The sequence below is a fragment of the Taurulus bubalis genome (assembly GCF_910589615.1).
Source record: "Taurulus bubalis genome assembly, chromosome: 13".
Classification (NCBI taxonomy): domain Eukaryota; kingdom Metazoa; phylum Chordata; class Actinopteri; order Perciformes; family Cottidae; genus Taurulus; species Taurulus bubalis.
This window is the reverse complement of record NC_136601.1, coordinates 10,022,007-10,094,095: the sequence shown is the minus strand read 5'-3', so window position 1 is coordinate 10,094,095 and position 72,089 is coordinate 10,022,007. Positions and strand designations below refer to the sequence as shown.

At 40.4% G+C, this 72,089-nt stretch overlaps 4 protein-coding genes across 5 annotated transcripts; 1 reads left to right on the top strand and 3 right to left on the bottom strand.

Moving 5' to 3' along the window:
• Positions 1-25,221: 25,221 nt before the first annotated feature.
• Positions 25,222-40,216, bottom strand: vimr2 (vimentin-related 2). 2 transcript variants are annotated; one of them, XR_013771118.1, is made up of 11 exons: positions 40,076-40,216; positions 39,478-39,622; positions 39,186-39,344; positions 38,864-38,983; positions 36,627-36,722; positions 34,597-34,728; positions 33,013-33,144; positions 29,969-30,079; positions 29,747-29,871; positions 26,120-26,283; positions 25,222-26,038 (listed from the first exon to the last, which is right to left on the bottom strand). XR_013771118.1 is itself a non-coding variant. In XM_079228683.1 (10 exons), the coding sequence occupies exons 1-10, from the start codon at positions 40,183-40,185 to the stop codon at positions 26,217-26,219; spliced, it is 1,197 nt and encodes a 398-aa protein (XP_079084809.1). In that variant the 5' UTR covers positions 40,186-40,216; the 3' UTR covers positions 25,222-26,216. The 2 variants fall into 2 exon arrangements, 1 of the variants encoding a protein (XP_079084809.1); XM_079228683.1 differs by having other exon boundaries at positions 25,222-26,283.
• Positions 40,217-40,448: 232 nt separating this feature from the next.
• Positions 40,449-57,387, bottom strand: ocrl (OCRL inositol polyphosphate-5-phosphatase; the record flags this gene model as incomplete). Its single annotated transcript, XM_079229207.1, is given in 24 exon segments — positions 40,449-42,579; positions 43,338-43,449; positions 43,782-43,909; positions 44,198-44,282; positions 45,375-45,494; positions 47,095-47,118; positions 47,862-48,097; positions 48,368-48,533; positions 48,732-48,842; positions 48,957-49,092; positions 49,304-49,413; positions 49,596-49,707; positions 49,895-50,076; positions 50,351-50,467; positions 51,103-51,217; positions 51,331-51,432; positions 51,560-51,733; positions 51,905-52,133; positions 52,281-52,475; positions 53,708-53,821; positions 54,209-54,247; positions 54,630-54,720; positions 57,249-57,332; positions 57,334-57,387. Coding segments are annotated over 24 exon segments (2,961 nt in total). The 3' UTR covers positions 40,449-42,454.
• Positions 57,388-59,142: 1,755 nt separating this feature from the next.
• Positions 59,143-63,638, bottom strand: LOC306745518 (protein eva-1 homolog C; the record flags this gene model as incomplete). Its single annotated transcript, XM_079228323.1, has 8 exons — positions 59,143-59,788; positions 60,630-60,710; positions 60,798-60,869; positions 60,941-61,084; positions 61,294-61,446; positions 61,847-61,970; positions 62,069-62,274; positions 63,551-63,638. 8 exons carry the CDS (start codon positions 63,636-63,638, stop codon positions 59,403-59,405), a joined length of 1,254 nt encoding a protein of 417 aa, XP_079084449.1. The 3' UTR covers positions 59,143-59,402.
• A 3,399-nt stretch (positions 63,639-67,037) lies between these two features.
• clic2 (chloride intracellular channel 2) lies at positions 67,038-71,700 on the top strand (the record flags this gene model as incomplete). The annotated part of the gene is made up of 6 exons (XM_079228454.1): positions 67,038-67,091; positions 68,434-68,543; positions 69,131-69,256; positions 69,358-69,458; positions 70,128-70,309; positions 71,075-71,700. The coding sequence occupies 6 exons, from the start codon at positions 67,038-67,040 to the stop codon at positions 71,234-71,236; spliced, it is 735 nt and encodes a 244-aa protein (XP_079084580.1). The 3' UTR covers positions 71,237-71,700.
• Between the last annotated feature and the right edge of the window lie 389 nt (positions 71,701-72,089).

The following is a 72,089-nucleotide window of genomic DNA, read 5'->3' as shown; positions in this document are numbered from 1 at the left end:
TCTATGTATTCACCTATATAGCCATGTATCCAGATTCAGTCATCTCTAGTCATGATCCTTTCCCTACATTATGTTGGGTACAGTTGCCTTTCTAGTCGGCCCTACCACAGCACAGGTGGTCGTGGCTTTGATCATTATGCTCATTAAATCGTGGAGTTAATCTTTCTCAGATGGATCTCCCCAAGGCTGGCCGGGGCCACTTAGTCTGAGCTCATTGTTAAATTGGCTTAGACTGAAACCACACCCTTCCCCCTTTTCCAATCCTCAAACCCCTGCTGATTCAATGTGTAACCATGTAACATATTAGGACTGTAACCTGTAGAGCAGCCACCTTGCAATCGTTTGTTGTGTTTTAGGTGTGCAAAGCAACTTCCTAGTAGTTGATTTTCATTCGGATTTTAGATGAAAATCTGATTCCCAATCCACTGCGATTCAATCAGCGAACACACATATTTCACCACATAAGCAACTGGCAGGTTAACCTAGATTCCCAACACCTTTTCCCTCTCGCCATGTCTCATGCAAATATTATAATCAAAAGTGGAGTCTTCTCAGTCCCAACATGAGAAGCTTTTATTAAGAGGGCATCTAAAATCACAGTGGTAATCCACCCAGCCAAGATCACCTTGATTAAAAATGTATTAAATCCTAGGGCACTGAGGAGAGTAATAATTTCAGTTCCACCATTATTTTTTCAAACCCTCTCAGACAGAGATGTAGATTTCATTAATGCTCCTCGGGAGTGAGACACCTTTGCTGAGGATGTCTCATGTATTATTGGGGAAGATAGTAGGAAGATATGAGCTGGGGATGGAAGTTCAAAGCCAGTGGAGTTTGGATGCTGGAAGTAGACTGGGTCATGACAAGGGGTTCAAATCAATATTTCCCCATCTCAGAAGTTGTTGTTATGGAGCCGAGCAACGTCTGTATCCGCACTGTTCTTCATGAATGTATCCACACCATCTGCACCAGCCATGCTGCCCTTTCAGAGACCAGAGCAAACCAATGTTTGTGTAATACTCTTTTTAATCTTGGTCTGGTTATCAGTTGAATCCCAAAAAATCAAAAGCCAAAAATCACCACTGATCCAAAGCCTCCAGTGTCAACTAGTCCCAACAAATAGACGTGGCTTTGCTCCAAGACTTCTCTGTGTGGGTTCGCGAGGCTGCACTTTTGCAATTCCATGATGCTGCTGGAAAAATACACCCTGAAAACGAGAGTCTCTTGGTATGGAATGGTTTTCCAGTGTATTGTGACAATTTTGTTGTCTGATTCTTGTCTAGCTGGTTGTCCAAAGCTTACTTTTTGAATACAGTGTGAAAAGCTGTATCTTTTGTGGATGTAACAAAATAGAAAAGTAGTCTGCAGCACAATATGTCGTGGACACGTGAAAGCTTTCAGGCATTCTTTTCTTGTAGATCACAGCCCACAGCCCTCCCCTGCACATCAGGTTAATGGGCCTTGTGGTGTGGAAGGACAAGCACGTCCAGGCTCAAACTGAAATGGTAAACCAATACATTATGCTTGGGGAGCAAAACCATTTTCCTTAATGGGCTTTTCCAGCAAGGCTTACACAAGAGAAATGATTCCTATCCTCTCAATGTTTCCTCTCCAGTTCCTCTTCTCTGTGACCATCACAAGGCCTGAGTAATGTTCCTATGCACTTGTTAGCATGTTTTCCTGGTAGAAAAATGTTTGTTCTAAGAACTTGCCCCTTTGTGTTTAGTTCTTTTTGTCCAAATGCATTTGGCTGGGAGTGTGTAAGAAGAGGAGATGAGCAGAGAGATAGATTTTGTTACTGGTGGAGAAGAGAATAAGCTAACAGCAGGTTTTGAAACATTAGCTTAGCCGTTGATCTCTGTTTCCCGATAGCTATAGACACAACACGATAAACACAAGGTTTTAAGGTGTTTTTTTTTTTAAATCCTATTGTCATTCTAAACTCGGTTCGTTACCAGATAAAATTCCTTTAAAGTGACAAACAAACTCAAACATTTCACTCATTGTGGAAATGGAAACAGAGTTGGCAAGCAACACATTCCATGATTTTACTTTGTGAATCTCTAAACCCATCAAACTGTATCATGTTGGCCTTTAGAGTGGGTGTCTGCAAGATCAAGTGGCTGATATTCAATCCAATGGATTCACACATTTCCACCGGCTGGGCAATCCAGAGGATAACTCGATTTTATCTCCCATGGGAAATGACTAAGATCTGTCATTATCTTGGAGCCTCAAAATGAGACTTCCTACACCCAGAATAGCACAGGCCCCTCCTGTCTTGATTACGACACATTCTCCATCTATGTAACCACTGTGTCCAAGATCAGCTACATTCACAACAATCTGCGGAGAGATGCAGTCTGTAGGCTTACACACCATCGCAACAGTGTTACTAGATCTTAAGCAGATACCATTTAAAAGGAAAATGTATTACTCCTGAAACTTATATTCTGTTTATGGTGTGTGCTCATATTACTCACCAGGCCAAATGTACAGTCCCTGTCTCTGTTTTGATGTTGAACTGGGCAAAAATAAATGACATAAATAAATAAATAAAACAAGTGTATCAGAAATGGTTGAAATACTGTGTACATATTTGAACTTTTGGTTTCTAATTTATAAAAGATAAGCTTTAGCTCTTGGAGTACTTATTTTATTTTTTCCTTTCATGCGTAGCTTTGTGTTTTTATTTTCTATTTCTGTAAAGTGTGTAAATATATCTTTATGATAATAAGTAATATTAAAAATCTTATTTTAAGAAAATATTGTGTCATGTCTTTCTTGTTAGATAATGGAAATTAAATAACTGAACATACCGATGTTCAGCAGGTAATGTTTATCATAAACTCACATCGCCAGACCTACCTCCACAGAGCGGTGTCAGCACTAAAGACAGGTATGGTAACCACCATTAGCATTCTGGTATCGGGGGAAAAACACTCTGGCTTGTTTGTATTTCTTTAAACCAATCACAATCATCAGCGAAGCAAAGTATGCAGTGACAGTGCCCTTACAAAATAGATAGCGGCAATAGCGGAAAGGGAAGAGGTTGCCACGTAAAATACATGGCCAGTGGCAGGTTATACCTAAAGTGACCTTGTGAGTCAGACAATGTTCATCATGTTCACCGTCTGCTGATTAGAACTAAACCCAAAGTATATTGGGCCGATGATGCACAAGATAGAAAGTTACAGCAACAAGAAACCAAAGTTATTACAATTCAAGGGGACATGAATGTCCGCATAATAATATAATGTACATCTATCCAATAGTTGGAGGCAGGCATTTCACACAAAACCACAAATGTGAAAAATAATTCACAAAGATCCTTCAAACTGTTGTTGAGACAGTTTCACAATAAAACAAAAATGTCAACCTGCTGGTTGCACTGGAGGAAGAGTCGGCGGATCACCAGAGTCAAACGGCGTTCTCCTTTCGGGATCATGAAACGTTCACGTCAATCCCTCCAACAGTCTAGACATATCGGTATATTAACCGTCCAACCTTCAAACAGACATCACCACCCTTATGTAGAGCCACAATAATAAAGTTGACTATATATCATAGGTCCAACACTTATTATCGAGATACTGAAAACAGGCAGACGTTAAATGCCCAGTGTGTCAGTTAATAATAGATAATAGAGTTAAAATTCAGCGAAACTGCACTTGGCAGAAACGTTGACCCGGCATAGTGGCATCAATGAGCCATATCACAATTGTTCAATTCAAATGGGATGCTCTAATCAGAAAACTCTGCCTTCCCGTTACTCAACAGAAGTGACAGCTTTACTCTTATTTTTTTTAAATAGTTTACTCCAAATCAGCCCAGGTCAGTTGTTTATGTATTTTACCTTTGTGTAGCAGAAACGCGACAAAATACATGTTTACCTGCCTACCATGGGCATTAACCTTTACCTTCAGTTGAATCTTGTGTAGAAATGCATTCGCTGCTTTATGCACATGCCTTTGGAAATGTAAATCAACTCCTCATCCATTAAGGAACACTTCTCCACTGACAGGTAGTCTTTTCAGAGCTTATAGTGCATACTAAGCACGCTGCACATTAATGCATCACAGCTGCTGAGCATGCATGAAGACTATGGATATGTCTAGAGGCACTGAGCTTCAGTGTACATGTCATATCTACACACAATGGAGGCTCCTCCTGTTTTCACTGGCGGATAATCAGAAAATAATTCATCAGAGGAAAACGCACGTGTCCACATTTATATTCAAGATTCTTTTGGGACACTTACTGTTGGGGAAAACCGGTCCAAGAATCTCTCATCCTTTGATTAATAACGTTTTGATACATATGAGACTCATGGTGAGTATTTACAGAATTTACACAAAAGATTATAGGTTTGACAAAATCACACATGCTACTTTCGTATTATAAAGAGAACCTCAGTAAGCCAATGCGTTTAAATGTACTGGGCTTTGCATATGAACCACTCTTCCTCTCAAAGCCCCACTGGGACCACTCAGGGAAGTGTCTGGTTAACGCACAAAGCTGACATGTCGTGATAGACAAGAGGTGCACCCCTGAGCCCCAGCAGACCCCAAAAGACGCCCAAGGTTATATCATCAAGCCTGGGTCAGCTGTATAATTGGGCTCGGGGTCACCGGGAGGATATGGAGCGTGACAATGAGGCTATAGAGTTACAGTTTGTAGCAGGGCAGTGAGAGCCGCCGGTGGGGCATTACTGCGAGGCCAGACGTCCCTTTAAAGAGTTCAAGGTCCATCTGCAAGAGTGGCTCCAGCCCTGTATACTGTCACTGCTGGATTGTGTGTCACTGCCTGCCAGCCAGCAGAACACTGACAGGAGGGTGGGGGTGGGTGTGGGTGAAGGAGACAGTGGGTATATTGGGACTTTGTTGTGATAAAGAAATTAAACTTTCAGGATGATGTGTGATATACTGTGGATAATAAGTGTCAAACAGTTGCAAACTCTCTCGAGGTTCTTTAAATTATTGACAACATCCCTTCTGTGAGAGAAAAAGGAAAAACAGTGTGATTTACTGTTCGGATGTATGTGGTGCTCTTTGCCTTCGGTACTTCAATGTTCGTATATATACAGATGTATACTACAGAAACAGACCGGAGGAGAAACATCTGGATTGAAATCAACTTCTACCACATCATAAAATCCTTTACTGCAGTTGGCTCTCCCACAATACCACCAACAAAGCCCACAGAACCGCTGACAAACCCACAACGATGGATATTACCCAGCTCCCTGCTGTCGCTCCACCACCTGGACTCCACAGACTCACATTATACAGACTGCAAATGAAGCACACATGTAAGGAGCAGGTGTTGCAAAAGTTTCTATTACATTTTTGCTATTTTGATCAATGTTACTCTGCAACAAACAATACAATGGAAACGATACACAGTTTACTACTACAAAATAATATTTTAAATAACACTATAATAACTTTTAGGAATTTCTAAATTTACATGGAGGAAAAATAGGGCAATCTTTCACCAGGCTATGCCACTAACATATATTTATACATTCTGTATTTTGCTTATAGCTGCATCGAACAATAATTTTCTATATCAAATAATCTACTGATTATTTTCATACAGGATGTATTTTTTAGTCCATAAAATGTCAGTAAATTGCAAAATGTAATATTAACCGTAAAAAAAACAGTAAAAAAAAATATATATATTTATATATATATATATGTAAGTTTACTTTCTTACCTGTGAATCTTTGGCATTTTTGCTAAAACATAATAAAACATAGTTTATCATTACAGCTATAATTTCACCTCAAGTAAATTTGAAAGATCTTCAAAGTAAACCAAGCCAATTTACTAGAGCTCACATTTAGGTACTAGGTATTTTATGTCTTTATCAGACAGTCAACAGTAGAGACTTGACAGGGCATAAGGGGAGAAAGAGATGGGGAAGACATGCAACAAGGTCCTCAGTCGGACACAAACTGCCGCTAAGTTATGTCTGACATTTAATGCATAAAATATCAGATATCGTTTCGATTGATCCTAATAGTCTCCCTTTTAGCAGGTGAACTAACATCATGTTGGCTAATGTTATGTTCACAGACTGACCGAACAAGCAGCTGCTCAGCCGTGAATGACCAGATTGAGCTGATTAAGATACTCATCCACCTAGCTACAGCATTCAGGGCTCATCACTGTGTTTGTTCTTTTCAGTTGCAAAAAGAAGCAATCCTTGCAAACTTTCTAACATCAAAATGAGAGAATTTTATGGTGGACAACTGGGCACAGAGAGGCTGCAGTGACAGGATATTTTATGTTTTGGTGCACTCTGCCTCAAACCCTATGTAATGTGTGTGTGTGCGCGTGCGTGCGTGCGTGCGTGTGTGTGTGTGTGTGTGTATGTGAGAGAGAGTTCTTGCATCTGCTTCTGAAGTCAACACAAAACAACTCCTGACTGCAAACAGAGCCTGGAGCCAGGTAAAAGGCAGGAACAACAGTCTGTGTAATGCACCTCAGCTGTGTTAACACCAGCAGCTCTGCAGTGGCAACGGATCACTGGAGTGGTCATAAAAACAAAGCCAGCCACCAAACAAAACACAGAACAGGGGCGGGGGGGGGGATTGCTGGTCGAGAAATGTAATGCTGCTACGACGTCAATAAAAGAAAAAGAGAGTCGCCAAGGGTTTCCTCTCTACTGTACATGTGTTTGGGATTTACTGTGAGTTTTTTAACCTCCCCTGCCCTTCTGAAACATCAATTAGAAAAGATGACAATGGTGACTAGTGAATTTCTCTGAACTTGAGTGCCTTGTTAATGAGCCAAGACTTCCTTCAGGATTATTCTATACACTGTGCAGCTTAGCCACATTAGCTTTAGCTCACAGGCCAGGAACAAAGCGAGTGCACCGGCCCATAGGTTAATAGAATCAGGGTCATAACTTTCCCATCATTAGAACGTTACAGATTGATGACGAATGAATTTAGGATATAAACTGTTAGCCCTTACTCTGTTACTTAACCTTAAGCCCTTTCTCAAGTGAACTCTTTTGTGTCCAAGAGGACACTTCCTTTGTTATTACACAGAGATCTGTCGGCAATCCCATTCTCTCTTAATTATAGATGAAGGTGTGCTGTCCATGTAGCGGTATGGGGACACGAGCTAAGTAAAATCTTTATGGTCTTTTATGAGGTGGTAAACAAGCACCCCTTAGGGAATTTATGTGGCATAGTAAAGTTGTGCAATGCCATTGTGTTGTGCCGTCATGTCAGAATGAGCCTAAAACGTTTTATTGAGCAAAGACTATTCAAAGGAATGCTTTCTATTGTTTAGATGCTTGTAACATTATATTTTTAACAACACAGGATGTAAACAGCTTTAAACAAAAACCGAAAACACCCAGTTGTCCTTGAGGTTTTCCGCGATAGCCTTATCTTTAACCACACTACAGAAACATGTATCCATAGCGTGCTCAGAGCCAGGAAGTGAGTGAGCAGATCATACGGGTGTCACCCAAAACGACATATTTATCAGCTGTGTGTGCATGGCACAGATTATGTGATAACACATCCTGGACTTTAAAGAGATTGTTGATGAGATCCATTCAAGGTTGTGTCAGTCAAGCCCTTCTTCACGAACCCAAAGCATTTAAAGAAACAATTTGCTGCTGATCAGGGGATCCGTGCTGTGTTATTATCTTGTTAGGGCCAGTTAAGAAGCCGTGTCTCGGAGGGCTGAGCAGACCCTGTCAGGAAGGCGTCACTCTGCTCTGTGGGCTGCCATGCGACCACAAAAGCGTTAACGGTCAAAACCTCTTTGCCCCGTGAACACTCGGAGACAAACACACACACCCAAAGACAGAAAACAACACGAGTCACTTCACTGCCCTTAAGGTATTTCCCTGATCTGGCAAGAGGCTCAAAGCAGTCAGGTCTGCTGAGAGACACTAAATGGTTTTGTCTCAGACTGCTAACACTATTAAGAAAGCTATTATTCAAAGTAAGTAACCAATATTCACATAATTAAAACTGCAGCATTTCAATAATTATAATAAGAATTTTATAGCGGTCAAAGTCAGACACAGTTGTAGATTATGTCCATGCAACATGATGTCACATTTCTAAATTCAAATGAAGCTTAGGTTAAACATAAATGGGCTGCACCATGTAAGTTATTTCTTAAAAATAGGTGTAAGTCATTCCTTATTAACTGAGAGAGACTAAGGAGCCAGAGGAATATTTTCTTTGATATTTAAACTGGGAGCCCACTCAATGCCTGTGGCCGACTACAACCCTTTACATTTAAGATTACATTGTTTATATGCTGTATTACTTTTACATATTGGATACGGGCAAAGCAGGATTTAATGCGATATTTACTGGAGATGGGAATTAACGCTGTTAACAAATGGTGGCCCTGCGATAAACTGGCGACCTGTCCAATGTTATGGCGGCCTTCGCCCAATGTCAACTGGGATTGGCTCCAGCGCCCCGCCACCCTAAATAGGATAAACGGTTTCAGATAATGGAATGGAAAGGAAATGGTTGCTTGTCACAAAAAAACTCTAAATGTTAAGGTGTTGACTTAGGCAGAATGATTCTGCCAGGATGGATGTTTCCCAGATATATATATATATATATTTTTATCATTTATGGTCATCTTTATGTGCCAGTCATCCGCAAATTGGTAAAAGGAAAAATGAAACACATCAAACCACAACAGAAGCAATCAATAAATGAATGCTGAATGATTAATGATGGAACAGACAAACATGTGTTGTCAGCTAGTACACACATGATTGCACAAATTCCATTCTCCATTTCAATAATTAATTTTACTGTAGGTCTCTTGATTATTGTCTTTCAGACCCATTTTATCCAAGTGATTCACCCGGTGAAACATAACAATCGCGGACAACTTGCCTTGACTGCAGTCTACTTTGTTAAAATATGGTTCAGTAATGAAGAAGCAAATGAACACAGTGGTGAGTTAAGTGTGACACTAAGTTACACAGCAGTTAGTGATAACGTTATACTCAAACTTAACAGGTCTCAGGTCTTTTTTCAATAAAAATGCTCAAGTTAATCAATTCAAATCTCATTTGCTGGAGTTTGGCAAGGTCCTAAAAACAACTCAAACTACAATGATTCAGAAAACAGTTGTCATGTTGTAACTGGATTTCTGTTCCACTTTAAATAGTAATGAGAAAAACACAACTGATTGCTGCAGGAGCTGGTAGTGAGCCATTTAAAGCGAAGACAATGATGTCGTGACACATATTGACCTATAATTGCCAGCAGCAGAGTGCTGAGGGGCAGTGATTGGCTGGCTCTTAGGGCCCTGTGGCCTTAGAGGATGGGAGTCATCATGCAATTGCACAGGATCAGCAAATCACTGTCAGATGCCCACTAGCTCGACCACTCAAACCCACACTCTTTTCCCATCAGCATCAAAGGGTTTACATAAAACAATAAATGCAAAATGACTACAATAAAACAGAAGGAATCTTTTATATATGCTTGAACAAAAAATGTAAAAGTCGTAAGAACAAAGTGCATTATAGTGAGAATGAGAGATGATCTTTTTTTAATCTTCACACAGTACTATACACTTAAAATATTACGGTTTTGAGCGCATTGAAAAGTAACATAATGCGAGAAAGGTAATAGGGCTATAGAAATGTTGGCTCATGAGTTTCATTCATTCAGTAGTACCACAGATCGTACTTATAAATATATTAGTGTGGAGATAGAGACATCAGTTAGTTTGGGTGATGTCCAGGCATTTCTAATCTGCCAACACAGATTAGGTGAACTCTATTTAAACCATAATGGCAGATTTCCTTAAATCACTGCCAAACCTCTTCAGTTTACCAAGCTTTTGAAGATGTTCTGGAAAACTGTTCCTATTAGCCCGTCAGGCACTTTCTGATGTCTTAATGCAGGTCAGCTCCCAGACCTGCAGCTGCACAGAGAAAGACGGACCGGGGTGAAGACGGGGGTTTGTAGAATAAACCCAGAATCAGCAGCTCTCTCTCCGCCTCCTTTCTTATCTTCTCGCACAGCCAGTTGAGAAGCACACAGACACAGCACTGTCAGACACAGCCAAGCTTTCCTGGCATCTTTATCCCCCCACTACGGAGATGAGTTTGTCCTCCCATCTACACCTCTGTGTGAAGCCCAACACACATCAAGTAACAGCAGCAGCAGCAGCAGCAGCAGCCACAAGCATATTTAATTGGCCAGCTGTCTGAGTGGTCAGAGCTACTAATTACTTCAGAAGCATCAGACAGCAGTTTTTCGATAGACTCTCCAGGCATATGGGAACACACATTATAACTGCGCACAAGAGCGCAAAGCATGAGCCATATGCAAATATCAGAGAATTGTCCTTGCCCCGACATCCTCAGTAGAGCGGATCTGCACTTTACCATTTCTCCTTCAGGACGTTAATTGATTAAAAATTCAACATATGGTAATACAACGCTTGTGAGTGAAGCTCTGCTTGCAGGCAATAGATGCAGATAAGTCCCCACAGTAAATCAAAGTCTTATCAACTAATTATCTCTATTGGATTGTTTATCAAACACAAACCCTAAAGACTTTTCTCTCCTCCGCTACAATGTTTCTGTGTACATCTCTTGTGTGTGCACATTAAGTTGTGCGAATTGAATGTGTGTGTGTGTGTGTGTGTGTGTGTGTGTGTGTGTGTGTGTGTGTGTGTGTGTGTGTGTGTGTGTGTGTGTGTGTGTGTGTGTGTGTGTGTGTGTGTACGTGTATGTCGGTAGGTGACATTACTGGCTAATATTGCGTGTAAGGCTGGTAAACACAGACATCAGCAATATACAAAGCACACTGACCGTGGATGCCACAGGGAGACACAGCGGATATGAGTCAGGAGGGCTGGAGGGTGGAGGGTGGAGGAGATGATCAAGGGCCAGCAGATTAATGCTGAAAAGCGCACACGTTGCTTTTATATGAGATGCACTTACACTTTTTAAATGTGGTTCAATGCACTTCTTGTAAGCTGCTAAATGAAGGTAATGTGATTTAATATCATACAATTGGTGTACTGTACCTTAGTCTTACGCTACTTTTTTCATTCCAAAAGAAGCAGAGCAGTTATCTTCCCTTCTCATATCAATGTGTTCGATACACAAAGCTCGGCATCCATTTTTCTGAAAGATAAATCCCTGAAAAACGTAATTTACATTCATGGCACAAAATACTCAAAGAGTAATCCAACCATCTGGAGAGAACAGATTCTAACCCATCTCCAAAGGTGCACATGTATTTCCTTATCCAAACAAAGATGGTGGCCAGAAATGACCTATCTCCTTGGACATGTTTCCGATTATACAAATATAACATTAATATAGCTCTTTAAGTTAATTTTTGTTTGTTTCACTGAGGCTACTCGGATCTTTGTTTGGATTAGGAAACTCGGGGCTTTGGCTACACAATCTTTTTTACTGTGCAGTGAACTTCCTCCATAAAGTCTTTGAGTACTCTGGAAATACATAAAAAGCAACAACATTTGTTCTGAGGCCATTAATACAAACATAATATATAAAGCCACAAACAGCTGCTAGTGTCAATCATACATTTTCAATGAGGGAAATCCTCTACAAATACACCTCCTACAACCTGATAAATAAAATGTATTGTTTATAAGTGCTGTCTAGCTATAACTGACCTTCCTTCTCATCATGGCCGCCAGTTAACGCTAATGATTAGTGAGCTAACGTCAATGCTCATATTTGAGTTGGGTTGGAACTCACAATGAAACATTTCTACTTAGTTGACTGACAAATATACAAACAATATGTTGTAACTTTAAGTATGATTTAAAGCAACCAAACAACGACACATTATCTATATTGTTGGAAGGATTAAGTGTAAGGTTACCTAAAAAAAGGAAGACCCCAATTACCAGTTAGCCATTACACCCTAGCTAACGTTTTTAGCTAGCTACTTGAAACAGCATAAGTAGTTAACCAAGCTAATGTTTCACGATAACGACAGAAAACAAACAACTGTAAATGACTGATATTGATATATAACGAGACAAAGACAACAATGGGTTTCTAAAACACTCAGTTAAGTGCTCTGGTTAGGTTATTCCTTTTTGTACCTTACCTTTTCTAACGTTAGCTCCAACAGTTATCAGCCATTTGTCTGAATATAGAGTTGTTTATGCTTTCCTTTAGATGTAACGTTACACTTTTACAGCTGTAAAATAAGATGAGTCTCTTACATACAGTATCTCTTACATATCAAAGACAGCTGTTAAGAGAGAGCTCATGAAACACAGTCTACAATGGGAAGTTTTAATGCTAACAGCTTTTCACAGCTTACCCACTGGAACAACATTCAGGTTGTAAACACTGAAGAGGACAATTTATTTGAAAATATTGCAGAGCACAATATAAAATACATCACATTAAAGGATTTATTTTTTTGTAACCACATAATAATATTGTAACCGCATTATGTAGCCGAAAGAAATAAATAGTAGAGATTATATAAATCATAGATCAGATGCATTTAAACTATTTCCAACAACATTCACAAACTATATCCACAAGAATTTTTTTTAAACATTGTGTATTGAGACTTACAAATAACCAGTATTGTAATAATATAAAGAAATACATGATAAATACAAACACACAAGCGTGTTAATGAATAAATTATTTTTAAATTATAAAAACTACATTAAATAAACTCCATATTTAAATAATACTAATATTAATAGCAATTACAATAAAAACACTAGACCTCAACATACGCAGTTAAAATAAGAGGTGATATTAAATAGATTATCCACCAATTCAATCTTGAATGTCCACTGAAATATTTACTTATGGGTAGAGAGCTCTAAGACTCCTAATCTTTTTGATTTAACAACTTTTTTCTTCTTCTTGAAATCATCTTAATATGAAGAACATGCAGAGACTGGACCCAAAGAAGGTTAGTATCCTTCGCCTCGTATCTGCACCAAGGCTGCAATCTGTCCCACACCGCTTTGCTGCATCTAATCCTTTCTCTTTCCCCCTTTCAGGTCTTGCTGTCCTGTCTATCTAATAAAAGGTAAAAATAAATTTTAAAAAAGGGTGTAAAATAATCTTTTAAAAGGATCCTTCAACATGTCACACTGTATGATATTATTGGCCAAATCAGTCAAAACTAACTTAATAATTGCATTTGAGGCTTATCTTATTTTTGATTAAATTGACTTTAGTTCAATCTAAGTTGACTGCAATGGCCTCCACTATTTACCATCATAGGCTACAGAACAAACAATCCTTTCTATGCATTTAAAGAAAAAGCTTACAGATAATATTTTTGCACTAAAAACCGTACCAAACAAACGTGAGGATAACCATACCACATTAAATAGTTTGACATTCCAAACCGGTGTTTTACTGAGTGTTTACAGAGTGTTTATAAGGAGGTGGTGGCGCTCTCAGGATCTCTGCAGAGCAGCTGCAATCGGCCAGATTTCTTTTTCAATGCACGACAATTAAAGATCAGACTGATTCCAAATCAGCTCCATACCAACAACTGAAACTATGACATGTTAAATGAATCATGATAAATTATTGTACAAGTATAATAATTAGTGCAACATACACCCAACAACTGACTCAGGAAGGAACAGATATTTGTGATTTTGGGTATACAAAATAAATTTAATTGAATATGTTCCATGCCATATAAATCCTTGAGCCAACTTGATAATTGTACATTTTCAAATTGACCAACCCACAAACATGCTATCGTTTACAGTTAACGACTTGTGTTTTGATAGTTTGGGTAGGTTTACATGACTGGCTGTGGGTGTAGGGTACACAGAGCATCTGATTTCCAGGCAGGACGTGTTCCTACTGTTCCTGGAGAACATCTGCCTGCAACAGGTAAACATTACAGACCACAAGGATCAACACATAGCCAACCAATCGTATGTCAGGAAAACACGGCAGGGGAAGGCACAGTGGTATTCAGAGTACACACAGACTGATAAGGATGACCCTGGATTATAGATTATTTGACATAACTCAGATCGCAAAAGGTCAGATGTGCTTCACACACACACACATTAGGTAACACAAAACACTGAGGAAAACCACAAATATTGTAACAATACAACTATTTCAGGTCTCCCCTCACTAATGATATTCCTCGTGATATTCCTCGTGATATCACGCTCTTTAAAACATTTCACAGTAATTGTTCAATAATATCTGAATCTAAACACAGAAGAGTTACATTAAATTATCCTGAATGTGATGAAAATAAATGGACATCAGTTTGACTATTTAAAGTCCTGATTTGCCTTGCAGCTCAGTTGGCTCACATTGGGGTTGTTGCTTCAACAGCTACTCCACTCACGTAAACATGACCTCTGTTAGACTAACAACAGTCTGAAAAATTTAAAAAGTAATCTCATTCCAGGGGGACTCGCTATAAAGCCAGACCAGGCACTTTGAAAAGCCCCAAGTATGTGTGCGCCAAACACATGGCTTAGCAGAGATAGAGAAAAAAAATCAGTGGCACATTCTCAACTAAGATAAATCATGAGTGTGTGGCTCAGCGGGCTGGAGGTGAACGCCATGTGTTCCTGTCATCACAGGTTCAAAACCAGCTCATGACCTCTTCTAGACATCATCTGTTTCCTTCCCGAATTTCCTGTCATGTTCCACTGAGTACTATCTAGTGAAGCAGCGGTTTCCTTAACGGATAATACTGATGTTTGGGCTCTCTTTACGTTATTCTTACCATTGTTGACAAACCTTAAAAAGCATGAAACAAAAACACAACACGGACAACACAGATCAAGTACAGTCACCTGAAGAAACGAGTCACATTCAGGAAATAATCCCATAAAAAACACGTCAGTTTGCGAACTTTATTGTCACATTGATGCTTTCTTATTCAGAAAATTATTATTCTGGGCAGAGCAGTTTATTTCAAGCACGGCTGACACAGAAACCACAACCCTGTCTCTTAAGAATTCTGTTCACATACTACTATTATGTTTTGCTAAATATGTTTTAAAGGAAACTTCATTTCTGCCATGATTATGAATGGTGTTATTCTAGTATTATTATTGCAGCATGGGAAGGTGGTCTGGAGGGTCGTTGGGCGTGGAAATCAGAGGACACTGAAAACTGAGGCCGAGGCTCACATGCAGTCAGGTTTTTGAAACAAAAGAACTGTGGTTTAGGCTAAATTTAGGAATAATTGTGGTTTAACTCTAACAAAGCAATGTTTCATGCTTCAAGAAATATGATGAACGTTCCTATCCGTGACCACCTGCTTACACATCACCATAAAAACACATTAATTATGCTTCTTACCTTGAGCGGATATTGTATTTCAAGATTTCATTTCTAGATATGTTCTGTGTAAACATTTTGTGACTTTGCATAAACGGTTATTAAAAAGGTTTGGTCATCATCCTGATAAAACAAGATTAAGAGTCTACAGCCATGCTAGAGGCTCTGAAAGATTGTACTTCATCGGCATGCTCACAATGACAATGCTAGTAAGCCGATATTGAGCAGGAATAATGTTTAATTTGTTCATCATCTCAGTTTATTGCGTTGTACTAACATTTGCTAATTAGTAGTGATGTGTCCTTTCGTGTCGAGGCTTCGATGCGCGTGTCGAGTAATCCAGGTAGATTTTGGTGAAGCGCGTATCGAGGCTTGACTCGATGACGTATGCGGTGACGTTCGAAGCCTCGCGAGCCGCCCGCACCACGTGACTGATTCAGAAAATGGTTTGTGTGTTTGCCGTGCGAATTGAAATATAAGGGGCAGCGCAACTCAATGGATTTACCCCTTCCTCTCTGTACCAGCTTCATGTGTGTCCGTGAAAGGGTATTTTATAAAGCAGGCGAAATAGTCTCAAAAAGCCCAGCACTGTGGAAAAGTTCTTATTTTTACTTAAAAATTGTACTCATCAACATGGACTAGCAGAGCCGAGGCTCAAAACACCGATGCTCTGACTGAAAGTCGGATATTCTAACCACTCACCCACAGTCACATCACAACCCTCTCCCAATTTGTTTCGAGTTTTGATTTTGACCCCGCCATTATATCATAAAGATAGACACAATAATAATAAGTTAATAATTGATGTGTTGGCGTCACAAACATAATTTATTCAATTTAAAGCTTCACACACCAAAGCCATGGTGTCGTTATGATCACTCTGCTTGTTTTACATGTATTGTCCACTTGGTGGCGCAGTAGAGCAGATGAAGCTCTATGAAGCTTCGGCACATGAGCGAACCAATTGGATGGAAAGCTTTAATGCTTCAGGAAGCTTCATCTCGCCATCACTACTAATTAGCACTAAACACAAAGTGCAGCTGATGGGAATGTCTGGTTTATGATAAAATACCTACAAAACTACGAATATGAATTCAGACCTGATAATGGCAAACGATGAAAAGTCCAATCAAAGTGAATTAATCGTGAGGTGGACATGAATGTCTGAACTCAATTTAACGGCAATCATGATGGACATTTTTATTGCATGCTCAAGCCTTTGCTGCAGCCGACTATCCTTCTTAGCTGCTAAATATAGACTAAATATAGTCACAAACTATTTTCCAGTTGCAGTAACAGCTCCAGTCTAAATCACAGGAGAGGACTGGTTGCATCGTTTTGTCTGCCGTGTCTGATTCAGTGAAAGTAACGTCGTGGTCTCGGTTTACTATAAACTCACACTGTAATGACTTCAGCCACTGGCAACTCTCCAGACATTTCACAGTCGCCAACAACACAACAAAGAAACCCAACGAATGGGACGTCCGAACAAGCTTCTGGCTCTTTGACTTGATCAGCGTTTTCTTAACGATAGTGCAGCTCTGTGCTCAACCTGGATATCTGGGTTATTATCCCATTATATGCTTCATTTGCAGTCGACATAATATATGAAAGCACAAGCCAACCACAACTGAGACTGAGCGATAGAGATCAGCTGCTCCTGGCTGTGGATTTAACCAACCAGTGTTTGTTTTTCAGCCTATTAATGGTCACTTATAATTCGTCTGAATGTTTTTTTTACTAACAGACAATCAAAATGACTTTCCATTTAAGGATAGAAAAATACTTATGGTATTTATCAGATGGCTGTGTCTTTGATTGTGGGACTTATTAACATAAAACATATCTAATAATGGTTAAAAATTACATTTACCTCAACTCTGCCCTACAAAAGGCAGGTTTTTTAAAATGAGGCCACTGCATGCATTTCAATCGCCCTATTTAATTTTCAGCATGAGCAAACTCTTCCTTGTCCGATGATGTTTAGGGACTCTGTCAGCATCGAGTCGACTGCTCTACGGTGTAACGCATGGCAGGAGGTGGGAATGTAAAACATGTTAAAGAGTGTGGACGGCTCCTTGATGCCATGTATCAACAGATCCCAGAAACGTGTTTTGACATCACTACAAGATGAGGGAAACCGACAGGATCCTGAATGTTACACGAAGTTGGAAATGGGAAATGTGTGGGGTTTTAATTCCAGGTCACTGGATGAAGAACACACGGATGATGAATTCTATATAAAATAACAAACTGCTTGATTTTAAGGTCCCCGTTTTCTAATATTATTAGACCATTTATGAAGTGGCTAATAAATCAGTTAATATATGTAAATATGTATTAATACAAATCTTTTTGGCTACCAGATTGTGAAAAATCTCTCAGACTGTTATTAATATTACATTACATAATAAACCACTGATAAGGGCTCAGGTATTTCCACTTTCTAACAATCCTACAGTTAAAGATGTAAGTAAGGCATTAATAAAGGATAAATATCATGTCATCTGCATTTACTATGAATAATATAATAACCATTAATAAAGACATTATTACAACGTATACATCCTTGTTAACGGGTGCCTTATTTTAAACTGAATGAGAATGAGATTAAAGAAAGAATTTGACATTTAGGCTTAAATAAACTTATTTGCTTTCTTGCAGAGAATAAGATGAAAAGATTGATAACACTCATGTCTCCCAAATATGAAGCTACAGCCAGCAGCTGGTTATCTAAGCATAAAGACTGGAAGAAAAGGGAAACAACTAGCCTGCCTAAAAGGTTCAAAAGAACTCCAACTTAACACATCACTAATTAACATGGTATGTTTGTTTAATTCGTCCAAAAAACCTCAAATGTATTAATGGAAATGAATTTGCCATCTCTGTTCCCATTCTGTATGCTAAACTAAGTTACCTAGCTAGCTGTGTATTTACCATACAGACACCAGTGTGGTATCGATCTTTACATCTAACTCTCGGCATAACATATTTTAAATTTTTTCGTTAAAAGGCATATTTTGTACAGGTCCTACCTCCAACCATCACACATGCATGTGTGGTTGCACAGGAAATACTGCACTTTGTATAAATATGAGATCTGATGTCCTCATTATTACATGTAGCTCTCTCGGTCCACTTAGCAGCAATATGGACATACACACAAGCTGGGTCTCTTCTTATATATAATAAATTGCAGGCTTGTATATTCCCTCAAGACCTTCCCTTGAATGGGAAGACAGATGTTTATGCAGTTGCCATGGCGAGGGGCGTCCTTTAGTGAGGGAGCAGCAGAGGTGTCGCACGATCCACATCACCCTTTCAGAGTCATTAGACAGCCCCGGTTGCGTCCACTGCTGAAATACCATTCTCTCAACAGTGTGGGCGCGTTCTTTTAGGAACGAGGACAAGTTCTGCAAAATATAGAGAGAATTTAATTTCACATAAATGCCATTTCACCCCAAAACAACGGGGGAGTTATTGATAGCCTCTACACAGGATGAAAAGTAAATATTCCCACAAATGAGGATTACATCCCACTGAAACAAATAGCTGAGCTTCAGTATTTTAAGTGTTGTGTATTATTGCTTAGATATTAAGGTTTCTGTCTCAAGGTATTGTATATCCTAAATAAATAAATATACATCAAAATATATTTTCTCATAGAAATCAACAAACTTGGGCTAAAAGGAAGAAAACTGATGTGAATTTCTTCTGTCTAAAGTTAGCAGTGCCTGGGATACATCCATAAAAATTCACAAGGACGTTGCACGACCATATTTAAGGAGGCCAAGAGTCTAATTATCAAATAACTGGGTTATTACTCTCTCTTAACTCAGTCGGGCAGCACATATGTGCCGTTATGTATGCCGGATACTTTGATTACTGCTAATAAAATTCTGTTTTTAGTTCTACCGTTCACAAGTCATTTCCTATAAATGTTGCAATGAATCCATTTTTGTTGTTCGTATTTTTAAGTATACTCACATAAGAATAATTAAAGATATATATAATGTACTCTATATTGTTAATATCTCGCTCAAGGCAACTGGAAAATGTAGAAGAAAACATGCACCTTTGCCAGACTTGGCCAATAAAAGAGGTTTCAATGCTCTGAAATATGGGAGGTGTGGATCTGGTGCTGCGTCTGGCCCCTTGTCCAAACATTTGTCTTCATCATCAGGATGACTGCTGGCTCTGGCCATGCCACCAGCTCCTCGCTGCTTGTTTGATGATTAAATACATTTTTGGCCAAGCTGTAAACTTCCTGTGTGGTTGCACCATCAGGTCTGTGTTCCACACCGCTGCTCCCCAAAGGCCTTCTATGAGCACCACTATTATCCCTGCAAATTAGCCCAGTTAACCCACCCCTGCTCCAGCGCACTCTTTGTTAACCCCTCATTTTTCACCGTGTCTGGACTACGGACCAAAGGCTTGCAGAAGCCGGTTCCCCCTCCCTACCGTCCCCATCCACCCCTGTCCTGGCAGATCCTAACCCCTGTGAATATTAAACAGCACAGACTGCAGGAATGCCCCGGCTAAATTGGCAGCAGATGTTGTTGAAGGGATTTGGTTGTGAGGTGTTTTGTCTGCAAACTGAGCTGTAAAACATTGCAAGCCTGACAGGTCCTCTGGTGAGCCTCTGAGGTGAAACGGCACAGGGGCAGTTCAGCCCTGTAGCGCGTCTACCGAGGCTCACTGGTGGCTGAACACTCAACCATCCATTTAATGGTCACTTATGAAGAAAGGTTTCAGGAGACAAGCTGAACAAAGAACCTACTTCACAGTCGGAGCACAACAAAGATTAGGAGTTTGCGCTGTCCTACCATTGTAAATTATGCAGTCGACGATTCCAAGATGTAATTGGTGGATAACCTTCTTACGCAACGTAATCTCAGTTTGGTCCAGATGTTGTTGTCCTTTACATGACACGGAAAGGTTTTTGTCAAAAAAGACACAGATTCAAGTTCAAGATGTGGAAATCATGTCAGCGTACAAGCAGATTACATTTTAATGTATGTTAAAATATAATTTGAAAAACCTACATGGGATCCAAGAATGGAAAATGTTGCTTACCTGCCGGTCACGTCAGTTTGAGAGGAAGCAGGCCTGAGATGTCTGGGTGTCTGGGAAAAAGATGAATGACTGCTGCGCAAAGAAAATGATTTCGTAGCTTGTTCCAAATTCTAAACCAGCCATTGCTCGGGGCTACGGCTGCCGATATAAACTGTGACACATGTGATTTCTTACTCCCAGCACAAATTATGATAGTTTGGACTACTGGTGCTCTGGCTCCAAGTCCTCAGAGGCACAGGAAGAAAAATTGGTTATGTGCTCAAATAAGTCAATGGGGGACATGAATAAATTGACTCAAAAACATGACCCTCTTACTGATTTAAAGCAGCAGTTATCAATATTTCTGAATCAACAATGATTCAAATTACTTTGTGTAATGTAAAATGTGACGCTCATAGGAACAAACCCACAGAAGAAGAAGAAACTCAGCTCTGTGAAAGATTTTAGCAACTTTCAGCACATTGTTTTGGTTTGCAGCAGCAGCTCAGCACAAAAGCTCCGATAAAGCCGCTGTAGACTACATATTCAGCACCAAACCGCAAACAAACAAAGTTAGTGGTTATCTGATGAACAATGTGGAGCATTTAGCTACTAAAGAGCCCGATATTGTTCTCAGGAGTTGGTCGAGACCAAATCAGAGCTAAGAAAAGTGAGTATTGATCAATTTGCCAGAAATCAGACTGCAAATGAATGCTAACATTGATATATATCTGGATGTGTAAATAGGCAACTAACACATTTAGCAAAACAACTATAAAAGGGGCTTTTAGACACTACATTAACCTAGTCAATGACGTCACATAGATGGCGTCAAGAGTGTTTACAAGAGCGACAGCCGCCATCCTCTCCTCATCCTCTCCTCATCCTCTCATGCCGTCATGTTTACATTGAAAAGAATGGAGGCGGCTCGCTGTCTGAAAACACCAGAGTTGATAATATGTCAGTGTTGTGTTTACAAGCTGTTGAGTGGGCAACAACTAATTTAATGCAGGTTTAATAAAGCGTGAATAACACTAGATTGTAGCACATTATGTTAAATTGAAGGCCCTTGTGGTGGTCTGCAAATGCACTTATGTTCTTAATCTGCTTATACTCTAAAACAGGGCTCCCTGTATGCAATATAATTGAATCAAATTCATCCTTATACTGTGTTTATATGCACTGTATATCACAGTACGCCATCTATCAACACAGACATTCCAGAAAAATAATCAGGTTAAGTGCTACAGTAGGTGGGAGGACCTCTTGCAGCAGCAGCTGTGTGATACGATTTTTTTTCTAACTGATAAGAAACCATTACAACCAAGACATAAGTTCCTATGTGTAGGGTAAGTGCAGGGAGCAACCCATTTACTGACAAGTGAAGCTTAACATGAGAACTAAATTCAAGGGTGGCCAAGATCCACGCAGGCCATCTGCCAAGAATCCAATACAGCAAATGGTTGGAACCGTGTAAGCCCTAAGCTGACAATAATGTCACTATGCTTAAAAAGATGCTAACATCTTTTAATGGGTTTTAAAGCCACTGCAGCAGAATATAAATCCTGCCTGATTTCTCTCATGTTCGTGTAGCCTCGACTTTTATCCGCTTCCATTCAGCCCAACACTTTGAAACAAAAGAGAAACTTTTATCAACTCTGGCTGCGACTAACCCACTGTGTGAGGAGTTTGGGGAAATAAAAAAAACTCTGCTTTGCTTTATCTCTCCATCACAAGACACTGGAGTTTTTGCCAAGAAATAAAAGGTATCAAAATATCTTATCAGATGTCGGATCAACATGGAGAGTCTCGTGTTGGGGGTGTTTGCCACCTGTTTCGGGACAGACACGAGGGGGAGTGTGGGGTAAATGTGGGGTCACAGCTGTCAGCAGTCGTTCAGTTGAACAAGCCAAGTGGGACTGCTGTTATGAAGAGGGCAGAAACTACAGCGATGACATGATGGGGGAACCCGGGGGTTATGCAGTCACACTACCACCATCTTCATTCAGCATTGCATGACGTATTTAAGATGTGCGTTGGGAGCGATGTGTGCATTTGTGTAAACATTCCTTTGAGGAGTTTTCTCTCGGGACTTGTGTGATGCTCCCACCGTGGAAAACTGTCCTCGACCCCTATAAAAAAAGAGCGATGCCCACTTCCTTCTACCCTGAGGCGTGCCAGTCCTGCCTCAAGGGAGAGGGGCCCCATAATTTATTATTTGTTCCCCTCTTGTTAAGGAAATACTTTCTCAAAAGCTCTCTCCTTTGTATATTTTTACTGTTCTTATTTTCTTCCTCGATTCAACCCTGTCCTCTCTTATTTATTTGCTTTCTAAACACCAGCTTGGTTCATTACGTCCGAGCTGCCACGAAGAGCCCTTAAAAGATTACTTTTGTCCTTAGTGAGGACAGTGTTTATTTGTCTGGGTGAACCTGAAGGGGGAAACAGTATTTTGGGTCTACCTATGTGTAGGTGACAGCCGAGCTGAGTCACACAAGCTGACCTCGATCACCATTAGCTCAGGCCTTAATCAGATTCCTCTGCTGCCGATTTAAAATTTGTGGACTGATGAAACCAGCTCAGATGTCAAAATGTATCAGCGTTGTCCTGCCACTCTTAATATTAACACATTCCTGCACCACTTGAAGTTAATGGGATGTTATATCCACAGCACATGTTGTGTGGAATAGTTTCTTTCAGCACCAGCAAACCATCGAGAAACATTCAACCTCACAGCAAACGTTGCCCAGAGGAACTAAACTCTGCTTTATTCCCAGCAGTGCATTCTTTGTTTGTTGGTGTTAGGCAGGTTTGGCTGTTTTCTCAATTCCCCCCTATCCCCATCCATCCACAGACACCATCAAGGCAAAAAAAAAAAAAAAAAGGGAGGGGGGGATGAAAAGGCCAAGGGACTGGCTGACCACTGATCCATGACTCAGCTTTAAAATTCTCCGCCTTCAAATCAAATTGTCCGGCTTCAAGGAGCAGAGGTGCCACAGTCCTGCCCCGGGCCACTTGGTGTCACCGGCCAGCTTTCAGGGGTTAATGCGCATTTTTCTCAGTTGTCAAGGACGTGTGACGGGGGCAAAGGAATACAGAGGAGCGCAGAGGTCACCACACTGACAAATATCACAGTCTGTGAAATTCTTAATTGTGTTCGGGAAGCAGCTGCTGGAATTAACACATTTTCAAGTATTTGTTGATTTATTTATTTATTTTTTTTCTCAGGGTCATGTGATTTGCTCCATTTCACCTAAAGAGCATTTCATAATGTGTTGTAGAGGCCCACTATATTATCAAACTATTAATTGTCATTATGAGAATTCATGTTTTCTTTAGACATGTGTGGTTTCCAGGGCAATATTGATGCTTTGTATTTTTGGCTGCAGCGATGTCAGTCAGTCCATCACTTTGGTTCAGACTGAAATAACTGCACTATTGGATTGATTGTCGTGAAATTTGGTGCAGACGTTCATGACCCCCAGAAGATTGATCCTGATTCCAGTAACTTTTCTAGCACCACCATGAGGCTGATATTTATGCTTTTGAGTTAAATGTCAAAGCTATTAAAATATTGGTTCAGACCCTACGGTTCCATTCTTGTAATTATTAATTGTAATAACATATCACAATTTAAATGACTCCAATACAATGGTTTATATGAAAAGGTATTGATATTTCTCTCAGCCTCAGCTGTAATTTGTGTTGGGTGCTAATTAGTGAGCGTTAGCATGCTAACACCCTAAACTAAGGTGGTGAACATGCTAAACATCGGCATTTTAAAATAGTCATTGTGAGCATGTTAGCATGCTGTCGGCAGTGTTCCCACATACATCCTCACAGAGCCTTCCATTGTTGCCCTTATGTGAGAATTAACCCCTTTACGCACACAAAATAAATGTCTTGTTGTCTTAGTATATAAATATGGTTGATCATATTTTGTTCTTGTTTGGGGTTTGATGACATTAACCCTCATTAATACGCCTGAATGGGACTAAAAATGACTTTTCCTCCTCCTATACCCCTTAGTATTATTCTATTTTTGGGATATTTGACTGCTTATCATATGTCTGTGTGCATTCTTGTATGGAAGCACATTTACGAGAGCAGGATATTAAGCCTAAATGTTATGATTCTGGTGCAGTCCATTTCCTGGATTTCCATACAGTCAATCACCTTTCCTCAAGAGGCAGAGAAGATAAAGGGAAAGCACAACTCTAAGAGGAAGACAGTTTCCTTAGATATTCTCCTATTTACCACGAGGCAGAGACAGAGCAGTCCCATGAGATCAGGAACGCTGGATGGTTCGTTGGCTTTGTATTTGAGAGATAGAGAGGAAAACCCTGAGGGAATACAAAGTCTTCCACCTCCTCTCCTCTGAGGTCTTGATTGAGCTCTGCCGCCCCGAGCAAACAGACACGCGGCTTCCTCCTGAGCCGGCCATGTTTCATGTTGGGACAATTAAACAAGTCACTGTATCCACCCATTCCCAGCCCTTTCTCCAGACACTGAACTCAATTATTACAGAGACTAACTCCTCATCACCACCACAAGTTCACAGAGTGTGGCTAATCTTATCTGATCCGTTATTAGCAGCATTTTTCATCTTTATGGCAGAGCTAACAAGCCTTTGAGATCGTTAATAGCTGGGAATGTTCAAATCTCTCGTTGAACATGAAGATGAATGAAAGAAGGATCACTGAACATTAACCTCACTGTGCTCTCTGCGTACTTATATTTTGTGGGGGAACGTCTTAAATATTCCCAAGCAGTTTGTCATGAAACGGAGATCTTCACAAAAGAAAAAAAAAAAAAAAAAAAAAAAAAATCACAGAGAATGATTTGATCTCTCATGCAACTACTTTTATTTTTTATTTAAATCACATACTGACGCTTGTGCAGAAGCGGGAACCACACATGATTTATTACAGACCGTTTGAAAGTCATGTTGAAATTAAGGAAAAGCTTACAGAGGAATGCATTACCAAATGTCAGTAACAGTAAATTGGCAGATTGCTTTTCAAAGGAGCAATAATGAATCACACAGGCGTTTCTTTTTGAAACATCCAGATGCTCATTTTGTAAGAGCCGCAGAAAAAACAACTTCATAAACCATTTGAAAAGCAAACAGTGCACTGCACATCTGACAGTCGGTTATATATAAAAACAAAACAAGAACGCATGACTGTAAAAGCAAAAAGGGAAGGTGGGATGCTTTTAATGATCAAAAGAAGAGCTGACAATATGTTTGTTAACAGTGATGGGTCAAGGGTTAAGAGCAGGTAATCAGACAACGTTTGAGTGATGGATGAGGTGGTATCAGGGGGGGGGGGAGGACTTCCCGGAGCCACACAGTTTAACTTGCACGTGCGTGTGTGTGTGTGTGTGTGTGTGTGTGTGTGTGTGTGTGTGTGTGTGTGTGTGTGTGTGTGTGTGTGTGTGTGTGTGTGTGTGTGTGTGTGTTTCTGTGTGTGTGGGACTCGTCCAACAAAGAGGGGACAAATCATTTATGAACCGCATCAGTTAGCTGGTAAAGATAAACCCACTTAAGGAAATATCCCTGCCAGACACTGAATGGATACACACTCATCGCACAGCCCCCATCCTCCCACCTATTTGAGACAGCTCCATCTTTCTTGGAGTCTCGGGGTCATCTGCCAGCAACCTGTTATAAATGGCCTGGTTTAGACCTCGAGACGGCATTAATCTGTCATGATAAGTTCTGCTTAAATTGCTGCATTGGTACCTTAAGCTTCATCCTAGTGCTGGTGTCAGTGTGTTTTTCCTCGTTTCTCTTTGGTCTGTTTTCTAATCCATGTGAGGGGGAGCATCCCGCCTGCCAGTCAGACTGTCCGGCGTCGCGTCACGTCACAGGTCGCACAGCTCTCCTCCTCTTCCTCCACCAGACTCCTATTATGATTGCGCCAGAGAAATACATCAACGTACAAAGTACAGGTGACCACATTGACATACTCACAAATTTCCTCTTGGCTTTGGAAAGAGCAGTTGACAAAATTACCTCACCCTAAATGTTCTCGACAGGGAATTCAGAGCATATCTCTTGCCTCCACACGGCTCTCAACATGGCGGCTGCTGAGCAGGTGGCTAACTGCAAAAGGTGTTAAAAGCCCAAACATTGCAAAGAGTGGCAACAGTGCTGACGGAGCAAACCTTAGGTTGGTTGCTACGCTTCCGCAGTGATGCCATGCGTCAGGATGCCGTTATCGGCGGTAACCAGCATATGAGCAAAGTGCAAAGCGGCGGCGATTAGCTAGCCAGTGGGACAACGCAACAGAGAGACTCACATGCACTCACGGCTGGTTCGACCATGTGAATTGGAAAACTCCATTTACTGATGAAGACCATGTGATATAATCCAAAGTTTTAGAACAGCCACTTAACTGACTTTGAAATGACACTGTTTTGTCAATGAGAATAAGGTTTCAATTCAGCAGACTTCCAAAATGTTAGTTCACATTATCATACACATTTCATGACATATTAGTATATTGCAGTTTCACACACACACACACACACACACACACACACACACACACACACACTTGACATCATGTTTATGTCCATCGGATGAATATAAATCCAATATTTAAACTCTTTTAACTCTGTTTTTGATCACCAACTCCTGGGAAAATATCTAGCTTGTGAACACAGTGAAGCATTTAGCAGCTAAAGAGCCAGTCTCTAACTGTGTCCGTCTGCTGTTTGATACTGGGAATGGAACATATAGTGGGTTTTAGAAAGCTATTCACTGAAAACAGCTGATACTTGTTGCCGAGTCATGCAGCAGCGTGAGCAAACCACAATGAACAGCAAAATGAATTACAGTGTAATATGGGTCATACTAGAAGAGAGCAAAAGCAGTGAGCATCTGCCTCAACTGCTTTGAGATGCTTTCACAGGCGATAAGCTACCGAGTAATGGCAGCCCGAGGTCATTAGGGTCTGTTGTGCAGACAGTTTGCCACGGCACGGAGAGAATTAACAACCATTTTCATTTCTTATTCATGGCTTTAATCACGGATGGCAAAACATCCAGTAAAGTTTATAAAAAAGAGGAAAAAAAGTTGGCGTTGACTGTGTGCCTTTCCTTTGCCTTGAATGTCTTTGAGACTGTCTGTTGGGTAACGAGAGAGAATTAAAACTGTGGCGAATTTGGAAATTTGTGTAAGGAGACGGATGACATTAACAGGCTGCCGTGGAGAAGCGCTGGCCCCGGCCCAGCAAACAGCGCTGACATGTGAGGCCCTCTTTGCCCATTCTAATGAGGCATTGTGAGGGTCTGAGCGCAGGTCTGCAGCAGGGCCCCCTGGGGGTCAGATGCAGTCGGATCGGCGATGGAGGGACCAGGAGGAAGCCCGTGGCAGCAGGATGAGGTGGTGCTTCAAGTACGTCAGTCCGCATACCAGGATAGCAGGTGGTTAAACAACGTCAGTGGAATGAAGGAATGTCATGAAAACGTCTTCAAGCTCACGTACAGGACACAGCATAATAATTAGGAGCAGTTTCCTGTGACCCCAGTTAGTCTGTGATGGCAGCCCTTTGTTTGCAAGAGTGTCTTATAATGGACAATGTGGATGTCCAAGTTACAATAAATGAGATGCTTTGACAATATTGGACTTGTACACAGGATCTTGTGGAAATACTCCTTGCAATATTCAAGGTAACACTTACGCAGAACCTTCTTGTTGAAAAACAATGCCGCCCACATCCTTTCCGGGTGTTTTCTCGCGTGATTCACAATTTGCTCATACAGTATGTAAAGAATGTCAAACAGAGGATCAAGTTAATTTAAATCTAATGAAATCATCCCAGGGCTATTGTGTGCTTTGCCCCTAACAGTTCATTCTCCTCGACAGGTTTAAATAATGCGCGGCACCGCAGGGGACGTCTGTTTTCATTTGACCCCCTACCGCAGAGACGGGGATCTACAATGCATGTCAGGGAAGTCTCAGCAATTCAGATTTTAATTGCAATCAGAAACTTCAGCAGTTGACTTCATGACACCTTTAACAGGAGAAGTAATCAGTGAAACCACCTGGTGCAGTGTTTTTGTTGGAATGAACACCTCCATGTTCTCCAGCAGACATGGCGGTCCATCTCTGACCCAGAGAGCTGGTTCACAGTTGTCCTGTTGACTGACAGTCTCGCTGACAGTTGGACCTCACTGTTTAAAAAGTCTCCTTATCTTCTCTGGCATAATTGTGCATTGTGTACACCATACAGAAAATTGAGGGGTCCCATTTAAGAATAACGACCTGCAGCTCTTTTGTTAGAGGTGAATGAGAGTTGTGAGGGTATATAAAGGGCCATAATATTATTACTGATGAATACAAAGCTTATTCAGACTGAAAGCTGCTAGCAACTCACAACTTAAATGCATGCGTTATTGAAAACATATACACATGTTGAATATTTTCATAAATGAGACCAAATAAATGCATTTGGGGAGTTAACAGGCCATCTTAGTCTTTTAATTTCCTCTTGTTAGTCAAACAATATACATTTAGGCAGAGTTAACATGCTTTTGTTTTTTCCCTCTCATCAGGAAAACAAACAGAATGTATGCTCGTCTTTCAAACTAGATTCCATGTTATAAGTAGGCTACAATTATCAGACCAATATGAACAGTCAGGCTACCTCATGTGGCTAAAAGGTGTACTGCAGATAGAAATGTTAAATAAAAGACGACGGAAAAGATTCTGCTAATATATTTAGTGACTGTAATAACATCTCCTGTGACGCCCAACCCAGTGTTACAGACGGTGGTTCTGGTCCATCTCTTCCTCACAACTAGTTTTATTAGCCAAGAACGTTTATACAATTAAGGAATTTGACTCTGGTGTCTAGTAGCTCTCAACATACAAGTAAGTCAAAATAAATATGCATATATAAATATATTTATATAACAATGGACATAAGTACATATACACACACGACTAAAAACTATTCTTCCAAGTTTACCAATTGCGCAGAGTGTTAGTGCAAAGAGTGCTGGAATAACTGATTGGATAATGTAATGATGTCCATCCACAGTATATAAAGCCTGCATAGATTCATATTTGTCAGTAGTTTAAGTTATGCATCAATTCAGTCCAATTTGAAAGTCCATTTCATTTTTTTTTGTCTTGGCTACATTTTTTTGTGTTCAGATTGGAGTTTCATAAAATGCAGGTGTATATATGATGACTAGCAACTACCTTACTCAAAGCTAACGGGGATGCTTTAAACAAAATCTGTTCAGTCAGTCCCAAGTATATGTTTATGTTTGCAGGCTAACCTGATCCTCAGTTTTGTCTCAAGTTGTGAAGCCCAGATCATATGTTATTATAATTATTATGTTTTAAATGTCTTACCTATAGGCAGCAATTTCCATGTCTCTGGCCATCTTCTCACTGAGCAGCTCCATGTAGTCTTCACACTGCTCTTTCTTCTGCACTTTGAAGTCGGCCTCTTGGTGCCGCATTTCATCTGTAGTACACTGAACAACACACACACACACACACAATAAATGACAGAATTCCAAACCACTGGTCCTTTGCACCGATGCTTAATCGTTAATTAGTCCACTCTCAGACCTCCAACTCAGCAATCTCATCCATGTATGCAGCCGTCTTCATCTCAACTTCGTCCTCTAGGTTCTCGTTACACAGCTCAAGCTCAGCCAGCTCCTTCTGTAGCTCTGAAAACTACAGAAATATAGACGAAATACAGGAGAAGTCATTCGTTCAAATACACCCCAAACAATGCTTTCTACCGAGTTATCTTGTTACTAATAATGTAATGATGATCCTGCATGTCCCGTGTCGCGTTTCTGGCCATCTTGCAACAAGCACGTTCCATATGTACTATTCTTTAGCTTCATGTCTCGTCAACTACAGAGAAATACATTTGGATTTTTGGCTGATAGATGTTCGACTTTCACAAAATAAATCACTAACTTCGTCTGCCATTTGATGCTGAGCAGGTAGTTATTTTATTAGAGCTTTTTAAAGGATCTAGCAGTGTGACTATTGATACCATCTGTCAGTCATTCAGTCAATCACTTTGTTTCCGACAGTAATATCTCAACAACTATTAAATTAACTGCATGAAATTTTGTGCAGACATTTATTTTTTCCAGATGATAAATCCTACCGACTTTGATCCAGTGCTACCACAAGGATGACATTTGTAGTTTTAAAAATGTGTTTTCCAGCTGAAAACGGGAATGATAAAGCCAGAATTTGTCGCTTGTAAAACCAAAAACAATGAGCTAAAAGAGAGATGAGTAATTATCTGTGGGTTAGTTACCCAAAAACTATAAATGGATAGAACTAGAGCTCCACTGAACCAGAACTTCAAGGACCAAAGTGTAGGATTTAGTGGCATCTAGTGGTGAGGTTGCAAATTGTATCTGAATACCGCTTCGCTAACCCCTCCTGACCCAACCCATGGTTGCCTTCAGAAAAACCCTGTCGAGAGGCATTGCTTGGTTTGTTGGTTCTGGGCTACTATAGTTGTGCAACATGGCGGACTCCATGGAAGAGGACCTGGTCCCCTGGTAGATATGAAGGGCTTATTCTAAGCTAACGTAAACGGTTCTTAGTTTCAGTCGATTATACACTAATGAAAAGATAGTAGGAACACTGTCTATTTCTGCTCACAGAGCCCCTTAAGTCCTACACTTGGGTCCTTTAAGTATGCCAATCAAACAAAGCTTCACAGATAAAACAGGTTCCTTTACTTCAACAAACTAAAGCAGGAGCATAGCTGCCCCCCATGTCTGAAGCTGTGGTGTCCTGCCGTGAGTAATTACAGCAATCACAGAAGTTCAACAATTAGCTGTCACAGCCAGATGGGGATCCATGCGGTCGTGCTCGTCTTTCAGCGAGATCATGTGAGTAGAAGAAGACCCGGGTAACAACTCACAGGCTGATGATGACTCTCAAACCTGGTCGAGTCACTTACTCCCACACTCCTCCGTGCTGCCTGGCATGATAAGTGAGGTCTGGGCCGTGTGCGTATGAGAGTAGTGGCGTACGACCCCATCAGTGCCTGCTCTATTATATACATTTCTGCGTCAGGGCTGATTTCACTGCAATCTGTTTGTTTGGCCATGTTGTGTCTCAGCGAGAAACCAGACCCGAGGCATCCATCACAGGCGAGAGAGGAAACAGAGCAGATCAAGCCGTGCTGTTCATCCGTCAGGCTGGACTGAGCCGAACTGGGGATTTTGTGCTGCATTTTAGAGAAAAGTAGATGATGTCGGGAGAGTTCTGCTGTGGTTACAGAGGCTCAATGTTTATTTAAAGAGCTGGAGGTAGAGCTGCAGCCACAGTAATGAGAACCAAACCACCATGTTTGTTACAGATGTAGTTAGGTGTCAGCTGTGGTCGGATCACTGATGGATGTTAAGGAGGCTAATGTGAAGGAAGAGAAGGTAGTTTCTGGAGTCACCTGGTGACTTTACTCATCATTTACTGTTTCGTCTCCTTATTGATGCCGCACTCTGCCATTTAATTCAAAGCTCCCTTGATTTCATTTTTCTGCTGGTTGGATGAGAAATATCCGATGAAGGTTTATTTCCTCTCTTCCGTTCAAAGTCAGTGTGCGTGTTAAGTTTTAAGATGTTTATGACGCTGCAGATGCTCTGAAAGACTGGACTTAATAACAGAGGACACGAAGGGCAATAAATCCGTTCTGAGCTGAAGCCGAGCCCCTCACATCTCCTGCTGAAAGTGTCCGCCGAGTAAACACTCTGGTCAGCAGGATCTCCCACACTGTTGCTCTGCTGTCACTCAGCTGTTCTCTACTCCCTTTGCCTGCTGTGGGAAACCATTCATTCTCACCATTATGTCTGATTTAGGAGCTGATGGCCAAAGCAGAGCCAGTTGAGAGTTGTAAGAGAGTTTTGTCAGTAAAGAGGTGAGACATGTATTATGGAAACATTTAAATAAGAAGGCCGTAACTGAAGCTTTTAAATTATGTGAAAATGTGAGACTGAAAGGGTCAGTTCATTCCCCCCACCCCCAATAACTTTTTTTGAATGCCTTACTTGGCAGTACAGTTTACCAGCATGCAGACAGTTTTGTTTTTATTTGCAGAGGTTTATAAGTGTCAGTTTGAGATTCATACTTAAAACAACAATGACCCCATTACTCTGGATAATCTTGAGAACAGTCATTTTTTAAAGGAATAGTCAAGTGTTGGGAAATATGCATTTTAACTTTCATGTCAGTGTGGTAAATATGAATCACAGTCAGCTTACTGAGCTTAGCATGAAGACGGCAAATACGGTAAAACGGCTAGCCCAACCTCTGATTGTGATACCTTTGGACGGAGCCAGACTAGCAGTTTACCCGTTTCCAGTCTTTGTGCTAAGCTAATCAGCCGCTTGCTGTAGCTTTATTTCTAGTGTAAAGACATGAGATTGGTATCAATCTTTGTATTCAACTCTCTGCATGAAGATTATTCAGTTAGCTTAGTGCAGATGTCTGCACAACAGGAGATTTGTGAGGTGCAAGTCGCAGAAATCCTAGAAAAGGTCATATCAAAATCCCATATCTTAATGTAGAGCACATTTGTGTGTGATTTGGGTAGACAAAACAAAAAGTGAGTGAACAGCAGTGAGTCCACTCACCAGCATCTTCATCTCACTGATGTCCTTTATCTTTGACGCATCTTTGACGGTTGACACTCCGGCTCCTCCCTCTTCCAGTTGTGTTCCATCACCACGACGACTCACAGCAGATGAGGCTGCGCCACACTCGCACTGCAAAGACAGAAAAAGAGGAAGAAGCGCAGTCGTGAAAGTTATGACCATTCAGTTTGAGTCTGCAAAAGCACAAGCACCGTGAGGACAGTGCTTTCTTTTGGGCAGTTAAGTGCACTCTGTCAGGGGAGCAAAGAGCAATCAGAGCCTCTCATGCCGGCTGATGGGTGAACCTCTCCTCGTGTCCACCACACTTCTGATTAGATGGAATAAATGCAGCAGAAACGAGCACCATGAGTGTGCACAGGTGTGTGGGAGTCAGCCAGCAATCACCATTACTGTTCAAACCCAATAGCAATCATTTTTAGCATTGAGACAATTGCGTCTCGTAATTGAGGGCAGGCACAGACAGGACGGTGTCCAGCTGGTGAGAGAAGAACCCGAGTGGGAGGGAGAGAGAGGCAATAGACGGGGGTTTGGGGAACAAAAAACACATCCATGCATCTAGACATACAACAATATAAAGACGCTGGATACCCTTCAGCCATGCATCTAAATCAAGGACACACACTAGCGTCCACTCCGGTACTGCTGAGGAGCCTGGGAAGGCGGCCAGCAGTCTGATTACAGCCGTGACCTCTGAACCGGGCAGACATCCTCGACCCAGAGGAGGTCAGACCCACCGGAGCTATAGTCTGACCCCAATGCAGCATGCCTTTGCTTGACACACACACACACACACACCTCAAGTTCTTCCCCCGTGTTGTTTTAAGAGGGAACAAAAACAAATGGGAGTATCGTTGTGTGATTTGTGAAAGTTGAGATTTACATTCTGGACCTGAGCGAGATGTTTCAGAGGGAGAGAGAAGGTGACCAGTAGGAGGATGGCAGCCGGTTGTGGAAGACGTACTCTGCTACTGTTATTTAAGTAAAAGGATCTATGTAACAAATAAAAAATGCCCCAAGTAAAAGTAATTCAAAATCCTAAAACTGGTGCATGAATATGAAAGTGGCATTTTACTGTTGTAGATGTCAAGGTTTAGCCGGCATTTCTTTATATTCAATGAAGTAGTTTAGACCTGTGGTTGACACACTTTGGGGTCAGCCCCCTCCAAAAGGTCACAAGATAAATCGGAGGGGTCGTGAGATAATTAATGGGAGAGGAAAGGAGGAAAAACTAAGTTTCCGTGTAACAAGTATGTAGATATTTTTTGGACTTTCCGTTTTTTGTGAAATACTGGCTCTTTTTAACAGTTAATGCTACAATGTTAGGAGGCAAGAGGATTTTCTCTATTCTCACAATTCATAAAGTGAGTTTCCATTCATCGTTTTAAAAGTGTATTTTTATTTTCACACATAAAAAAAAATAATAATATGGGCTTCCACCTCTGGCGAGTATGAGATTCAGTCCATTCATGTGCAGTTTAAGGCCTTGTTGTGATTCTACGGTTGTATACAAACATGCTATACTTCATGACATGTTTGTGCGTCTTACGTTACAGTGTGATGTACCTGGAGGCTCTCAGCCAGCTGGCCATAGTACTCCTTTACATCCAGGGCCGCAGTGATGTCAGGTCTGCAAAATGTAATCGCCCCCACCGGTCCCGTCGTCCCTTCAGATGGCTCCAGCAGACTCTCCACTGCCTGCTCACAACAAACACACACACAGTGGGGAAGCACATTCACATTTTTTTACTCAGTGGTGAAATGTAACCGAGTACATTTATTAAAGTGTTGTTCTGAAGTTGAATTCTGAGCTACTTGTACTTTACTTGAGTATTTCCATCGTATGCTACTTTACACTTCTACTCCGCTAGATTTCATAGGGAAATATTGCATTTTCTATTCCCCAACATACATTTGACAGCTGTTCTGTCCAAAAATAAAAAGAAAGTAAAAAGCATGTGATAAATAACACTGATTAGTGTAATACTGAAAAGGGCCATGAATACTTTTACTTTACAATTTTTAAGTACATTTTCCTGATACTATTAAATAATATTTTGAATGCAACTACGACTTTTACTTGTGTTTTTTTCCAGAGTGGTATCAATACTTTTTTTTATTATTTATATTTGAATATTACTTCAGTCAATGTAAGCATCATTTGTGAAATGAACTTCATGTGTATAAGGTAACAGTTATTTTTATGCAGATGATCCCTGAGAGTGTTTTTATATACTGTTGACATATGCATTACATTTCAAATACATGTAGTGTAGTAAAGTACAATATGTGCCACTGAATTTAGTCCAGGAGATGTGCAATGCATGAAATGAAAAAAATACCATATTTGCATAAAAGTACTTGGCTACAGTCCACCTCTTCAAATACAGACAGATGCAGTACATTTTGGTGTATTTAGACACATGTCAAAGACCTCAACATACTAGTCTTCAGCTTCCAATATGTAGCCCCTTTAGTAAAAAAAACAACCACATCCATTACAGAGATAAATGAACTGCTGCAGAGCTGCAGTGGCAGTCTTAACATTTTTCTCCTTTCCCCTCCACCTAAATAACGACATAGCTGCCGATTTGTCTGGGGAATATGGGGTATCTGAAAGTGCTGATAATAACAACAGTTAATAAAACAAAGGGAACTTCAGTTTTCATTTGGTATTCCGCTGCATTTCCCGGACTGAGAGTTATCGAGCGTGTCCCAGAGGGAGTGTGTTAAACGCTGGGCGGCCCGGCTTTGCAGAGAAAAACACAGTGTGATGGAGTTGGTCCTGCTTCAGCTGCCTCTCTTTCGCCCTCTCTCGCTCTGCCTACAGCCTCAAGATCTGATACTGGGGCGTGTCTGTCATCTCCTTGTGAGGTGGAGAATATTGTAGAAGGTTGAGAGAACAGGGTGTGTGTGAATTGGATATGGTTGCAAACATATCCTTATGTTAAAGCAATAGTTTGACATTTCACATCGTGTGTGTACTCGCTTCCATGTCAAGAGTTACATAAGATGTCACTGTGTTAAATATGTATGGGTTCAGAGCATTTTCACTCATTCATGTGAAGTTGACCTCTCGGTTTTGTTCATTTGTTTGTTCGCCCCAAACAGCCAATATACAGACAGTACTGATGCTAGCAGTACACTTGTGTGTGTGTGTGTGTGTGTGTGTGTGTGTGTGTGTGTGTGTGTGTGTGTGTGTGTGTGTGTGTGTGTGTGTGTGTGTGTGTGTGTCCTGAAGTATCTCAGAACTCAGTTATTCCTGTTATTTCCCTCCAATCTTTCTCCCCTTTCCTCTCGTCTCTGTTTATGATTATGGATACGTGGAAATCTTTTGAAACAAAGGCCTAATTTTGACTGGTTGCACGATATACTCAATTACATAATTTGTGTTTTAATCCTCTCCCCATATGTTACTGTTGATAGGGCTCTTTTTGGCTCTTCATCAAGGTGAGTGGGGTCATTACAGCTGTTTTTGACACCACAGGCCTTGGCATTTCTCCATCATTCCTTTCCAACCGAAATGCCTCATTTTCATGGCTTTAAACAATCCCCGTTTCATCACAGTGCAGCTATATATCCTCTCTCCCCCTCACCGTTGTGTGCTGGTCCTCCATGTTGGCCAGCTGCTCCTCGTAGATAGTCACTTGCTCCCTCAGCGCCAAACACTCTGCTGTCACAGCATCGACTTCCTGCAAAGAAAATCAAATTAAAAGAGAACAAGGCTGCAGGTAAAGAAGTTAAACTTCATTTCTGTTGGAGGAAAACTGCCATTTGTGTAGTAAATCACACCACAGGTTGGAGAAGAATAGGAAAAAAAACAGCTTTGTTTCTGCACTGAACAACCATTTTAAGAACCATCAGCACATCTACCCGTTTCACTGAACAGCAAGTAGACACTGCAATGCAGAGGAAGGAGGAGGAGGAAGATCAGAAGGAGGCTAACTAGACACAAAAGCCCTGTCCACCAATCTAACCGCTAGCAGGGGTTCTCAGCTCATCCACTCTATTTAAAAGAACCAGATTAATTTGTGTTGGATGCAATTACTGTGGGTGCCGGCATTTACTTTTGGACACATGCAGAGAGAGTTTGGAGTATCACTGGGAGGGTGGCAAGGTCCATGATGGACAGCAGCAAGTGAAAGTAGTTCGGTCCAGCTGCTGGGGACAACTTGTTGCTAATCACATTCGGTACAACTTTAGCACCAGCAGCATTAGTTGTCTTTTTGAGCACTTGTGGAGAAGCTGTAAACACAACACTGACACAATAGCACTGTATAAAGTTCATTTAGCAGACACATTGGAACTGTTGCCTATTGTTAGCATCAGGTCTATTTTGGTCTTTATCCACCCCTCAAGAAAATACCTGGCTCTTTAGCAGGTACTAGTGATATTTTGCTAGTGTGAAGAACTTTTTTTGTGTCGATTTTTTGTTCCCAGCACAACTTATGAAACATACTGATTATAATTGATAGTAATTGTATTTTAATTCTGGTGAATGTTGTAAACTCATTTCACTTGCACCTGCACTTTGCTGCAGCCAACTAGGTCTAGCAACGCAAGACATGACTGGAACAAAATTTAAAAATGAGGGGAAATGTGTGTGCCTAAAAAGGAGGAGAACTGGCAGGAGAGGAAATACAATACAATATCTATTAGTATACTAAAAAAACAAACCAAACATGCCTCGTCTCATCACCATTATTTTGAGAGAACTGCACCTAGCTGTGAGTTGAGCTGGTTTGTGTTCCCTCTGCTCTGCATCTCTGCCCTTCCTCTACCTCCCTGTTGATTTCCCACCAAGTCTTGTCAGCCTGCAGCTGCTTCCAATTCAGAACCAGAGAACTGAGCCAGCAGGAACATTACGGCACCGTATTACAGCCGGCATTACATCTGTAAGGGAGAAATTAAAGCCTCCCTCGCATCTGGCTCGGCTGGGAGGTGATGGGCTCTGGCATGTGTGAGGGAGATGGGGGGGGGGGGAGATAAATGGAAAAGTTGGTGGCTCAGGTTGCAATGGGCCACCAGCCCAGACTGTGTGACTGCTGGTGATCAACACCCATTGGGTAGCGCTACGGAGGAGCAGCTGTGCAGAGTTTCAGCTGATTCACCAGGAGGCCGAGGGGAGGTGGAGCAGGGAGAGGCTTGACAACACTGCCATCTAGTGCTCAAGGTACATTATCACAACAAAAAGGTCTGAGACTTACACATTCTATTTTTATGGGTAAAACTGATTGCATTTTAGGAAATGTAGGACCTAGTGTTTTTGTAAGTTGATCCACACAAGGGAGTATCTTGGGAACAAAGGCTCAAACTAGTTAAAAAAAAAAACTAGGATTTACAACTACAGGGATAATAATATTGTATAGTGAAGAACACAAGAGCCTGTTTTTATCTTGACAATAAGTTACTAAATCTGCAATTCTAGATGTTATTAAGTAGTTGATATCGTTTGTTGGCTTTGAATCCCTTTAGCTAGTTTAATTTCTAGAGCAGATTTCTTAGAACAAGGTATAGCAAACTAAATTGGTCAAGAACATACTTCAACTTCCCTTTAAAATGTGCTCCAAATGTATTCTTATTACTACATGTTAATTATTTATTTATTATTGTCGGTACTAAAGTAAAATATAATTATTCGTTCAGAAACCCTTTATGAATATCACTTTTAAATAATTTAGGCTTACCCTACTTATGCTATATATAGTAAAGTTCATTACATATTTTTTGTAGGGGGACTATGTTACTAAATCCTGATTAAAGCCCAGACTTCCACCAATTTGTCAGTTGCCTTCCAGGTACGGATGCTATTGTATTTACAACTCAAATTTACCTCAGCAACATCTTGTCGTCCCTGCTGGAGGAGGATCCTCTGCTGTGCAGCCTTCTCGTATTCTTTCATCAGACGTTCAAGCTCCTTCTGCAGGTCCTCGGTGTCGCACAGAATCTCATCCTGCAGGGAGATACAGTGACGACAGTGATGGATCTTGACAAGGTTAAAGGTCAGTCCTGTTTGTCACTGTACAAACTGAAATAAAAATGATGGGATGGAATGAGAAGTGCAATGGACCATATGTGAGAGAACCCAATTCAGGAATGTCACACACAGACAAAACATGCAGCAGAGCTGACACACCCAGCCGCAGCGCCCTTACCCTCTCCCTGCGCAGTCTTTCCACCACTGCATCCAGACTGTAGTCGGGCTCGGCCACAGCAGAGGTGATGCAGGAGCAGGCTTGTCGACTGTTTAGCTTGTTCTCAAGTTCAACAATCTGATATTCAAGAGACTCATTCTCCTCCTCAAAACAACGGGCCTAAAGGACACAGAGAGATTAAACCGCTACATATAGTTTATAGTGGTACTGCTTAATTTACCAAGAACAAAGACATGACACAGCAGAGGGAAAATAGAGTGCTGATGTGTCGTTGGGCGCAGTTTTTCCTCACCAGTTCAATAAGCCTGACCAGTCGGTCGTTAAGGGACGCTATGATGTTGCGGTCCTGAACAAACCGGTTCAGACCCTCCTTGTTAAGTGCCTTGGCAGCCACAAAGTCTAACTTGTCACAGTCACACTTGTCAACAGCCGCACCCCTGATAGGAAGACACAAAGGAGCAAAGACTAGACTAGATTTTGAAGGATCCTAGGGAGAGATCATTTGATCCACCTTCAGGGATAGTTGATGACTTTCACAAAGCCTAATACAGTCAAAGTAATTTGCCATATTCAGAAGGAAACACAAAAAAGTTTGTCTGCAGTTCAGCATCACAGTCACAGGAAATTAACTATGATGTGATTATACCCATGAGCACACATGGCTATCATCTAAACCATTTAGCATAACCTGCTGTAACTACATGTAACTATCAGGCATACCAACTAGAATCAGTCAGTCTCGTGAACTTTACACTCAAACATTTGTTTCTGTTCAAAAACATCTTAACTTCTACATATGTTTAAGTGGAACAACACTTGAGTCTGTAAGATCTTTAGATGTTAGGGACAATTTGTAAAGTGCAGCCCTCTACCCAGAAACCCACACTGACCTGACAGAGGCCCGGTACTGCCCTGCACACTGCATACTCAACCCTCCATTTCGACTCCAGCTGTCGTCCTCAAACAGCTTGCGGTATGAAGACACTCTGAGCATGGCCATGGCTTTGGACTGGTCCAAACAGGGCTACAACACAACAGGCAAATAGTGGCAGCAGGTCCAAGGTGGGAGTTTTATAGTCACAAAGGATGAGAATGTAGCACTGAGGGGAAGGATCTCTCACCGGCAACCGAGGAGACTAAATATACCGTGAACATCAGCCAGTAACGATTTCACATGTGCCTGAAGAGTGAGCCTCAAAAAACATTGTACAATTGTTGTTTATCAAAATAGCAAAACTGTCAATAAAATGAGAAAACAAAAAACAGCTTTAGACAGTTTTATTTCTGTTAAATAAATTAAAAGCACCAAGGAAAGTGGTGGAAGTGGAAAACATGGTGCGAGTGTTTCCTCATGTACCTTTAAATGTACCTTAATTTCATGAATAGATTGTGACAAAACTGAAGACAAAGGACAGTGGATCCACACAAATGCATCAGTTGGTACAGTGGGATAAGACAACACTTACAATTAGAGGTTATTGATTATATTGATTCTGTGTTTAACACAATGAGGATAGCATAAAGACAAAATAAAAAATAAATGGCTATTGTAAAATGGTTCGCAAATCTGAATTACCAGGAACTATTCATTCAGGGTCAAGATACCTTTTGTCAAAGTTCAGCTTGATGAAAACAATCAGAATTTAGTGTATTGATGGCAATCAGGCAGAAAAAAAAACTATACAAGAATAGAGCAACTTCCACTCAACAGGCTTTTCTATAAGTGCCATGTACATATACATAGTCTCCGAAACATTAAAGCCTCAGAAGCTCGTGGAGCATCTGAGAAGAAAACCTCTGGGCTCAAAGGGAAATGAATGTCATGAATGTGAATATTTTTGTCAACTTGGAAAACTAATGCCGACATCTCTAAAATTGTAAGAGGAAAACTTTTAAAGAGGAAATGATGGTCCATTATACACAGCACAGAAGTTCCTTATTTCAATAACAATGACGTGTTTCGCAACAGTGACTACAGAATGTCCTCAGTGGCCCAAAGGAGAAAAGTGCACAAAGACCGTTTCCTGCAGAGTAATGATCCTTTACAGTATGCACACAGAAATGACTGCAGCACCTAAAACAAGACTAGTACTCATCCGGATTTAACATTAGGAACACAACGGCTATGTCTTGGCATCACAGCAGTCCAAAACAACGAGAAATTAGGTTTAAGATGTGGCAGACGTGAGGAAAAAGACATGTAAACAAACACTGACATCAACAGTACCACCTTCATGACAAGCATGACAAACTGTAGACATCACATATTTGCGTCACCATACCGACAGTCAAATACCCATGAAACGATCACCATTTAAGACATCAAGAAACCACGGAAGGCGACTCCTCACTTGATTCCTGTTAACCAGGAAGTTAGTGTGTTAACATACTTGTTTTGTAACTCAGGAGGAACTGGCAAAACGAGATGTAAGGCTCACGGCTGGAGTTACACAATAACGGCATTCACGACAGAGTTTTCCATAACAGGATGATTTAAAAAAAGCAATGAATATCTTAAAGCCAATGCAGAACTGAAAATAAACAATATTGTAGTAATAACCAAAAACTGTTCCAATGGTGCAAACTTAGAAGAAAAAAATATATATAAATAACAGTTCAAATACAATGAGCACGGTAACAGATAGTTTTTGAAGATTTCCATAATATTGTCCCCTCAGATAAAATAGATGATTGTCATCATTTATCTAAAGCTTAAACATTCTTAGTGATTCATTTCCACATTTATCCCATTTCAAACCCTTTGCTTTATGCTTTCTACTATTATTCAGTCTACGTCTTAACTTCAGTAAATCTCCTTTTCTTTAGTGTAATTGAGCCTTTCACTTAGCATCTACGGATACGTAATGTTTTCACATTCTTACCAATCACTGTTCAGGGGTTGTTTTGGCATCATCACCTACACTAAGAAGTGTCAGCTGAGGATGAGGACAACTCTAGTCTGGAGACAGAGGGCCTTAAGGTCATAAGAAAGTGCAAAGGCATCAGGTCAAACCTATCCCAAGTGCTTCCAAATCCAGTGAGTGGTCATTCTGTGAACAAACTGAAGATATGACACTTGGTAAAATCCCCACAGTTCTAATGAGTCTTGAGTTCCTTTCGCATGAGAGTTTGTGAATAGGTAGAGTGCAAAACAGCTGCACTGGTCTCCAAATCGATGACAAAATACCATTTAGATCAGGTCCAACAGTAAGCCAGATTGGGAAGCAACTCCAGACCAGACCAACGTACTGAGGTACCATCGATCTTGGTTATTCCTCGTCCCCTGCCATTAGGAAACCCAGGATGAAGTCGATGCCTTTCTGCCGTTCGTGTGGCGTCTGCCTGCCCATCAGGTTGGGAGGGGGACGGATGAGGAGGCTAGCAAAGAGTGTCGCTAAAAGAAGAAGACCAGGACAACAAGGTCAAGAAAAGATGTCTCATAAGATTTAACAATTTGAAATGTTCTGCATTACTAGCAGTGTGAAGACAAAATACAACATGAAAACAGTCATGTCACTGTAGTCAATCCTTTGTTTGTAAGGATATTTAACAGAATGGCTACCATAAGGATGATGGGTAAAAGCCCTGACTAATGGAACTAAAGGAAATGGGAGAATATAATAATAAGGTGTGCTCTTCTCAACTACTGTATCACCCACAGTGTCTTTAAACCAGGTACAGTACGTGAATTAGTCTAAACCTCTTCAGCTATGCGCTCTAAAAAAATGGTTATTAAAATATCATCAAGGGATTTACCATTAAATACTTATTTTTATTGCTGATGGAATTTAATACTGGCACCAAAGTGCAGTATTTTTTGAAAACATTTACATAAAATAATAATAGTGTAAACATTGTCCAGCCTAATGTTGTTTTGTCTCCATGTATCGTTACTATTGTGAATGTCCGATGTTGTAAAACTGTAGCTGCTGCTGGATTGATGTAGTTACCCGATCGTTTGCATTCGTGGGATAAATACAATAAACATATAGAGCCACACATGCAACAAACCATTTACACTACAACGGTCTTATTTTTCTTCAGAAGTTGTGCTATGTTATTCAAAATGATTGAGACCTGCACGTTACAAACATTAAACCGGCTGTTCAATGAGTGTAAGGTAGATTATGGTAGGAGTTATCTATTTCATACCTATGAGGCTGGCCGTTAGGTTGTTGTTGTTTGCGTGCTTGAGAAGCTCCTTCAGAAAAGCCATTAAGTACCGAAACACGTTGCGGTGAGCTCGGGGCAACTGGGAGATCAACTGTCAAAAGTAGAGAATGGTTAGTCACACACATTACTGTATGCAGTATGTCCTGGGATAATGCCGAGCTAAAAACAGACCTTCTACACTCTTTACTATACAGCTACATACAAATAAAAAAAAAGTTTACCAAATTGGTATACATCGTACAGATAACTACAAATTCCCCCCGCCAAAGCAGCACATTGCTTTGCTCCCGTGCACACACCTTTGTCTGCTTCTCCAAACTAGCGGTGCGCTGACCGCCATCAACTGAAGGTAGTAATACACTGACTATGCATTATCACATACGGCCACATTTGAAAAAAATCAAAAAGGCATAGTCACTGCACCTGTTTGCAGAGGCGGCTGTCATGAGCGCATTCTAGGCTCCGTTGGTAGAGTTCATAACACACCACTGGCTCTGGCAAGGCCTCCAAGAAGATCAGCAGAGCCTCAGCGACAGAGTGGTTACAACCAGCTACATGAATAGTTAAAGAAGAACAAGCAAATATGGAGGCTTATAACTATATTGAGAGGAAGGGTCCCTTCTAACTCTGACCTCCTAACACCACAAGGCCACATGATTACTACTATAAATATCATCATGATAATGCTAAAAACACTGACACATCGGGACCCACGAGTTGATTGACTTAGTTTGCAAGTACACGTCTTTTTGCTGCCATGTCTTTGATTTAATGCGCCGTTCGGCATTTCCGTGATTGCAGGACTGGGTCTTGGGGGAGACCAACTCCAAAAAGGATACAGATGGAGTCTGGGATGCTGGTGTCCAGACAGTCGATGATGCTCTGCAGCTCCTCTTGTAGTCCTGGTGTCTGGAACAAGTCCTCCTGGGAGGCACAGAGACAAACATGGACCATTTACGAAGAGTTCCCACAAGTACCTCTGTGCCCAATCAGTATCAATATATGTTGGTTAGTTATGTTTACCAAGGCTCACCTCACATAAAAAAAAAAAAAAGTGTGGCTTGTAAATCATTATATAATGAGGAATAAAACCTGAAATGAACCTCATCTTCAGTCTTGCATAAATCACTTAGCAAACCAAGTATTTTCTCTTCAGGGAGACCAGTAAACTTAGTCGTTTCTGCAACTAATGCTAATGTCACTGAATGTAACTGTGCAGACAGAGACCTTCATAAGGCTCCATGTTGTATTTGTTTATCAACAGGACAATGAGCTCGTAACTTAGGTTTGTACCCAACATTAAAAAGCATATTTCTTTGTATATAAGGAACTATTTTCTCATTAGCATCACGAAGATTACACTGCAACCATTTTTTTTTTTTTAAATAAACAAATTAATCAATCATGATTTCCCTGCAGTAATCCAGCAGTGTCTCTGCAAAATGACCCAATTAAAAATGTCCTTCCTTCCATTTAAACGCTCAATGAGTTATCTGACAAATGCATCGTCACAAAACATGGCAATTCTCTCAGCTCATAAAAGTATTTGGGGTTTCACAGGACAGCAACACACTATAAAATGGATACCGTTATATGATAGATATTATCTGGGATTTTGTCTCATCATACGATCTTGTTATAGGGCCTTTTCTTTGTCTCTAATGGTGGATTTCATGAACGGGAGATCATTCTAAAAAGGTGAGAAGAACTTGTTTGATCACACACATACACACTATTTGTGTGCATTACTCCTTTAAAGAAAACATTTCAGATAAAGCACATACACAAGTATTTTAACTCTTGCTTAAAAGTTACAAACCCCAACATAAAAAAAATCCATAAAAAAAAATAAAATACATCCCTACAATTCGGGATTCACCAGTCTCATCAACTCTCGTGACAGCCATCCTTTGAGGTTGCCAGTATCTTATCAGTTGTGGCCAAGATATAACCAGCTGACACAAGTTAGTATTTTATCAGTTGTAGTGAGTATTTGATTTGTTGTAGCACTCTCACCTGCTCACAGGACTTGGTGAAGAGATGATTGACAAGAATCCAGACTTCTTTGGGGATCTTTAGAGGTTTGTCCTCGGTACTTGCACCATCCACCATCAGGAAACTCAGCTTTGACTTTTCCTGATGAGAGATAACAGTCACTTTATTGTATACCAACGAAGAATAGCAGCAACATTCGATTATTTCCTGGAATAATAAACCAATATTCCCATTTATTTATTATAAGAAAATGACTGAAATCATGGCATTATTGCCATGATGCGCGATTCATAGAGACTTATAGAGTGACTGCACATGAGACATTTCATCAATTAGTAATGGAGTAGAAGCTAAAGTGAGGTCAAGGTTATTTCTAGGGTCTGGAAACTCGAATGACGGAGAGCCATTAATAAAAAGGGCTGGATATCATATTATTTTTGTCACTGTAAATGGATTCCCTAGAACAGTGGTTTTCCTGGGGGTACGTCGAGGCCATGCACGGGGTACGCACAATTTTTTTAAACTGCATTTAAAATTAGCATCCATTCAAAAATAATTGAAAAAAAAGTTATTTAATAAATATTCAATAAAATATAAGTCTATGTTCATAAACTGAATTTTATATATTCTATATTAAATCAGACACTGATGGTTACAACCATGTGTTTTTTCAACCGAAAATGATTTTGCGCTGGTGAGGCGGGACTAGAATGTTGAGACATTCAAAAATAACCACAACTACTGAGGCTGCGCAGAAATGCAGAGGAAACTGGAGTGGGCCTTTAATGGGGGGGGACGATGCTAACGTACACAATTCATGTAATTGGTCAGCGCAGTCAGGGTGAACTCCTGTGAAATTGAATTGAATGTGTTTTTGTGCGTCTTAAGTTTTATTGGACTGGTGCACCCCGTCCTCAATGGGCCAGGGGAGATTTAAGGGGTGACTGATCCGCACACACAGATTATAACTAAACTGGCACGGTCTGGTCTACGATTGCCTGTGGGTTAACAATTGTTGCGCTCGTCAGCTTTCTGAACTGCAGAGAGTATGCACGGATTTCATTTTCTGATTAGCTAGTGAAGCCACTTTTAGTCAACCTAAGGGCACAATATTGTAGCCGATATTGACTGTAAGTTAAAGGAATAGTCTAACATTTGAGTAAGTACGCTTTGTTACTTACTTTCCGAGAGTTAGATGTTCGATTCCACCCTTGTGACTGTGCATTAAGTATGCTACTAGCGCTGGGAGAAGATCATCCAAGTATAGCATGAAGACTGAAAGCAGGGTGAACATTCCGAAATACACAGACCAAAACCTCTGAAGCGTAATAATTGTTGTTTGCAGCATTTTGCAGTCTGATGAGCCTTCAAAACTGAAACTGACTTCTTGGACCAGATTTCATGTCTCACTGGTACCCAAAACAACAGGCCCCCACGAAAAGAGACCCTTGCATTGTTTTAACACAGGGAAAACCATCTATTTGAAATATATTTCTACTCTAGTATGTTCAACTTTTTGTTTGAAGTTAGACATTAACATGATGTAGTCCACACTGTGGCATTGTTGGTATAATTTCCTCACATGAATGACTCAAAAAATACTAGAACTACTTTATCTTTACGACATGAGGGACTGAGGAAGGCCAATAAAGCGTCATAAAGCACATGCTTGGTCTTGAAACTAAGGTAATATTGACCCTGATTTGCCCGACAGCAGATCCGTATTGAGCTAATGTTTTACCTTTTCCATGTAGCTCTCATCTCCCTGAGCAAGAAGTCAGCCCACAACCACAGCGAAGAGTTGGAAAGAATGATCAAGGCAATTAGAGGCGATAAAAGGAAACAAAAGAAGAAAGAACAAAGTAGATAGAAGAAGCATGCATGAACACAGAATCACCAGATATTATGGATTGTTCTTGCATAAATCATTGATCAAATTCACAAGGCCAGTAGGAAACTTGAATAATTTAAATAGAAATAAAAGGGAGTGCTGAATAATAGTATATTCCAAAGCAAGATCAGATTAAGTCAAAAACAGCACTATGGACAGACAGAGGTGAATGTGTGAAGACCAGAGGAGTCTATTCATGTAAGCACCAACATGGGCCTAACCTGAGTCAGTTTTCCCTTTTCTTCAGGAGCTCCCTTCCTATGTTTTTGCCACTTCCTTGTTCCCTAGACCACTTTTGGCCAGAAATATACAGGTTGAGACATTTTTGTGCGCTCCAAATATAGTTCTCTCTCTGGGGCTGAGTTTAGCCTGAGGGAGTGAACAAGTTCCCACGTGTCCCTGCTTAGATTTCAGGTGGTGAATAACTCCAGAGTGAGGCACAGCCATCACATAAACATCTGAGCTGAACTGCTCTGTGTAGAAGAGGGTCTATGTTTCACAATCAGTTCGTCAGTTAGCTTCAACTATCCTGATGGAAATAATATGTCTCTCTTCACAAATCTTATTACTTTTAATATGTATGCATGTATGTATGATTGGAGTTCCCTTTCCCTCACCAGGTCAATTAGTTTGGTGACGGGGATCTCTCTGATGGGCTTCTTCATCCGGCACAGAGTCTCCAGTGAGGTGCCAAAGCAGCTGGGCAGGTAGTTGCCAGAGATGGTAATGAAGTAGTCTTTGCCACGGTCCAGATGGAGCACCAGAATGTCCTCGATGGCGTCCTCTCCAGAGTTCAGCAGCGTGACAGAGTCTTTACTGACATACACCTCCAGATAGATCTCCAAGGTCTCGTCTGTTCAGAAGGATAAATCAGGGTTTTAATGAAACATTACAAAACAAAAAAAAAGGATGAATGGAATGATCCTCCACAATAGTCAAATGACACTATTACAGCGGCACATGTGGGACATACAACAGTACAATGTTTCTTGAAGAAATACGACTTAATTTATAATCTGCCTTTTACATTCCATCCCCAATGACTAAAATACTACAAAATAACTCCCGGATAAAACATTTCAAGGAAACAATCAAAATAGAAAAGGGAGTTATTCAGACTTACTCGGCTCTAAGAATCCTTCGCTTGGCTCGGCACGGAGCCAAGGCTTACAATACTGCGAGTCATTGAGTTTGGGGATGAAGGCAAAGTGACAGGGGACCTGCCCGTCATTTGTTATTTGGAAGGGCTCCTTCTGAAGCTGCCGGAATTTTACATTACCAAATGTAAACTGCATAACAGGAAAAGAGAAGAAACATTAACAACAGATTCACCAGAAACTTTATCCTACTAATTTGAAATTACAACAAGCTACTCAGTGTATATTGTTATCAGTGATTCATGCCCGAGAGGAAACCATTGAGGAAGGAACATAAAGACAGATTCTCAGTATAATAAGTGCATGGGTATTGGAGGACTTTATTTATACCTCTCTCCTGTTCAGAATTAAGGATGGAAGGAAATCATTCTCCATTCTGTCCATCCTTCGAACAATCTCCTCAAACACCTTTTTGTAGAGTTGCTCATTTACCACCTTAACCTGTACACAACCACAAAAGGTCCTATTTATCAGAAATAATAGCAGAACCGTGCATGGTTTGACCAAAGTCAGTTATGGGTTGTTGTTTTTTTATTTGACAACATAGCTTCTTACCCCAACATTGAAGAGGGCACTGACAGGCTTGTGGTCACTAGTTTGCAGCTCCATGTGACTTCGATAATTGAGCTGCTTGACATCGTTTCCTCTCCATAGGATTCTGTCACACCAAGCCGGGACACGGCACTTCCCACTGCAGGAAACAGCCACAGGTTCAGAGCCAAAATCTGTATTAGTGTAACGATAAAGCTGAAAAAAAAGCTTCCGTACTGGCCAAATGTTATCAGGATTCCAAAGAAGAAGAAAAAACTGAGGACAAGTTGGCAATAACAAGACAAATCCTGAAGTAAGTTTGAGAATCAAATAAACAAAATATTTTTTTTTTAAAAAGAGGATGTTTTTACCTTGAATCCCATCGATCCGTTTTGGGGTCGTACTTGTATGTGGGGAGGAAGGTGATTTCTCCCTCCATGAAGTCTGTGAAGGCTCTCTTTGTCCGCCTCTGAATGTTTAACTACACAAGGACAACATTATTATTTGGTGAATGAGTTTTACATTTAGGGACGGGCTATAGTTCAGATTACTTAATAATACACAACAAAATATTCGAAGCAAAAGAGGGAAACTGTAGCTTATTGTAGCAACAGAAGCAATAGTGCTAATAGTTGTCTGTGTCATTAAAGTTAGGTCTTTTACCTGATCAACGTCCTGAAGCTTTTTTAGGTCGTTCTGAGAAATGTGCTGTTTGACCTCAGCAGCATTGTAAGAGAACAGACGATAGTTTAGATCCCCGAGCCAGATTACTACCCTGAAACACAAACGAGACAGAGGGAGTTAAAAATAAAGGAATGCTGGAATATGTTAAATTAATTTGTTTTATGTACAAACTCACAATAAAACCCTATCCTCATTATACAAGCACAATCAATGACTGTAACATATTTGCACATTAGTTCAATGTTCTCACTCTGGACATGAATGACTGAAGAACTCACTCATGCTTGACAATACTGAGAGGGGGGTGGTCCAGTAAGTGGAAGGTCATGCGGGCACAGATGTCTTTATAGTCCTGGTTGCGGCGCTCAAAGTCTTCCACGTGTGCTGCTAGATGGGAGTTGACGATGCAGAAGCTAGTGTTATGGAAAACAAACCTCACTGCCACACCTCCTTTGTTCCCCTGAAAAAATTAACCAAAAAGAAGGTCAGGCTGTGGGTTTAACAGTTAAAACAGCCCCTCGTTATAATTGTTAGGAATAAGGTTTGTGTAACATGCTTGATATTAAATAAATCAAACAGAAGTGCAGTACTGTAAATCCTGTAATTAGGAAAAGAACTAAAGAAAACATTTTATCTATTTTTCTGCTGCACAAAAATACATGGCACATTTATCCCTTAAATGTTTATGACTATGTGTATTTTGAGGGAGTGTAGTGAGTTTAGTGTGAACAAACCATTTTTCCCATGATTCCTGTCCCCACATGCTCTGCAGCCACTTCTTTAATATGATTCTTGTGAATCTTTTTCACAAAAACCACAAGCATCATCCCAACAAGACGTATGATTCGGACCTGAAGACATAAAAAAAACAAGCAAGTGAGCACATTTACGATATGCTTTTATCCAACCAAATTCTCAATGGTCAAACAATCATTGGTGTTACTTCAATAAAAAGGAAAGCGCTTCTTCACCATCTTCGGGGGCGGGAAGGATGGGATCGCCGCACACAGCACTGTCTGTATCCGTGTCTCTCAATTGTGCTACTAAATCTTTAAAGCTGGCGGTTTGCACACGAGGATAGGTTGATTAATGCATATTTCTGTGGGTTGGGCTGTGGGGATTGGTTCTCATAACATGACGAGTGGGCGCCGTAGGGACATTTAGAAAAACCCTCTCCCACTCATCACTACTTAATTGAGGCAAAATTGGCATTGTCAAGTAGAGTTAAGATCCCAGAAGAGCTGCCCTGAGTAAAAGGCATATATACTGGACTATAAGATCCGCGCAAGAAACACCGAGCGAATATAAAAATTATTGTAACCTAAAAGTTGATTTTGCATTGTGATTTAATAACCAAAAAGTAATATGTAATGATGATTCTGTTGACTGAAAGCACTAAGCAGGTGGCCACACACGCACACACGCACGCACGCACACACACGTTGACAGGAGGAATTGGGTGTAAAGTATACTTTTCTCTACTGACCTTCTTGTACTTGGCTTTTGGGTGCAAGCTCCTCTCCATTGCTTCCACCCACAGCTGTTCCTTGGACGAGTCCATGTAGAAGAAAGCTTCAGTGCTTAAGTCCAATTCTTGAAAACTAAAGTCATAAACCAAGTCACCTTATTATTGGGTGTTTTGAAGCAAGAGCAGAGGACGAATATGCATTACTTCATTGTCAGAAAAAGTCCTGCATGATAAACTCTCACTAACCCAAGAGCATAAATATCAGGAGGTTCTGTGTCACAGCAGAGCCACGGCTCAAGGCTGCTGTCTGGAGCCTGGCCATTCACGTTCCACGTACCGGTGAAAAACCTAATGAAACAAAAACAAAAAACAGTATTGATGTACAGCGTAGGGTTATTATATACATCTACAGTGTTTTTGAATTTCTATATCAAGAAATCAAAACTAACAATATGCACGATGAAGCTCCTCTCACCTGAAGTTCTGGATGTCCACATACTCACTCTCCCTCTTACCCAGGCGGTGTTTGATGAGGTATTCTCTTTGTCCTGCCTGGCTGGAAAACATGGCCTGCCTCATGCTGTTGGTGGTGGGGCTTTCGCTCCAAGACGATGGCCTGTCCATGCTGTCATACCCCGACCTAAAACTACTGGAAGGGGAGAAGTAAGTAATATTTAGCACTGGAAATATTTTGGATAGATTCCACTTTGGGATAATGAGCCAGTTATAAAATAAAAACTGGTTTATCCAATATAAACTATATTCAGCCAGTTTCCAGCGTTTCCTGTTAACACGATAAGGTGTCATGGTGTCAACTTACTCTGGTTTGGAGTTGTCTTTGGACTGTAGGGAAACAGCTCTGTCTTTAGGGATTGGAGGCAGAGGATTGGATGGAGTGTAGGAGGCTTTGCGTGGAGGTAGAGGGGGAACTGGAGGAGGCTCCCTTACAGCAACTATGCGATTCTGATGGTTCTTCTTCTCCTCCACTTTGAGAGCGTGATTGAAGTTGTCCTCAAAGCCAAAGTCTGAGGCAAGGTTTTGAACTGGATCTTCAAAAAACAGAGGGTTCAATCAAACGGCAACAGAAAATGATTTGGAAGATGAGACTTTGGGCTTTGTTTTCAATGTATCTACCATTTATGCTTTCTTTACCGTTGTATTTGTCTAAATGTAAACACCGCGTATTTGTATATTACCTGCGTTAGTCTGATTTGTTGACCTGCTATTGTTGAGTTTGGGAGGCAGTGCATTGGTAGATTTGGGTGGGTTGACTCCAGAGCCCACAGAGTTAGCCGTCTTGTTTGCCCTTTGCGGTGGGATGGGGACATGACCTCTAAGGGCTGTTGGTGCATGGGGCTCCATCGCTTTGGGTTTCGTGAGTTTGGATTCAACTGAAAAGATTTAACAGCATCGTCAGAAGGAAACACACAATGATCAACACTCAAATACAACTGTAATAAAGCAGAAGGAGCATGTTTCCAGAGATCACTTTAAGATACAAAACAAACAATAAAATGGACAATAGCTTTCCCAAGATTGAGCCTAATATTTCATAATAAACCTTTGACTTTGCTTAAGTAAATTCACATCCCGTTTCAGCTGAACTCTCGGAATGTAGATATAAACAGATCAAAATATACTAACGCCCAGAAGAGCAATGCCGTTATTACACAAGGTAGATTATACCAGTTGATAAGTGGCATGTTGATATAAAGACCGAAGAGACACAGCTCCATTGAAGAACTGCTGATAATTGAAGTATAGAAATAACGGCTCACTTAGGACTGGACGATTGAATTCAATTAATTGTCTTTTACTGGAATCACAGATCAAGATATCTTGATACAGTTACGTTGTCTAAATAGATAACAAGCACATCAAATCATTTTCTCAGATAATTTGAATTGATACCAATTCTGTTTATGGGACTAGCCCAGTGTATATCGTTGAAAATAGATATTTTTTCTCTCTATTATTTTACAATTTGCATTAACGTTCTTAATTAACCATCTAATATATAATTATCGACATATGAAAAACCTATAAGGGGATAAAAGATTTTGATCATATTGGCCCAGCCTAAGCTTACTGGCCGACGATGATCCTGCTTCAAAAGCTATTATTTCTCCAGGGTGTTGTTTAGTGAGACTGAGGAGGCAACTAAAACATGGATTTAATAGCCAGAGTTTAAATTTACATCAGAATTGCAATTTGGCAAAACCCACGTAAAAAAAGTTTTGTCTTTATTTACTTACCATGTCAATAAAGATAGTCACATGAACTTTTGTAGACTACTATAGTTTAATACAAACCAGTCAGGACATATGAACTCTTCTCAATATTGTGTTTGCTCAATTGAGGAGTATGACGTACATGGCTAAAAATAATATGTAAGAATTAAAGCATAATGACGCAAGTCTTTGGCAGTTTTAAAAAGGTCAATCTGAATTATTATTATTTTTTGAAATGGCAGCCAAGTGACTTGCTCCACTAGTGTGTGGGTGGTGAGTATACACAGGAAATCAGCGAGCGGTGTGATCCACCCACGGTGAATAAATGTTAGATGAGTGATTAAATAATTAATCATCCGACTGCTCTAAACTGACAGACAGTGACGGCTTACCTTGTTGCAGAGCACTCTTCACCTGGGCTAAGAAAGTCTGAGTCCGATCATCATCCTGGAATTCCAACAGCAGCTCTGGAGCCCTTTCTCCTTTGATTCGTATCCTAACTCCGGCTTGAGAGGGGTACAGAAAATCACAAACCCTTACACACATGTTGACACCGTAAGACTTTGCAAACACATTAGAAATGTAGCCTGTCTAGAAAACAAAGCAAAGTGAATTAATGGTGAACCAACTCATTCTCTCAGAGAGCCCTGGTAACCCATGACCAGCCTCTGCTACTAAATAAAGGACATTTGGCTAAAGGCCTGCTCTAAAAATGGTGCTGTGTTGCAATAAATGCCATGTTTCAGCTCGCTTTTGTTCCCATAATACAGGTACATTTTATTCCGGCTTGCATTAAGGACCAAAACAACACTTTCTTCATAAATTTCGTTTTAAAAAAAAACAAAACAGGGAGAGGAATACATTTAATCTGAAGAGAGGTAAAACGTACTTACAAGCTACTGAGAAGTTAATAAGAAGAGCCTCTTCAGCCTCTGAAATGAAAGAGGTAAAGAGAGCTTAAACAGTGCCCAGGCAGTTCAAAGGTATTGTGGGAGGAAACCATAGGTGTTGTAAATAATTTCAATAGGCTCAATTTGATGTCGGTAAGATTTTTAAATGTTGTCCTTCCAGGTGCAAAGTACACCACTGTGCACTACTATGGTTAAAGAATGTGAGGAGAGGATCAACTTTATAAACATGCCGTCTATTGGACAGGAATCACAAACAATTTTGATACTTTTGATATTTTTTTACAAATTTGAAATGGCTTGTAGCAGCTAGCGACTTAAAAGTAATGAACATTTGATTCAACATAGCATAGTCAAAACAGTAAACGCTGTGAAATTTATAATAAGGACAATTAAAGTTACATACCTCGCACAATTTCAAAATTACCATTGATGGGTATAGATAGCTGAGGCACTGGACGAGACACAACAGCATCAGGGGTGGCCAAAACACCCAATCTGGATAAGGGCAACACAGAGTCCCACTTAACATCAGCTCTGTCATGTTTAATATAATTTAAGTCTATCAATAAAATCAACTTAAATGTAAAGCATATGCAGACAGTCTGCAGCAATTTTCTTGCAATTAAAATTAGTTTCATGTCCTGAATATCTGTGATGCAATATGGGTAAATGTACAATCAGGGTTAGATAATTATCATGAAGGGATTAAACTGTGAATTTACAAAGATCTGAAATGCACATGCACACATGCAAACGTTTCCTTTGGTCATAGTTGCAGTCCAGTTGCTTTAGTTGAATACGCAAACAATTAACTAACAAGTGTACTGCTTCAGTCGAGTCTTGTCAACAAAGGTCCAGTCCAACCTGGCACACATCCAGAGGAGCTAAGCTTCGAGTCATTAAATAATCAACATAAGCAGCTTCAAATCTTTGTGGGCGAGGTCATATTTTACTCTCTAACAATAGCTGACTAATAGCCAGGGTCAATGCAGCTTGCTGGGCACTGCCGCTCCACACTTCCCTTCCACTTCACAATAAATCTGATTACTGTTGAAGAGAGGGAAATGAGTCAGCTCTGCTGTGTCAGAGGAATCAACAGTTCTCTAGTCTGCAAAGACCCCTCTGATGTCACAAGCTACATTATAATATACAACAGACCTCCTCAAGAGAATGGATGAAATAATAGAAACACCTCAAAACAGTACCTCTGAATTAGAAATGCTGTTGTTGAACTCATAGCAGTTTTAATTTGAGACGGTCAGACAAGTTGCTTCAACTCAATGTTTATTTTGAGACCTCACTGTAGTTCATAGTTTCTATTGTCTATACTCTCTGTACAGGCACCACACGCCTTTAAAATAGATATTTTGACACCTGTATGATAGCTGCAAATTTGTATTGACGCATCAGTGGCAATGTCTGCTGAAGTATGAATTGTTGCAAAGAAAATAGTCTTTAAAAAACACTAAATGTAAAACACAGGACGAACAATATTATACTTAGAGAGGTTTAATAAACGATACTAATATATAGCCTCAAAGATGACCATAAAACACTTCTGATTTTCAAATAAAAGCTTAACTTGGTATTTACTGTAGGATTGTTGCATTGTAATGTGCTTCTGCTGTTATTTTGTTAACCTTGTGATAATGTCATGTTCCATACCGATTCCAGAAATGTCCCTTTCACAGGTTTAGATAAACGTGTCTGTACTGAAACTCTTACAGCACCACGTTTCCATAACTCTTCAGTGGAGTGTGTGGTTTTAACACAGTTAGCTGAGGATGTAAGCTTGGGTGCTTCTGTGAGTCTCATTACAGTCAAGGACTAGGTGAAGGAATTCTGGATAATGGCAATTGCTTTCTTCCTCACTCTAGTTGTTCCACGTCACAACCGGCTACAATCACAAACAACACTGATCATTTAAAAACACCCACAACGTTCCCTTTCACAAAACTGCTGCTGAAGCTGCCGCGACCCAGGCTAAACTCGCACAAATTATAACTAATAGACACGTATAAAGTGTCTATTAGTTAGTTACTAATAGACACTTGACGGTTTGATTTAGCCACTCAAACTGCATCGAGCAGTATAATTCATACGTATAGCCATTTATTATAAAATATATTAAGACAGGCTAAACAATCTTAATACGTAATAATCAAATCGTAGAATAAAAATAATCTTGACGGGATGAGATACAACAGACTGTAATTTGAGTTAAATAGCACATCAAAAGCCATATTACCCCTGAAAAGCACCGCAGCTATTCAGTGCATGTCAAATAAAGGCAATAGCCCATAAGACAAACAGCAATAAGTTGTCCAAACTTGGATTTCATCAGAATAAAACAAAAGCTATAGAAAGTAGAAAAACGGATGAACATCTAGCTTCTCAAGGTGTTCAGAGCACCTTCGAACCTGCGGCATCTCACTGGATTCACCTACTATCCGACAAAAACACATTGATATTTAGCCATCAGGTTGTCTGATACTTACACAAACTCTCCCCTGCGCTCAATTAGTGTCAGTAGTCTGGGCTCCTTCTGGCCAGCCCTCAGCTCCTGAACTTTTGCAGTGTGAGCATCACGATCAAGGAATTATTTATGACTGAGAATGAGAATGGCGTTTGGACATCACAAGCACCGAGTTGTTATTTTAATTAGCAAGACAGACAGACAGCCAGACAGACAGACAGACAGACAGACCCACCTCACGGACATGCCAAGCCGGTAAGTTAGTATGCGTGTGGTTAGATTGAAGATACTCAGAGGCGATGATCTTTGTTAGAAGAAGCCATGCTTATTGAACAATCAGAGGCACATTCATGTGACAAAAAAATGCACTGAAAAAAGAAAGAAGAGTGGTCAAGTTGGTTACTAGTAACCAACTTGAGTGGTCAAGTTGGTTACTAGTAACGTGAGTAATAAAACAATCACTCAGATGAGTTAACCAGCAACCGCTAGCTAACGTTACTGAACACTGCTAACGTATCTAGTTAGCTAGCTGGCTGACGTTAACTAACAACCTGACGTTGAAGCTAACGTTAGCCAACGAGCTAAAGCAAACTGAAAAACACACTCGTACACAAAATGTTGTAACATAATTCAAAAAGGATATTGCCAAGCACACGTCGTCGCATATCCCCAAAGAGGACTCCATTCTTACCGATGTGTGATAAATAGCAAATGACCATTGGCTATCGACTTTGTGTTGATTCAGTTACTGAGAGAAAGTTAAATCCCGGTGCGTCGGCGGCGGCGGCCTTCCGGGAATGACAGCTGTTTGTTGCTTTTACTAACCGCTTGTTTCGCCAGCTGGCTGTTATTGCTGGATGTGGACACGAATGTTCATTAGAGTCGGGAAGTCACAATGTCCCGCTTATTGGGCGCCATTCTTAAGAAGCCTTGAAGTGTATCGGTTCTCGTCTGTGCGCGTGAACAAGCTGGCCACACTACATAGCAAGCTAGTGGGTAGTGGCTGGTTTAAACTAGCTAACAGCTAACGTTAGCTATTTAACGTTTCAGTGAAGAGATTACGGAGAGGACTCCCTCCCTCTTCTGTCCCTCATCTGGATTTCTGGCGGCCGAGAAGTATGAAGTAAATAACGCCACCTTCTGCCTCGGAGTGTGGACCAGACACATACAGATGCTTCTCAGGTTGCGGTCGAATAGTCAAACAATTAACCCTAAGCACTTTTCTTTGACCTCTATGGAACACGTCACTGGGTCAAGGAAAGATCGGAAGGATAATTCATAAGGAGTTAGGAAAAGACAACCGCGGTGTTTAGCGAATCCGACTCCACTTTCACTAAAATACGTAGATGACGCGAAGGCAGGCGGATGTTAGTCCGAAACTACAATGTTCCGAAGATGAACTACAAAAAAAAGCGCATCTTAGATACTTCGTCTGTGCTTTCTTACAGTGTTGTGTCATACAGACGAACGACATGAAAACCCCTGTTCAAAGTATGACTTTATTAACGAGGTTGGAGTATAAAAAAGAATATAAAAGAGAAAAATTGTTCAGTTTCAAACATGCTGAATTAAATACGTTTTCCCACTAACAATGTCTCATTCCCCTCTTTGTTGTTATGGTTTATATGTAGATTATAATCTGATAATAAGAATATGCAATAGTGCAACTCGCCACACAACTCAGTGTGACCTAGAAAGTGTTGACTTGATAGTGTTTTATTGTAATGTGACAACACAATTGATTCAAAATTTGATAATCAAAAACATCGTCCAGTTAAACCCTTTTATCAAAGTTTCTGTAACTGATGTCAAATAAAAAGAATGAGGTCTGTGGCTGCAGCACAACACCAGAGAGGGAATATAAAATATGTCAGTTACAGCATTTTTCAGCAACTGCAATGTACCGTTCGCAGTTTGCCAGCAGGTTTAACAGATTACTGAAAATAGCAATTAATAACAATCTGGCACATTTTGGTCTTTTAAATATCAGATCCCTAAATAATAATAAGTATATTTGTTTTATATCACAGAGACGTGGTTATCTGTGCAATATAAATACACTGTGCAAAATAGTTATATTTACACGCCATCTGACCTGATGGAAATAATGTATTGACCTTGGTAAGTCCTGGGTTTTCTTGTTGGATCAGCAGATTCACATGCAGGTTTGTTTTCTTCTTCGTAGGGACGGAATATCACTTCTACAATCTCTTTATAGAGTTTTGAAGGTGTCACTGATCAATTTGGGAAAGATATTTTTCTGATCCAAGCCTTCTGAAGCCTTCATTTGATTTATCAGGAATTGTACTAAGGTACGGAATATTAAACAGAGGCACGCACCACTGTAATCACATCACAATTCTCACCCCACTAAAACAATCTTTATTATTTATTTAGATTTACTTAGTTTGTAACGTACAATATGATATACTATTTACATGACATCCAAGGACCGAAAAAAAATGTAGGCAGAACATTATTTGAGGCAGAATCTGAATTTAGTTAACAATTAATTTAAAGAACATATTGTGTGATGTTAATCTTAAAAACAAATGTAATTAATCGAACACAATAGGACTCTTTATTGTTTATAGTCCCTTTGCCATGATTTACAATACATGGATAAGTAAACCGAATGTGTTTAATTTCAGTCCACAACTTAAATCATCGAAGTAGTTTCACACGCAAATGTTACTTTTCTCAATTGTTGTAGGTTTTAATCTTATGAATGGCGTAGGGGCTGGAGTCTGGATGCGGCCAAATGTCTCCGTTGGGCAGATCCCTCGCCTGCTCCCCCTCTCGATCAACCATCTCTATTGTCAAGTTGGTAGGACTGAGGATTTCTGTCGTGCGGTAGGATTGTGTGAGGTGACGGAAGGACGACGTGTCTGAAATGTCGTCGTCAAAGAGGTCCTCCATGAGCTCTTTGCGCTGTCTGCGAGATGCTTTCAACTCATACTTCAGGTCAGAAACCAGATCTTTAACATCCCTCACTAGTGTGGACCGTATGCCGAACAGGCAGAGCAGGAACACCAGACCAGCACAGATGCCAGAGACAAAGTACAGAGCAACTCGCTCTGGGAGATCTGGAAGAGATCGAGGCATGTCAGGGTCATGGATTAAACTAAATGTGGCACAAAACAGGAAATTCACCGCTGTTAAACATCTTGGCCCTTTGAATGAAATTATTCCTTAAAACACTGTACTAGTGTTTTTACATGTCAACCAACTTACCACAAATTGCATTACTGCATACAATTTACCAGGAAATGCCCTATAAGTTTTTACATTATCGATGCTGTCACTAAATCCATTTCCTTTCAGTACTGTGTGAAAATCAACGTGCATAGGCTTTAAACTCAGTAAATAAAGGCAATTGAATAAGGACATTGTTTGGTAATGTCGTTAAAAACAAAGAATGTATTGAGAAATTTTCATGGACGTTGCAATTGTGTTCATATTTATCTTAATTGTGTTTCAATATCAGCTATTCTTTATCAACATGAATGCTTGAGTTTTCCCACGAGCACAGAGGAATACAAATTAGAAAAGCAATCCGAGCTTTCAACTTTATTATCATCTATGTTTATGTAACCTTGACAAAATAATTGAAACCTAAGCAGCTTTCTTGTACAGGTTGATTTGAATACACTGTAATAAACTGAAATGGAATGACTGCATGACTGAAATTAAGAAGAAAAAAATACAAACAGAACGTATGTATGCAAATTCTATATATTATTGCACAGAAAAATAGAGAGCCCATCGATGCAGACAAGTGGAAAATATTTTTAAATGCTCAGTTTGTGCAGAAAGAGCAAAAGGTTTTGTGGATCTAAAACACCCCCATTTATATGTGAGCTACAACAACGATAAGTAATCAACATGCAACTCTTGCCTGACGTTTACGGGCATCAGCGCACATACCCAATACTTTTTCAATGATCTCCAGAGAGTTGGTTAAGAGCACATTTTGAGGCCTGTAGGTGGGGCCAGTGTACCATCCACCTGCAGGTGAGAGGGGTCTGGGTTCAGACGCCAGTCAAAGTCTGCTGCATGCAACAAAACCTGTTCATCTTTTCTGCTCACTCTCACCATGGGTGTAGTCTGAGATCATGAAAGGATCCGTCGACCCTCGACCCACATCTTCCAGAAGATACCGGGGCACTGAATAGAAAATTTAAGATTTTTACATAATGCAGCAAACCATGTCAGGTTGCATGTGGTTTGTCACTTACCACAAGTGTAGGAGACTCGCAGGTGTTTCCTGGTGCCGGGGAAGCAGGGGTCCCCGAAGGTTTGAACATCGGCCACTAATGAGCACGTTGCCCTGCTGTGACACCTGCGTGACACTTTCCTCAGAGCCGAAGGTGACAAACACTCTGGAATACATTAAGTCAAGTAAAATTAATAAATGTAATGCGTTCATTGTAAGGAATTTGTCAATTGTTGCAACTTTAGGCTCTGGTTTCAAATCTAACCTTTAAAACATACTATAAATAAACACAAATTATTCTCCGCTGTGTCTATAGAATTAATATTTGTTCCATATTTTTGCCACTAGATGACTCTTGAGCGCTCTGTGTCAGACCCATGTCAGTGTGTGATCCAGGCTCCTGAGGGCAGTAAGGACTGCCATGCAGCAGGTGTCCAAACGTGGCCGAGTAGATCGCCAGGACAGTTTCGTTTTTACACATCAGCCTCAGGCGCTCATTTTCACACACCAGCCTCGTGCGGTGGTGCTCTGGAAAGCAGATGGCATGTACACACGGTTACAGAAATAAGTATTTTGATAAACATCTAATAAATAAACTTCAAAGAATATTAGTGTTTAGATGTAGCTGACAAATAACAGATTTTATGTTGAATTTTATGTAACTCTGCTGATGAAGACTGTGTGATCTGGATGAATTTAGTTGGGATTGTTTTGACAAACTGCTATTTCACATTTTCCAGACTGAACTTTCGTGCTTCACTAAAATATGAATAAGATATTAATTTGAAGTGTTTTCTGCAGCACATGTAGAGCACACAATTCGAGTTGCTTAATACTTTCAATTCAGCAACACAAGTGATCTGACTGATGTACTGGCATCCAGACCGCTGTTAGTTGTCCACCTGTGTATATGACCATAGTGACATACCTGGTCTGCACTTGTAGGAGACTAGAAGGTACTTGCTGGTGAGAGGACAGGGGTCCTGTCCGAACACTGGACTAAAAACAGGGATGTGACAGAACTGCTGATCCTGGCACTCTGACGCCACTTTCTGCAGGCAAAATGTGTGATACTGCAGTGTTTGTCTTGACAGCCTTACAACAAAACATGGACTTGATTTCACATTCGTCTCACTGTGGATTTATTTACCTCAATAGCTACTGGGGAAATGCATTCTTTATCCTCCTCCACAGTCGTGTTTGTGTTTGCAGAGGGACATAAATGCTGATTAGGAACACGTCGTCCATAGAAAGCTGAGAGGACGGCCACAGACGTCCTCGAGGGACACTCAATGACGAGCGTGTCTCCTTCACAAGCGTGAGCCGTGTGGTTCTTCAGGATGTTGTGCAGATAAACTGAAAGAGAACACAAGGTGATGCTGATTTAACTTCAAGTGAGAGATACTTTTTACAATACACAACTAGAAGAAATAGTGCTAAATGATGCTTATTAAAACAGAAGCTAATTTCAAACACAGTGGTTTGATGTGTTACTTTCACCTTATTAAATATATATAAATAACATCAGTAATAAAACAAGGGTGTCAGATGGGCTTTATTACTAACAGGGCAATTGTTTTTCCTTCTTAACAAAGCAGAACTATATTGGACTATGACTACACATACAAACATACAAGACAACAGAGCATAGTGAGCGAAGTCTCCCCTCCCATGTGTGCATCCCGTACCCGGCCCTCTGTGGCAGAAAGACTCCAAGAAGTCACTGTGTGTATGGTTGTGTACAAGATAAAACATGGAAGGTTGGGGTTTTTTTAAGTCCCGTTCAAGCTAGCTGTCTGATCCAGCTGCTAGTCTTTATGCCAAACCAGGCTAATTCTGTCATAGCTCCAACTTCATACTTCACTCGCAGACAAGAGTGTGTGGTATTAATCTTTTCGTCTAAATCTTCCAAAATGTCCAAAACTTAGCTTTTTCTATATAAAAATGACAAAAGACAGTCACGTTGAATCCTGACCAGCAGACGCTCACTGGCATGTTAATGTTCAGTTTGCACAATTCAATCTTAAGTGTGTGTGTGTGTGTGTGTGTGTGTGTGTGTGTGTGTGTGTGCGTGTGCGTGTGTGTGTGTGTGTGTGTGTGTGTGAGGGAGTAAGCGAGGCAGTGTAAAGCTTCAGGGAGCAAATGAGAGGCAGTACCAGGCGCTCACTCACAATGAACTATTATTAGGCCCTTCGGAGCCTGCAGACACACAAAAAATGGAAACCTCTGCTGAGGTCAGATAGAGAGATACACTGCTCACAATATATTTAGATAGAAAGAACACCTACCATTGACTTTGTCTGAACATAATCATTGTTACCACAATTTCATCCATCAAAAATTGTCGTCAAGAGTCAAAACAACTCAGCTCTAGTTTATTTAATGCTTTGGGAGTATCTATTCTGTGAAGCTCTAACAAGTTCAGGACCTGGATGTTTAGGAGCCTCTTCACCCTGAGTGGTCTTTCAGTATTAGTTGCACCAGCTGTTTAGAAAACAGGATGTAAAGATGATCATTAGGCCTTAATGTCCTAATGTCTATCAGAAGCTTCCTTTGCAGTTACAGTTCACAGCTGAAAAATAACAAGTTAACATTTTGACTTTCTCCTGAAAAAGAAATTATAGACACTTACGAGACAAATCAGGAGCCGAACGTGCTGTGTGAATCTTCAGAGCCAAAAGAAGAGATAAGAACAAGCAGTAACTCCATGGCACTGCCATTGTGCATATCCTGCATGACAGACCTCAGGGTTTTGTTGTAATGAGTTTTCGTGCGATTGACTGCCCTGGAGAGAGCGGTCTGTAGGCCAATGATGCCATTGTGTTTACAAGAAACAGACCCCCCCCTGTGGCAATAAAAAAGAAAGACAGTTGGCTGCAGTTGACATCTAAGCTCCGGCGTTGCTTTCTGCGCGTGGTGTGTGGATGTGTATTCAATTTGTTGACTATAAGGACCATGTTCAAATAAATAGTTGTGGGAATGCACTTAGTTGCTTTATTTCAAATTGTTCAATCAGAGGATTAATACCATGTGTAGTGACTTATCTCCGTCTAGTCACTCGGCTGGGCGCGGGAGAAGTTCCTGTTTCTTACTCGCTTGTTTCAGGTGAGAGTCCAGGCCGTTTGTATCGTTGGGTGAGGTTCCCATTTAATTATATTGCAGGATTTATACAATTTGTACATTCTTGGTCTCCTGAAGTGTTGCTTGCGGTAAAAACTGTGTGATCTCCCCGTCACCCATGGCTCCTACACCATGTTCATGGTCTGGTTGTTAAGTATGGAGCTCAGGAGCTGCAGCTTTTAGCTTATCTTAGTATAACGACTCAAAGCAAGAGGAAACAGTTTGCCTTCTTCTGTCCAAGTCTCTAAAATATACCGACATCCCTAAGGCTCAGTTATTACCATGTTATATGTCATTTGTTTAAACCGCCCACAAAGAGAACGTTTTAATAGAAAAGTATTTGTAAATTCATGGTTGGCGTTAGGTTTTTGAGCCATTTCTTTACGAAACCTCAGTTTAAACATCCACCCAGCACTTATGTGCAGTGTCACCGGCTATAACGCTAATTACCTAAGTTGGCTGGTGATCAGAGGTTTTAGTATATGGCTCTAAACCTGCAACCTCTGTGGCAGAAAGACTCCAAGAAGTCACTGTGTGTATGGTTGTGTACAAGATAAAACATGGAAGGTTGTGTTTTTTTTCAGTCCCGTTCAAGCTAGCTGTCTGACCCAGCTGCTAGTCTTTATGCTAAACTAGGCTAATCCTGTCATAGCTCCAACTTCATACTTCACTCGCAGACCAGAGTGTGTGGTATTAATCTTTTCGTCTAAATCTTCCAAAATGTCCAAAACTTAGCTTTTTCTATATAAAAATGACAAAAGACAGTCACGTTGAATCCTGACCAGCAGACACTCACTGGCATGTTAATGTTCAGTTTGCACAATTCAATCTTAAGTGTGTGTGTGTGTGTGTGTGTGTGTGTGTGTGTGTGTGTGTGTGTGTGTGTGTGTGTGTGTGTGTGTGTGTGTGTGTGTGTGTGTGTGTGTGTGTGTGTCTGATGACTAAATCTCTTGGACTCGGTTGCCAACAGTGAGGGTCCTGTTTATGGAGATAAGCCACTTGTTTCCAGGAGGTCACTTCCAGCTGCTGTGTGTGTCCAGTGGAGATATGTGTATCTCTCCGAGAGTTTTCCTATCTTTTTGTCTGTGGAAGAGGAAGTGAAAGGTTACTGACAAGTTTTTTTTTTCCAAAACACTCTCCTGTTGTACGTCCGCTCTGCGTAGCCAGGATCAGTTGGCTCCAGTTTACTATCAAAGCTGTGATTTCAGCCTCTGTTTCCTCTCTTACTCAACCCTGTGTGTGACGGCTATTGTCATACCAACCAAACACTGACGCCTAATCCTTGCGAAGTCATTCGCCAGTGACTGTGACTTTATCAGCGATATAGCAGCCACTTGTGATGGTGAATCAAAATGAATATCTGAAAGGCACTTCAGTCATTTATCACGCAAGCTCCAATAAACACTCCCTCCATAGCAGTGGAATGAACAAAATACTGGAGTCTGAGAAGGCCACGTTTTAATCAGGTGCATAGAGTGACACTCCCACCTTACACTCCAGTAAAATTCCATTCAACTCCCATAGGATGTGTCAATAAAGAGACTAATTAACAGCGTCTACTTGGAGGAGGGGTGGTACCACTATGTGGAAAGGGAGATTAGCTTTCAGATATTTGAAAACTCTCAGGCCATAACCTCCCTGACTTTGTAGATATTGAAAAGCAAAGAGGAGGATACATTTTTTCAACAACTCTCTCTGCCTCTGTTATATTTCCTGTGATGGTCTAGTGCTATTCATCAAATCTCCAGGATTGTTTGGAATTTCAATGTGATGGGTTTGTTTTTAATGGCACGGAGCCACTTTAAACAAAATACATGGAGTGCAGCCTTTTTAAATTCCTTATAATTTGTTGCATAATTCTGCTCATGATGCTGGTGTTATTTCTTTAGGGAAGTCGAGACCACAATGTGGCGATTTTGTCATAAAACTTCCCTTCCCCTCTTTTCTGTAAGTTATAGCATTTTACAAGAAACACAGATACTGAACTGAAGCCTTACTCCCAAACTCTCTGAGGACATGTGGGTAGTAACAAGAGGAAAGTTAATTGCCACATTCATAAAAAAATGTAAAAGTATTATTCAATACTAATTACCACTTACAAAAAATTATTATATTCAGTTGAAAGAAAATATCAAATGATTTTTACTGTAAAGCAAAAGGAGTGTTTTCATAGTTTCATGCCTCAACTCATGCAAAACAATCAAAAGCAACCTTCACCTCTTTCGTTTTATGCCAACAACACTGAGGGGATTCCCTTCACCATGATGCATTACCCAAAATACCACTGAAATATCCCGTCTTTGTTTGAAAGCCCCAACTTGACCTTTCTATGGAAGTAGACAATATTATATCATTAGCAGAATATACACATGTTACACTTTACTTTTGACTTTTCAACTTTTTCTTTCATTCCTGTAGCCAAAACAAACATACTGTGTATTATTCAGTCAACCTGATGTGAGACTTTTGGCTACTTTCTACCGTAACATTAGATTGGGTGTATCTTCTGTTTCTCTCAGTTAGTGCTTTGTAATAAGTGCAGCCTTCCTGTGAAAAGTGCTGCTTATGTCTATCATTGTTGGATTGTGTGGGGCCCAAATTAATTGTCTGAATTTGAGTTTTGAGTCATACGCCGTTATCAGTTCCTGTGTATTGCAATATGCAAAGGAACCTATTTTAAGCTCAAAGATTCTGGCATCGGGTATATAAGAGGGAGTACCCCGCCCATTTCTCTGGGTCCTCCCTCTCCCCCTGACTAGTGAAGTATGCTCAGAGCGATAGCCTTCAAGGAGTCCTCAGACCACACACAGGGAGGTGTTACACTTTCTCCTGTCATCCACAGCCACAGAGACACTTGAAACCACAGCAGCACTTGTTCAAGGGCTCTGTTATCATCTTGCAGAGCTTTCTCTCCCTCCAGCTCTGTATTTCTAGGGCTCAAAGAACTTAACGGGAAGCTTTGACTGAAAAAAGTGAATTTCACTTTTTTTTGGGACGACATGGCAGTTCGACAGAACTCTGACAAGGCGCCACTCATCGAGTTGTTCATTAAGGTCAGTCAATTCTTTTCAATTTCATTAAATACTTCAAAGGAGAAGTTGAGGGAAGTCGATTACACCTGATTTCACTGTCGAAAGAATGTATTGTGTTTGATTCAATTCCACAGGAAATGTCTCTTTATTTATCTGTCTCTTTTAGAGGAAAATAAACAAAGGATTTGCTCCTCACTTATCATCAGTATTGTAAAAGGGCAGAGATCCACAGATCAATCAACAGAGATCAATCACAGGGCAACTCTTTTTGATGGGCATCTTCTGAAGATACCTATCCCACAGATGTGTTTGTACCTCTGCTGAGGGTCACAGCACATTTTTTTACTACAGAACTCAGACCATCCACCTTATCATCGCACACACAGACGGAGCTGATGCAGGGGGACTGGCCCCAGCATGAACCAGGCACACCCACTTTACTGACGCACACATTCAGATATAGTCCTCCACATAGAGGAGTAAGCAAAAAGTATTGTTTCCTTATTTATCACATCATGTTGTTGCGTAATAGCCAAACATTAACATACACCAGGGTGTCTTCATTCTGTCCTGCTAAACATGTGCACAGTGTGTTCTTGTTAATGGGATCTGTACAAAGACAGTGTATCTTCTGATATAAAGAAGGTCAAGTGACAGCACATTACGCTGTAGATAGTATATGTGTCTCTTTGTAGATAAAACACTGAACATTTAGTCTCTTACTGGAAAAGTTTTACTTTCTTTTTCGAAATATGCTTATTTGCTTCCTAGCTGAAAGTTGGATGAGAAGATCAATACCAATCTCATGTCTGTATAAATGATTAAATACAGCAGACGCTTAACTTAACTTAGTTGAGCATGAATACTGGAACAAGGGGAAACAGCTAGCCTGGCTCTGTCCTTATATAACAAAGATCATACATTAAAATAGTATATCTTGTTTATATAATCCATTTAAAAAAGAGAGACTATTAGGAGGAGGATATGTCACTCTTACCTGTCATAAAAACTTGAGAGCCCTGCTGCTGGCTTTAGTCATATTTAGCATACAACAGTGAGAATGGTATCAATCTTCTCATCTAACTTCCTGCAAGAAAGCTAATCATATCCCAAAATGTCTGACTATTCTTTTGGCATCAAGATGGAGGAGAGCCAATGTTACAGTCTGTTGTTTTCTGCTACAACGCAACTCAAGCTTTTCCCTCTGTTGAGGAAACCGCCCAGACACACCTTTCCCTTCCAAAATCCCTTGTTTATCAGCAGATGAGAGGAGAAGAGAAATGGTGATTGCTTCATTGGCTGAAACAGGACATTTGTGGCCCATGTGGTCATAAAATTAAACATTACTTTCTGTATTTTTCAGGCTGGACATGATGGCGAGAACGTGGGGAACTGCCCCTTCTGTCAGAGGCTCTTCATGGTTCTATGGCTGAAAGGAGTCAAGTTTACAGTGACCACTGTTGACATGAGGAAGTAAGCTCCCCTCCTCTGGCAAAAACACTTCCTGAGCATCTGGTCACAGGGACTTTCACACAGAACTCTATTAAGAAGCAAACAAGAGAGAAATTGAGAGTTACCCAAACCATTTCTGACTTATCAAAGGTGTGTTGCTCACTCTGTCTGACAGAGGTTGTAGGGAGGAGTCCGTAACGTCCAGGTGTACAGAGAGCTCTGTGTCGCTGCCAAACAAACACCTCCTTTATTTACGGCTTCATTGTGTGAATTTCTCAGTCATTACTGGTGAGCAAATAAGATCAGGAAACTTTGAAAGGATGTTGATAATTGAATGATTCATAACACACACACTACGGGCCTTTTAAACAGCCGACCACTCCCAGCGTTGTGTGTTTTCATAACTAAACCACCAGCCAATGTTACAATCATTAATCCACAGAGTCGCATTGGGTTCTGACAGCCTCGATGACCAACGCTCTCGGTTTTGACGCGCTTGATAACAAAAAGTCTGATTGAATGAACTGTATGAATACATCTAGTAAGTCAGATGTCTCCCCCTTCCTCCCCTCCCCTCCTCTTCATCTTTTGACGTCCTCTCTCTCCAGGAAGCCAGCTGAGCTCAAAGAACTGGCCCCCGGGACCAACCCTCCTTTCCTCCTCTACAACGGCACCCTCAAAACAGACTTTATCAAAATTGAAGAGTTTCTTGAACAAACGCTGGCCCCTCCCAGGTATTGTGTCGCTCTTAATCATGCCACAAATATTAATCAGGTGATGGCTCATTCACATCAAAGAAGTTTACTCCCAGGTTTCTCCCTTCTCTCCACCGCAGGTATCCTCATCTCAGCCCGCTAAACAAAGAGTCCTTTGACGTGGGCGCTGACATTTTTGCAAAGTTCTCTTCTTTCATCAAGAACAGCCCCAACAACACCTGTAAGATACTGTTGTGATTCATTAAGCAAGTTATTCTTACATAATGGCTGTGAGATAAAAATGCTTGGAAAATAGATTAATTGATTTTCAATGTGTTATCACAGGACTAATCAGCAGGGGAAAGTAACTTAGTGAATACTAATTACTGTACTGCAAATACATGAGTGATAATAAGCCAATATTATAATAAGATAAAGCTATATATGGGTTATTCTGCATAATGAGTGCTTTTGTTTCTGTACTTTTACTTAGGAAAACATTTTAATTGTACTTCTCACAGTAAATTGTGAAAGTGATACTTCTACCACTGATATAAAGTGAAAAATACTCATAGTATGCAGGAAATGGCTCCTTTTATAAGTATTTATGTATTGGATTGTTGTACTATTATTTGTGATATATTGATGTGTACGCAGCATTTTATGTTGTATCTGGATGAGGTGAAGCTGATTTGTATTTATATTTGGTTTGGTAGGATAAAAATTACAAAGTCAACAAACATTTTGTATACGGTAACCTGAAGTAACAATTACGGATATACCTCAAAATTGTAGTTATATGCGATACTTCAGTAAAAGCACTTTTACCGTACGATTCACCTGTAGGTACATTACACCACACAGTTACAGAAAATCAACTCAACACATCTCTGTGTTTCTGACCCTTCAGTCCACGAGAAAAACCTGCTGCGGGAGTTCAAGCGCTTGGACATCTACCTGAACTCGCCCCTTCCTGAGGAGGTTGACCACAACTCCAGAGAAATCATCACCATCTCTAAGAGGAAGTTTCTGGACGGCGACCGCCTCACCTTAGCTGACTGCAACCTGCTGCCTAAACTGCATGTCATCAGGGTGAGACAGAGCATCAGATTTCATTTTGGGGTATTTTCTGGCATAGTATAGTTTCTTTTGTTGTTTCTTGGCTTTTTAATTGTCTTTAAGTGGTGGAAAGTACTCAAGTACTCTACTAAGGTAACATTTTGAGATACTTGTTATGCTTCTTTAAACTTCTATTTCACTACATTTCAGAGGGAAATATTGCACTTTTTTAATCCACAAGTAATTCATTTCATAGCTATCAAATAGTTATTTTTCATATTTTGATTTAACCTATTACATATTATGATATGCTTATAAAATACAATGCATTGTTAAATATTAAATCAAATTGTACGAAACTACTGAACTGTATAAAGTAGTTAAAACTAGCTTTACCTCAAACAGCAAGAACAATGAAATGCTAACAAATTCATGCATCAGCATTAACAATATACTAAAATCACGAGGGCCAGCTTTTGATACTTAAAACATTTTGTGGGTAATATTTACATGTTTTTACTTATTAGGAGTATTGTAACAGTTTATTTGAGTATTTCAATACATTTACTCAACTGCGTTGAAGAGAAATATTGTATTTTAATCCACTACATTTATATGATAGCTAAAGTTACCGATTGGGATTTTATCATAACATATGATGCATTGTAGTTAAGTATATTAAACCGTATAACAATCAGTAATTTGACATTGTTGTATTGGTACTTTTTCTTGAGTAGATGATCTGAGTACTTCTTTCATATTTAGGGATACGTTTGATCTTCCTTTTAATTTTTGCAGGTTGCTGCCAAGAAGTACTGCGACTTTGACATTCCTGCAGAGTTCACAGGTGTGTGGCGTTACCTTCAAAACGCCGACCAGAGAGAGGAGTTCAAACAGACGTGCCCAGCCGACATTGAGATCGAGAAAACTTACTTCAGCGCGGCCAACAAGAGGCAATAAAACCTTTTGGATTGCCTTTAATTAATGTCCTGTTTTCAGTGTAACAGTACCGGATGGTGATCTGCAGAGGGCGCTGCAACCTACAAGAATAAACTGTGGCAATGAATCAGACACAAGTCCACCTGAAAAAACCTTCTCCTGTTGTTGCAGTAAGACTTTTGGACATGCTGAGCAAAATGTTTTATTGTTTTTTATGTATTGATTGTTTATCCATAGTCCTCACAGACAGATGGTACTTTCATGCCACGTTGAAAAGGCCAAATGTGCAATTTATGTTTTTGTTTATAGTGTAAATAGATATTTTTCCACGCTTTTTATGATCAAAACACCCTCATTAAAAATATATATATATATATATGATTGTGTTAGTGTGAACAACAGCTGCAGAAACCTAACATTACCTTTCTATACAAATCATTACATACACTTCTGTACCTGAAATGATTCAATCATCTCTGTCACACTAATAAAGAATATCAAATTAGTTTGTCATAACCTTGATTTGTGTGTGCTTTTAATACTTCTTTCTTGAGGTATCTTAGAGTACATAGTATTGACCTTGAAATATCATGACCAAAAGCAAGTCACATAAATGGATTTTCTGATATTCAAGTTTATTTTCAGCCACAAAAATATATCTGTTGATCTGGTATAGACGGTGAATATACGGTTAGGTGGGAAAACGATGATGGAGAGTGAAGGCGCTTTTCCAAACAGGCAGTGCCGAAATCACACCAAACATCCTGCCGCGGCTGGGCTCTAGTTGGTGACGCAGTACTTCCAGAAACATGCTATCGGGCATCAGAGAGAGCAGAAATTTAAGGAACATTTCACAAGTCACATTTGTTCAATT

Excerpts from the sequence above, each read along its gene's own strand:
- vimr2 (XM_079228683.1), bottom strand. The coding sequence starts at position 40,185 with ATGGCCATGCTCAGAGTGTCTTCATACCGCAAGCTGTTTGAGGACGAC. Across the intron at positions 38,984-39,185 it reads AAAGACTGCGCAGGGAGAGG|GATGAGATTCTGTGCGACAC; the intron begins GTAAGGGCGCTG and ends ATCTCCCTGCAG. Across the intron at positions 30,080-33,012 it reads TCAGTGAGATGAAGATGCTG|TTTTCAGAGCTACAGAAGGA; the intron begins GTGAGTGGACTC and ends ATATTTCTGTAG.